The sequence below is a fragment of the Euphorbia lathyris genome, chromosome 9, assembly GCF_963576675.1.
Source record: "Euphorbia lathyris chromosome 9, ddEupLath1.1, whole genome shotgun sequence".
Classification (NCBI taxonomy): domain Eukaryota; kingdom Viridiplantae; phylum Streptophyta; class Magnoliopsida; order Malpighiales; family Euphorbiaceae; genus Euphorbia; species Euphorbia lathyris.
The window spans coordinates 21,949,689-22,021,777 of NC_088918.1; the positions used below are offsets into that span (position 1 = coordinate 21,949,689).

General features: G+C 35.9%; 2 protein-coding genes across 5 annotated transcripts; both read left to right on the top strand.

Moving 5' to 3' along the window:
- The first annotated feature begins 40,864 nt into the window (after positions 1 to 40,864).
- On the top strand, positions 40,865 to 46,192 carry LOC136205228 (sugar transporter ERD6-like 5). 4 transcript variants are annotated; one of them, XR_010675864.1, is made up of 19 exons: positions 40,865 to 41,357; positions 41,627 to 41,900; positions 42,144 to 42,206; positions 42,357 to 42,446; positions 42,527 to 42,586; positions 43,378 to 43,443; positions 43,531 to 43,596; positions 43,672 to 43,747; positions 43,839 to 43,903; positions 44,186 to 44,278; positions 44,394 to 44,474; positions 44,550 to 44,634; positions 44,735 to 44,778; positions 44,910 to 44,972; positions 45,066 to 45,114; positions 45,223 to 45,276; positions 45,357 to 45,416; positions 45,505 to 45,619; positions 45,889 to 46,026. XR_010675864.1 is itself a non-coding variant. In XM_065995733.1 (19 exons), exons 2-19 carry the CDS (start codon positions 41,754 to 41,756, stop codon positions 46,011 to 46,013), a joined length of 1,413 nt encoding a protein of 470 aa, XP_065851805.1. In that variant the 5' UTR covers positions 40,865 to 41,357; positions 41,627 to 41,753; the 3' UTR covers positions 46,014 to 46,192. The 4 variants fall into 4 exon arrangements, 2 of the variants coding, with proteins under 2 accessions (XP_065851805.1, XP_065851806.1); XR_010675865.1 differs by having other exon boundaries at positions 45,223 to 45,258; XM_065995733.1 differs by having other exon boundaries at positions 45,055 to 45,114; positions 45,889 to 46,192.
- Positions 46,193 to 49,473: 3,281 nt separating this feature from the next.
- Positions 49,474 to 54,287, top strand: LOC136205229 (sugar transporter ERD6-like 7). Its single transcript, XM_065995735.1, has 18 exons — positions 49,474 to 49,852; positions 51,054 to 51,116; positions 51,211 to 51,300; positions 51,386 to 51,445; positions 51,528 to 51,593; positions 51,897 to 51,962; positions 52,088 to 52,163; positions 52,249 to 52,313; positions 52,393 to 52,485; positions 52,600 to 52,680; positions 52,757 to 52,841; positions 52,920 to 52,963; positions 53,046 to 53,108; positions 53,190 to 53,249; positions 53,351 to 53,404; positions 53,550 to 53,609; positions 53,692 to 53,806; positions 54,018 to 54,287. Exons 1-18 carry the CDS (start codon positions 49,700 to 49,702, stop codon positions 54,134 to 54,136), a joined length of 1,413 nt encoding a protein of 470 aa, XP_065851807.1. The 5' UTR covers positions 49,474 to 49,699; the 3' UTR covers positions 54,137 to 54,287.
- Positions 54,288 to 72,089: the final 17,802 nt, after the last annotated feature.

The following is a 72,089-nucleotide window of genomic DNA, read 5'->3' on the forward strand; positions in this document are numbered from 1 at the left end:
TCAGCCTAGGAAAGCTAACCCCAACTCTGTCCTCTAAAAGGAGAGAAGAACCATAGTCTTCTCTTCTAATCCAACATTTACAATCCTTTTTTTCTTTAATAACCCCTCCCCCCATCGGGTTCAAATAACAATATGGCAGTAACCATATCCTTCTCTTCCAAACCAGCAACATCTACAATAACTCCCTCCCCCCAATCGGGTTCAAATAACAGCAAAGATCTATTCACATAATACACAAGATTGTGCATCATGTGAAACTCACCTCTAACACTAGCAAGATCAAGTACAACATGGGAAGATGTCGGGGAATTCATACAAGAAATGTACATGTAGAAAATTTAACGCTCCCCTCAAACTCCAAACACCTTCTACCTCTTCGTTGATTTCATGATCTTGTGATTAAGGTAACAAACATGTGGAATCACATTCCAAATCGACCTCTAGAGCATTATTTTCTCCTTTCTTCTCATTTTCTCTTCGAATCAGTATTTGAATGCTTCTATTTGGCTTGTACCGGAAAAATCTAGGCCTTGGAGCAAGGTAGTTCGTTACTGTATCATAACGCTTCGATGTGGGGTTAAGATTTTGAGTTTTTAACAGATCATCAGTAGATTCATTCCTTTCTCTGAATATTTTCTTTTTAGAAGGATTAAACTTCAAAGTATCAGAAATTGTTGGTAATATAAAATTCTTTGATGTCGCAGTTTTGAATGGTTTATCATTTTCTTGGTAATATATGGCTTATTGTATAGCGTCTGAATTCTAGGTTTTTGACCATTGGAGAAGTGTCAGTCTGTAATATATAGTTTTGAGAGCGTACTTGGCTTGAGGTCCGTTTGCCTAATTAAAGGAACTTTTTTTTGTTTAAGAAGAAATAACCTATCTTTTTTTTCTGAAAAAGAATTAACTTATCTTTTTATATCAATTCTCTTGTAACTAATTATTTCCATAAGATCACAAGAAAAATACTTAAATATGCAAAAAATTCAAATTATTTCTTTTTCACATTTTTAAGGAATAAACTAGATTAAATGATGAACATGATAGATATGATATTCTTGAAAATTACAGACTCTAGAATACTTAGAACAAAAATGAATCAAACAGATTAGCATTGGAATGAGCACTTCTAACTAAAATATAAGTTGCTTTTTTCGCTAATCTAAGACAAAAAAGACACGACTAAATCTGATATATTACAGATTAAGTTCTTGCAATCTTGAATGAGAACCCAAATTCATGGAGATCAGGTTTTGAGATTTTATAACCGTTGGTGACAATCTTATAATCAGTTTGAAAAATTACATCCTCCATGCTCAATTCTATGGTGTTGAATGGAAATTGAATTTTTTTTTATAGTTTGATTGATTTCTAAGAAAAATAATAATTAGACATATGCTTTGTAAAGTTAGTAAAAAAATAATTTAACTAATATTATTTGTCATATCATCAAATTAACAACATGGCCCATTATCATTGTTTTGTCTCACCAAAATCAACAAATCTAACATGTTACGTCAATAAAATCAATTGTATTTGATTATTTTTTCCCATATTAATTTAGTATCATTATTTTATACATTGCCCGCAATACTCTAACATACAAGATTTCTAGTCTTTGAATTGAAAATAAGAAATTAAAAAATTTATTTAAAATTACGAGTTTAATTATTCTGACAATCTCATCCAAATGAATTATTTGATAAAGAAGATTATCACATGCTTGCCATTTACAATGAGTGACAGAGCTAGACTAGTTTTTATGGGATTAAAATAGAACTTTTACAAAACTCAAAATTTTTAAATTTTATATAGAACAAATTGAAAATTATTGCTGAAAGATGTTATAAATTTGGGTTAATACACATATTTGCCCTCGTGTTTTCTCGGAAAAACACATATGCCCCTGTATCAAATAAACCCACTAAAATATCCTTGTACTTGTCACAACCCTACAGATATACCCCCACACTAACGGAATGCTGATTTGGCGCAAACGCCGTTCCACGTGTAACGCCACGTCATGCCACGTCCCTTTTTAAAAAAAAATAATTAAAAATATATCTACATGGCAACCTAAAAAATATAAGAGAAGTCCTTGCACCTTCTTCTCAGAACAATCGGGATTGGGGGTTCTTTTCTTGCTATCGGGAACAAATCGTGGAAGTTCAGTAGGTTGGTTGAAATAGAAAGGGTTAGGGCATAATTTCTTACTCGCGGTCTTTATACCTGAAGATGACGAGTGAAAGTTCGGTCGGTTTGTTCAAATCGCTGCACCATAGAGGGAAGCAAAATACGTATGATGGTCCCCCAAGATTCTGCTACTGTGAATTGAAGGCACCTAGATGGACGAGTTGGAGCAAAGAGAACCCAGGAAGGAGATTTTATGCTTGCCCAAAATTGAAGGTATGTTTGTAAAAGTTATCAATTTAGGGATAACAGAAACAGATTATTAGGGTTTTGTGAAATATATGATTGGTTGAGTATATTTTGAGATTATAGATTGAAATTGTGGGATTTTTGTTTGAAATTGAAATTGAAATTGAAATTGAAATTGTGGGATTGTTAGTTGAAACTGAAATTCTAGGGTTCTTGGTTGAAAATGTGGGATTACTGGAATCAATTGAAATATAAATTGTGGGATTATTTTTTGAAATTGAAATTGTGGGATTATTTTTTGAAATTGAAATTGTGGGGTTATTGTTGAAATTGTGGGGTTATTGTTGAAATTGTGGGATTATTTGGTTGAAACTGTTAAAAATGTGGATCAAGTTCTATGTTGTGTTGCTTGAGATGCTTTAGATGCTTGAAATTGTGGGATTATTGTATTCTTGAGATGCTTAGTTATTGTTGATTGGTTCAAACTCACTCAACTATAATAATGGGGTTAACTGTACAGGACAAAGGGTGTGGTTTTTTTGAATGGCACGACGAGAAGTTGCCGTTTAGAGCAAAAGTCGTGATTGATGAGCTCCGTGAACAAATCAAGCACCTGAAGGATGAAAACCACATGCTCAGGACAGATGGAGAATACTCATCCAAAGACGATTCATTATACTGGCAGAATCTTATCCAAACTCAACTGGATCGGAATCATGAATTGGCTACGGGGTTAAAGGGTGCGAACAGAAGGAAGAACATGCTAATTATATTGGTGATCATCACTTGGCATTTGCTCGTGTACATGTTATTCAAATGAAGTCAGTAGGAGTAAGACTTAGATTATTTCGTATGAGATTGTAGTTTCGTGGAAGCTTGGTTACGTATTTTGGTATTTTGTAATCCCATGGGGTTAGTATGTGAATTTAAATTAGGACTAAGTTATTTTGTATGAGATTGTAGTTTCATAGAAGCTTGGATACGTATATTGGCATTTTGTAATCCCTCGTACTTATGTAATGAACTAGTGTCCTTGAGACATATAATTTACAAAATTTGATATATGAGTAAATATTGATTTCAACCAAATTTCTTATAGTTTGCACGATTGGGACTTAATAGATATATTTTGTACGATTGTTATGTTATGGAAGAAATGGGATTAAATGAGATTTTATGGAGGTAAAGGAGGGAATTTAGACCTCAATTTCATGGAGGTTCTATATCAATTTCAGTAGAAGTATCAGGTTTGTGCTTTGCTATGCTTGTTGTTGCCAAAAAATAGATAAATGTTACTCAGTAAATAGCTTCAAAATCTTGACCAAAATCCGAAAGTTGAACATAAAATTTCATTAAAATAGTACTTAATATAGGTCACATTTTCGTTTGACCAAATATTCACAAAGTAGCCAAAAAAGTCACATTTTCGTGTGACCAAATATTCACAAAGTAGCAAAATAGAGTCACATTGTGATTTCGCGTGACCAAATATTCACAAAGTAGCAAAAAAAGTCACATTTTCGTGTGACCAAATATTCACAAAGTAGCCAAAAAAGCTATTGCTTCCCATACAACTTTACTTCTTCTTCTGTTGCTTCCCGATCCTCTTTTCCCTTTCCGCCTGTAACGCGTTTCCTGTAATTGCTTTTTTGCCCTTCCACTTAAGTCCTTGGCCTTTAAACGGCAGATCTGTTGGCGTGATATCCTCTCCCCTAAATGGTATCCTTCTCGAACCAGTACACTCTCTCGCCACACAGCGCCTAGACTGTCTTAGTTCGTGTTCTGAGGGTATTGGAAATATCACCTCAGGATCAGCCTCATCCAATATATTTTCTAGGCCAACTTCAGGTGTACCAATTTCTTCCGCCCCTGTTGCACCGTCTTCTGGATCAGAGGCATTCATGTATGCCTGCAAACACAAAGCATAATGTAATTGGAGCCTAAGATTACAACTAAAAAAGCTACAACATAATGTAATTGGAGCCTAAGATTAAATATAGTATACAGGCATGTTTTAGAGATATTAGACGTATGAAGGAGCAAAAAATAGAAACAGTATGTAAGACAACATAATAAATCAAATCACATGAGAATAAAGCTACGGATGAGAATAAATCAAATCACATTAAATAAAGCTACGGATGTTGTTGAAATGATTCATAGTAAATCAAATCACTACAGAATTAGGAACCAACAATAAGAAATCAAATCAGAAGAGTCAAGTGCAAATCAACCTATAGATCCAGGTTCATTTAATAAACAAGTGCAAATAAGAAGAGTCAACGAAATCAATAAAAATAAAGCATTGTCTGATTGTCATATGTGCTCAAATAGCAGAAATGGTCGGAAATCCATTACAAAGATAATTTTATGGAAAAATCCATATTCATCGTAGTTCTGCTACAGAACAAGACTGATTCCAGAATAACTCCTTTACTGACAACATAATACAGTAGCATGCAAGAACAATGAGAGATAAGGGTTATAGCCCCGGACGAACAGTTCTGAAATTCCACTTATTCCCGTAGTAAAGAAACATATGTAACAATCAAGATGGTAGAAAACATGCCACAATAATCAATATGTATTAATCTTCATCATGGTGAATATATGAAGCATACACAATTCGTCCTATGAGCACAAAAAGGTTTAAGACCAAATATAATTCAATAGATTTCATTTACCTTTCCTTTCCAAGTATTATGCCCTTGTCGTATGGCATCGTAGAAGCGGTGTCTAAGGTCTTCGTACTGTTGATCCGCATTCAACACACTTGAGTGTCTTGTTGCACCGGATAGGTTTGCTGTGTCAGTTGCCCAACTGATATATACCCAAAAATTACGCAAATGACACATACCCAGAAATTCGATTAATTCTGTAAACCCTAACCCATACACATACCCAGAAATTACGCAGCTGACAAAAGAAGTTGAAGGCTTACCTGTATGCGAAATTTCAATCGCGATTCTTCATCTCCCCCAGTATCGAGTGTGCGCTCTCCTCCTACGATCTCCACCTGCAATCTCCACTCGTCCGAGAGTAAGTGATAATAGGGTTTACCCCTTCGATTTTCGAAAATACAGAGCAAATAAAGGTCGAAACGTAATTCGTGGGAGAAGGGGAATATCGCACTTCGTTGGAGAGAACGAAGAAGACGAAAGGTTCGGTCTGGGTTCGAAGTATGTTATTTCACTGTCAATTCTCTTTTATATTTTTGACTTGCCACGTAGGATTCATTTTTATGTGTTGGCAGTTGACGTGGCATGACGTGGCGTTCCACGTGGAACGGCGTTTGCGCCAAATCAGCATTCCGTTAGTGTGGGGTATATCTGTAGGGTTGTAACAAGTACAAGGATATTTTAGTGGGTTTATTTGATACAGGGGTATATGTGTTTTTCCGAGAAAACACGAGGGCAAATATGTGTATTAACCCTATAAATTTTATAAAATGAAATATTGTGCTTTAAAAATAGATTTTTTTCCCATAAGATGATTTGTGTATATATTATGAGCCCATGATATGATCTCGTCACAGATATTTTCTGATGGTTATTCTAAAATAAAAATTGACTTGACTTATATAGTTAAAGTGTTAATATATTGGTCATTGCCTTTGCTGTCAAAGGCAACATTATGCTACCGAATGCAACACCAAGGAACATGTTGCCATATTTTACAGCAAGTGCAACATTATCTCACAAAATAATAAAAGGCAACATTGTTTCATAAAAAAAAACAACACTTTTGATATTAATAGTATGTTGCATTAGTTAAGTTATGACAACATTTTGTAGTTTAATGCAACACTTGTATACAAACAAATCCAACACTCTTCTAAAATAAATGCAACACTCTCTAAGTATAAGCAACACAATATTTTTATACCAAAGCAACGATTGTTTGCAAAAGGCAACATTTTATAACCTATAGTAATGATTTTCATTTGACAAATGCAATGTCATTTTAAGAAAAGGCAACCTTTTTTTTATTTACAGCAACGCTTATATGCTAACTAAAGCAACGAAACTTTCAATTAAAACAACACTTTTCTATTAACAAATGCAACTTTTTGTAATGTAAAAGCAATATTGTTTGATTTCAAAAGCAAATATGTACAACAACACTTAATAATCGAAAAGAAAACTTTTTAAATAAATTGCAACATAACATCTGTTTACATTAAAACGACCTAATATTAGAATTCAACAAAAGTACCTAATATCTAAGCATCACAAGCATAAACAAACAATTCTTCATTCATCAATATGAATTTGTAGGAAGAGAGTCGATGGTGTCGGGAGTAGGAACAACCCCATCCAAATTTATATTGAGTGTTGGGTTCATTTGTTACAACCTTTGTAAAATAGTTCCAAGATGAGCTTGCTTGTTTTTTTTCATTTCTTCTCTAACTTCATTTCTCATTTCCTCTCGGACTTCCGCTTTTATTTGTTCGATTTCCTCACTTGAAATGTTTTTCTTACTTGTAGCAACAAAAAATTCACCAATTTGTTTATTTTTCTTGATGTGGTCCCTCCTATCAACAAGCCATGAAGGACCATGAGATGGTACTTCTTCAAGTATTTTCTCAATTATCTCAATGTTTTCCCCTTCATATGACAATTTTTCTTCAATCTTTGCCTATATACCCAAATACTAAAAATTATTGAATGAAAATAAAAAACAATGCTCAAAGAAATCAGCAAATCACAAAAACATACACATACCCAAATGCCATATGCCTAATCACCAATAATTGTATATAGCAAATAGAAAAATCACTAAAAAATGTATACAGCAAATCATAAAAACATACAAGTGCCCAAATGTCTAATTAAGCAAATCACAAAAACATACAAGTGCCTAAATGCCTAATTCAACAAATCACAAAAACATACAAGTGCCCAAATGCTTAATTCAGCAAATCACAAAAACATACATGTGCCCAACACCTACAACATAAATGTACATATCTTGAAAAGTATGCAATGCATCACATTTAACAACACAAAAACATACATGTGCCAAGAACATATTTTCACCGATAGATAATTGACAACATAGACTTACAAGTTTGTCATAGGTTGCACTATCTTCATCTTTGTATTTATGACCTTCTTTTCTTTTTCGAGTTGCTAAAAAAAGATCTGCCAGTGATGGTTCCACTTGATCGGGTTTCTCAATTTGCTTACATAAATAATAGATGAAATTAAATGTCAATATTCATTGAAAACTAATGATTTCAATTGTAAATACTATAGTTTAAAACTTATTTTGCACATACCAATTTATTGCGGATTCATGCAAATCCAATTGGACCACAAGTATGTTGATCCTTCATTAGTTTTCGATGGGTTGAATTGAGTGCTGCCAATTTTTGAAAAATTGGAAAACAAAACATGAATAACAATATCAAAGTGAGCTTTGAGTTAATTAAACTTTCACATTGACTTTCACATCATTCCAAAATTTGAGGAGCGTCTCAAATTCTTTGTCCAATAAAAATTTTGGTCGGTTTGCCCTTCTATCATTATCATTATCATAAGCTATGAACATGCTATGAATTAATGCTTCATTTATGAACTCATAAAATTCAGAAAGCTGACCATAATATAATAATTATATCTATAGTTTGCTGAGACTATAACTATTTTTCAAAAGGCAGAATAGGAGCATCTAGACACATATAAATATTTATACACAAACTAATTTAACAACGTTCAATTACTATGAATAAGGGGCAAAACTAAAACAACCATTCCAAACAGAAGGCATCCTAGAAAATAAATCCAGATATTTATTGAACATGCACGTAATAAAATAGAAACTACCAGAGAAGTGCATAAAGTACCAGCAATGAAGGCATTGAATTTGTAAAAAATAATGATGGATCAACACTCTGAATATCTCTTGGACGAAAGCCTAGCAACATTATATAAAAAATAAATAAAAAAATCTGCTAACTCGTTGAAATTCAAAACATCAACAAATAACAGAAGCATGTGGTAACACAAATATAATAAACTTAAGACACAAGCATATTAATACTACAAGGTGGATAGATAATCTGTAGTTCTCTTAAAATGGTTTACCCACCACTTGGTTGCAATAATTGGCGTCGATTTACCCAATAAGCATATCAATTCTATTTTGCAAAATTAGAACCTATTTTCATATCTACCATTTGTTGAGATTATAATTATGAATAGAAAACATAAAACTCAGAATATACAAGAAAGCAATTTCAATTTTATTTTGCAGAAATAGAAAACTCAAGCTAGAATATACGGGAAAGCACAAACCTCAGTCGTGAAGTAAGAACAACAGACAAACCCTAAATTTGAGTTTGATTTCATCTATTCCTACCATCAGTTACGCAATAATAAGAGAAATCAGCAATGGGAAGATAAATTTTGAATCGAAAAAGGGAGGGCAAAACATTGGAGGCAGATATTGCTGTGAGAGGAAAGGATGAGAGAGAAAGGTGAGGAAAATGTTTGACTTAGGGATTTCACGATAAGGGAAGTAGGAAGGCTGACCTGGTAAATTTTGTTTTTATTAGACTTAGTGAGTTTTTACTTTTTGTTTCCTTAGGATTTTAGAGGGAAAATAATTGGAGGGAAAAAATTGGAGGGAATGAATTAATTTACTATTCATGATTTTCTTTTATTATTTTTTTGGATGGAAATTTTAGAGCGAAAAAATTGATAAAATTTTAGAAAATTAATCGGTTTGATATTTTGAAGTCAAATATATTAGTGTGAAATTTTAGAGCAAAACAATTTGATAAATATTAATAGCATTTTTTTTTGTTAATAATTGTTTATTACTAACAACTATATATATTTCAATATATTTAATCTCTAATATATGGTTTTTTTTAAGAAATTTTATTTTTTTATGTTTAATTACTTTACAATAATTAATTGGGGGGATTTTTTAGAGTCTAAGAAGGTTTTCCATTGACTCTTAAAGTTTTAGGTTCAAATTTATACCACAGAAGTGTAGAATAATGGGAAGATGAGTTAGAAAAATTGAAAGGTACATAGGAAAACAAAATTAAAAAAATATTAAGAATTAAACGATGGATTGCCCGATGTTGAAAAGGAAATATTTCTGGATATTGCATGTTTCTTTAAATCGAGATTCAGAGACGAAGTTGAAAGCTTATTAGATGTTCCAGGTTCAAAAATAGGAATAAGCTGTCTTAATGAAAAGGGTCTTATTTTTGTATCTTTTGTAAATTGTTTAAATATGCATGACTTGATTCAACAAATGGGCAAAGACATTATTTGTGAGGAAAAGGTGCTAGCGAAGCGTAGTAGGCTGTGGAATCCTGAAGAAATATATCATCTATTGACTAGAAAAATTATAAGAATCAAACACTTTAACTGTTTTTTTTTCCTTTCTTATATTTTAAGCTTGATGATAAATATTGGTTTAGAAAGAGACAAACTTCAACCACATAGACATATTTAGTATTGTTGTTGTTTTTAGGGTACTGAAGCTAATAAAGGGATATCACTAGATATGTCCAAAATAAAAAGGGTGAACCTAAGTCCTAAAGCATTTCAGAGAATCTCTAATCTCAGATATCTGAACTGGAGTTCTACACTTCAAGCCATAACACCCACGTAAATGTCCCTCAAGCCCTCAATTATCTCCTTGAACAGCTAAGGTATCTTTGTTGGGATCAATACACTTCGAAATCTTTGCCATTCAGTTTTTGCCCGGAGAAAATCGTAAAATTACGCATGAGTTACAGTCATCTCAAAGAACTTTGCAATGGAGTTTAGGTAAACTTTAGAATGTAAGTTTAGGTTTTTTATACTTTAAAGTGTACAAACTACTAATCAGTCTTCTCTTTCCTTGTGCAGAATCTCACAAATCTGAAATTGATTGATCTTCATTATAGTGAGAGGTTAATCAAAATTCCAGACTTGTCTAGAGCATCAAATTTTGAGACATTAGATTTTTTTGGGTGTACAAGTGTTCTTGATGTTCCCTCTTGCCTTAAATATTTGAGCAATCTTACTAAATTGAGTCTTGGTGGATGTTTTTGCTTTTTACCAAGCTCCTTTAATGGTCTGTTAAGTCTTAATATTCTTTCATTGTGTAAATGCTCAAGGCTAAAGAGTCTTCCAAACGATTTTTGCAGTCTAAAAAGTCTTTCAGGGTTATATGTTGAATATTGTGAAAATCTACGACTGCCACAAAACATAGGGAATGCTGAATCTTTGAAGAGCCTTATTGCACACATAAATGGCATAGAAGAATTGCCATCCTCGGTCAATAATCTTAGGGAATTGGAAGTTTTAGATATTTCCAAGAGTAAATGTTTGATATTTCCTCCCTTCAGAGGAGATTTCCCCACATTGTTAGAATTTCCCTTGGCTCTTTGCTTTATACCATCTTTGAAGTTTTTATTTTTAGGAGGCAATAATTTTGAGAGCATACCTGAGTGCATCAAACAATTTAGGATGCTGAATCAACTAGACTTACATGGCTGAAAGAAGCTAAAACATTTACATGCAAGCATCAAACAACTTTCAATGCTGACATACCTTGATTTACATGAATGTACCTCTCTGGAGCAGAATGAATTAAACAAAATGATGGACCATCTGTTCTGGGAGAAATTTGAGGTATGCTTCTATTCACGATTGACACGAAAATATTGTTTACTTGGAAAATATTGTCTTTCTACATGTATTTGTTGTTTGAAGAAGCAGTAGTAACACATTTTGAAAATATTTTATAATTGTTTCATAATATTCAACACTTTTAAGGATCAGAACATGAGAGAGCATATTGAAAATGAAATTGGATCATCTTTCCTTAGAAGTGAACTACCGCAGAAAATGATGTATCAAAATGAGTGTGAAACTTCTTTGACTTTCTCCTTCAAACTACAAAAGGAGATGTAGTATCTTCAGTGGTATTGTTGTACTGTTTTGGATTCACAAGCTTATGCATTATGTAGCAATGGAGTCTTTTGTTTATGGATATAGCGTTACTCTACAACAAAGATGATGGGGAAGATGATGAGTGATATCAATGAAAGATTGTGGTTTCTTAGAATTTGAAAACTATGTATTGGACATATATTATGATACTTTTATTTTGTAAGAGGTTGTGTATGTATGATTTGGATCATCGTTTAAAAGTATATTTATTATATTTCAGATTACACTTTCCGAAATTAGTCAAAATTTGCATTTTATTATAGGTTTAAATTATTTAAAAGAACTGCAACAAAAAAGAGTAAATTACACCAATGGTACCTGAACTTTACATAATTTATACTTTGGTACCTAGATTACATTTTGTCCCAAAAATATATCTGAAGTAATGATGACTGGACAATTTAGTATATTTTACCGGTTAATGACCGATCAACACGAGTTTCATGAGTTAATTACATCAATGGTTCCTGAACTTTATCATAATTCACACTTCAGTACCTGAATTTTATTTTATTCTAAAAACATAACACAAGTAAAGGTGATTGAAAAATTTAGTTCATTTGATTGGTTAGTGACCGGGTAATGTAAACTAAACATTGAGACTCACCATACACTTAATTAACACACACACACACACACACACACACACACACACACATATATATATATATATAAATAACAGTATTGTAATTTTATGTTAATTAAGTTTATGATGTGTCTCAATTTTTAATTTAAAATGGTCAAATTCGCGTTGATCGATTACTGATCGGTCAAATGTACTAAAATATTGAGTCATCTTTATTTGAGGTGTATTTTTTGACACAATGAAATCTAGGTACCAAAGTGTGAATTAGGGTAAAGTTCAGGTACCATCAGTGTAATTTACTCATCAAAGTCGCATTTACCGACCGTTGACCGGTAAAATATACTAAATTGTCCAGTCATCGTTACTCCAGGTATATTTTTGAGACAAAATATAATCTAGGTACCAAAGTATGAATTAGGATAAAATTCAGGTACCATTGGTGTAATTTACTCCAACAAAAAAAAGATACAGATTGCAACTATTGCAAATTCAATTATAAATGTTGCAAAATGCTACCAAATATGTTGCAGATTCAGTTAAAATTGTTGCAAATTTCAACCAATTATGTTGCAAATTCAAAACAATTATTGCAAAAAGTAATGTAAATGTTGCATTAGAAGCAACATTCGTGTTGCAGAAACTATTAAAATTGTTGCTGAAATTAAATTAATTAGTTGCATTTGATTTAATGCAACTATAATAACATGTTGCATTATTTTATAAATTTGTTGATTCTTTCAAAAATTTGTTACAACTAATTAAAAATTATCCAACAATTGTTAATTGTTGCTATTCTTTACAAAATGTTTCCGTAGCAAATAATGTTATAGGAGTTTCCACAACAATTGGATTTTTGTTGCTTTAGCCTTATCTTTGGCCTACTGCAACTCTAAAAGGGTCTAAGCCAATAATTTCACTTGGTTGCAGTAGAAGTCTTATGGTGTAGTGAAATTTGGTGAAATTTTTGAAAATTATTAGTGTCGATTTTAAAGCCAAATTAATTTGAGGGAAAATTTTAAAGCAAAAATGACATAGAATAATGAATAAAATTATTAAGTAAATATAATGTATTATTAATTAATATATTTTTATCTACAAATTAGCCATACTTATTTATTTATTATTGTTATTATTATTGCAACATTTAAATATTTCTTTTACATTGTTAAATGTTGCTTTATCTAACTATGAAGTTAAATCATGCAACATTATTTATAAATAGTGTGTGAATGTTACACTAGCTCAAATAAAACAACTAAAATAAATAAAAAAAACAACACATTTTATAGAAGTGTTATCTTAGACATATATGAATAGTAGCAATTTAATAAATTTAAGAAACGCAACATTTTAAGGCAACACATTTTGAAAAAGAGTTGCACTTAGCAATTTATGATTTAGTGTGGTAACCAGAAATATTGTTTTTCATCAGAATTACTTTCCTTTTAAGGATTCTTTGGGAAAGCAAAATTCACCCATCAATGAGACAACACCTCATCCCTTATCTATATTTGTAACGTCCACAAATAAGTCTAAAAGATTTAAGTGCCTTCATACATCATTAATAATAAAAAAATTTCATTAATAATTCTCTATTCAATTTTTTTTTTCTATTAAACCATTAAAGAAACATGAATTAAATTGGAATTTTATGCATACATTGCACTTGAAATTATTGTATCTATAATTATAACCTTCCAAGTAGGGTCGCATTTTTAATTGGAGGTTGAAAACAAAAGTATAACAAAGTCAAGTTTATTGGAAAAGATGAAGAAAAATGAGTGCTGCATTTAATGACTAGTTGACTAATAAAGAAAAATATTTATATTAAAATATTAACAAATTAATTCTATATATTCGGTGAAGCAACTAGGGATAGGGTCATACTAAAGAAAATAAAACGAGAAAAAGTTATATGTTCCAAGTGATTCTATAAGTTGCAAGAAAAAGCCTACTATTTCATTGAAGATTTTGAAGACATGGTATCAATCATTCTGCATCATAAAATGTATATTATATATTTTCTTTTGTTTTATTTATCTTAACATAGAAGCTATATTATTTCATTTTTAAATTCTATCCTATAAATAAATTTTTAAATTTTTTTTTATAAAAGAAAAGATGCTCACCAATATTTCAATTTTATTTATTTTGTAAACACATATAAAGATATGAGTGGTAGAAAAATTACCAATGTTTTCGTCTAGCTAAAATGATTTATTAATATTTTTTTTCCTTTTAACTATTTAAAGTTTGAAAGAAAATAGATATATATTATATTATAGTCAACTAAACCATATTTTACAATTTTACTTGTTCTTATGAATGTTTATAAAATAATAATTTTTTTTCTAAGATTCCATCTTATTTGATTTACAGGAACAATAAATAAATAAAAGTATATAAAATATATATGATAATTACATAATTAGGAGTAAAGAGTTCGCTTAATAATTTATATTAGTACACCATATATTTACATATATGATACATATACACATAATGATAATAAGTTCTATTAAATGAAATTAATTATGTTTAGGCGGTACTGAAAATATAGACGAGTAGCAGTTAAGACCTAGCGTTTCATTGGAGTTGCTGTAATTACCAAGTAAGTGATAAATGACATATATTTGTTTGATTGTTGTCATGCTTACTGTAATATATGATTGTTTGGTTCAAATTGATTATAAACTAGATAATTATAAAATATGACTAATTGATTAGATTTAATTGTAAATATGTACATGTAAATTGATGATGATATGAGTTGTGGTGAGTTGTAGTTCATGAGAAAGGTTGGTATGTACATGTGTTGAAGGAATAAAAAATGGTGAATAAAAAAGTCTGCTTTAGGCGGGTTACACTCAGTGGTTATTCAATGTGATTGATCTGACATGTGTGAAGGATTGTGATTTATGAGATGTGATATTTAATTTAGCACTTGGCGCGGGAGCGGTGCTGGAATACATGGTGTAGTAGCGGTATCATATTTTGATCATTATTGTGATAAAGTGATGTGTTGGAGATTGTTGATAACCATTGAGTATATCTCTCTCAGCAGGTAGGACCCAATTAATAAAATAAATAAATAAATACATATATAGTTAGGATTATTTTTAATATGATTTTGCAAGTTATTGTGTTGCTGAATGTGTTTGTTTATTTATCTATATGCATATGCTCTATATTTAATTGCTATATGTAAATCCTTTTCTGTGGAAAATATATGACAATTATCACTTATTGAGTAGGTAACTCACCCATTGCCACAATTTTTCAGGAGATAAAGTTTAGTGGTTCAGTATTCTTCCTCCCTAGCGTTTCAGTTACCCCATTGTCTGTATTAGGTGGGCCAGCATGTTGCAACTTGTTTTAGGTTAAATCATGTATTAGGATTAAAATAAATGTCTATCTAGTTTAAGTAAAATTTTAAATTGAAATTTTATCTTGTATCAGAACCTCAGAATTTATATTTCAAGTTCTGAACCTTGTTCTTTGATAAGTGAGCAACCATTACGTGATTTTATGATTAAAATATATTGATAAAAAATGGGTGTTACAATATTTCACAGAATTCCATTTTTCTTTATTCTATTCCAAATAATATTGATACTAATCATAAACCGGTTGTCGATAACATTACTACCTCTCCTTAGTTAAATAACTCAATTTCAACTTCACTTGGATCTTCTTTTGAAAATTCAGACATTGAACCAAATTCAGACATTGAACTAACTGTCGTTTTCATAGTTCCACGTAATCTTTCAGCTACTAGAACTAGTAAACAAGTTAGAAAACATTCCTGGATCTTAGACGTTGTCTATGCTGTTCAACTTGTTTCTCATACACGTCTTGGTATTTATCATTTGCCTCTGTTTGTGGATTTGAATAAAGCATTTTTAGCTAATGTGGTAAAGGAACAAATAATTTACCAATAGGAAGTTCAGGATGGGTTAAGAACTTGATGCTTTGGAACGGAATCACACTTGTGAATTGACAAGCTTACCTTAGGGAAAGAAGGCGGTAGAATATAGATGCGTATTTCAAATTAAATACAAGGATGATAAGACTGTAGATCATTTCAAAGAAAGATTGGTAGAAAAAGGCTACAACCAAGTTTTTGGTGATGATTACACTGATTTTTACTCTCCTTTTGCACAGGTATTTACAGTTAGAACATTTTTAACAACAGTTGCTGCATTCAATTGGCATGTGCATCAAATTGTTAGAAACAAAGCATGGGTTTATAGATGAAGATGTTTACATGAAATCACCTGAATGGTTTGACAAGGCAGAGAAACAACAGGTTCGCAAGTCAGTAAGGCCCTTATATGGCTTTAAACAAACTTACAGACAATAAAACAAAGAAATTTAGTAAGGTCCTTATATGGCTTTAAACAAGCTGACAGATAATAAAACAAAGAAATGTTTGCCAAATTTTTTTTTTTTTGGGTTTCAAAGATCCTATCATGATCATTTCTTATATATCAAAATAGAATCTAATATATTCACAGTTTTGGTATTATATGCGGGTGATTTGTTAATCTCTGGGAGTTCTGAATCCTCTATTGCAGCATTAAAGGCTTATCTCCATGATCAGTTCACTATCATGTATCTTGGTCATGTGAACTATTTCCTTAGGATTGAGGTTGTAAGATCAAATGAAGGGATGATCATCTCTCAATCAAAATATAATGTTGATCTTATTACTCGTGCTCATCTAATTCATGTAGTTATTGCATATTCCACATTACCATCAGGTTTCAAGCATTCTGATGTCACATCTTCGATTCTTAACCTTGATGTTTTTTGAAGACTTGTAGGCAAACTCCTTTATCTTGGGTTTATTAGGTTTGATATTTGGTTTGCTACCCAACAGTTAAGCCAACATATGTCAATTACTTAACAAAATCACTTAAATGCTCCTTTACATTTACTTCGATATTGGAAAGGCACAATGCAACATGGTTTTTTTATACCCCAACAAACATAGTTATATGTTACTGCAACTATGATACAAACTAAGAAGTTTGCAAGGTTTTTCGCAAATATATAATAAGATATTGTGTATTCATAAGTAAGTCAATGGCTCATGGAATATTAAGAAGCAGGCTACACTGACTCGCTCCTCAGCCGAGCCAGAATATCGCAGCTTAACTACATCTTCTTGTGAGATTTAAATGGATCTCCTTTTTGCTTCGAGATTTATAGATTCCTTGTTCTCTAACCATTCATTTACTATGATGATACTTCAGCTATAGCTATATTAATCAATCCTATTGATCATGAGCGTACCAAACATTTTGATATCGATATACATTTTGTTCGTGATTATATTGAACAAGGTTTTCTCACCACATCTCATATTTCTTCTTCATCTCAACTAGCAGACTTGTTTACAAAAGTATGTCATGTTCTATTTTAGGAGAAATTATATCCTACTATCATAGTTCCAACTAGGCAATCTAGTTGGAACTTGTAACTAATAAAAATAAGCCCAGTGTATAGGGTGGCCAAGCGAAGGCCGGTTTGAACTGGAAAAAATCCGATCGATCAAACCAAATTGGAACGGTTCAATTTTTTCCGATTTAAATTTATATCTAAATTATGGGGTTATTATTTCTTGATCGCATAAGATAAAAATCTAGTGCTAATATAGGAGAGAACGGATTTCGTTTCCACGTAGATATTTATTTTATAGTGTAATTTTAAGTCTTATTAATGGAATACGAGTGATATTACATTATTCATTATTCATTATCAATGGAATACTTTCTCTTTTAATAGTAATTATCAGAGTCATGTGGACCAGTCAACTAGTGTTGTGATTAGAAAAATCACATGTGCAGCTCTTGTAACTGTTATTTACCTTTCCGTTAAATGACGGTCACGTGGTCATATGCTCACATTTAGAAAGCACAATCTAGACCTCTTATAAATACAAGGTACATTAAAATATATTCATTCATTCATATTGCTCACTTAAGTTTGCATACTAGTCAATATGCATTATCTCACTAATTTAGGTATCGAAACATGCTCGTTAGTCAATATGTATTGTCTCACTAATTTAGGTATCGAAACGGGCTCGTCGGTTCTCAGCCGCTCTTTGATTACTTTTTTGTCTTATCTCTCGGGGACCCTAAGAATCTATTAAATTCGGTTTAAATTCATAATCCCACCAGCGGTGAGTGTGGATCTGAAAAGATTTACATCATGACTCAACTAAACAACTTCATGATCCCACCAGTCTCGGTAGTATTCAATTGAACCATGAATGACTAAATAAATTTATTTCAAAAGTTAAATAATTTATGAACTATTTTACCAAAACAGATTAAAAAATGTTATTGAAATATTGAGTTATTTTGAAATTGATTGTTTTCTAAATGGATTTATTACTTATATAATATTAATATAGACTATATTAGTTAATATTGCATCTGCAGAAATGAGTTTTTCAAAATTAAAGTCATATTTACGATCAATTATGTCATAAGAAAGATTAAAGGAATTAGTTATGTTTTCTTTTGTATGAGAACGGAATTAGTTTATTATATGTTAAACATGATTTAGTTAAAGATATTGATTAGTGATTTTACTTTATAAAATGCAAAAAGAACTATTTTTACTTTATTTTTATAATTAAATTTCAAAATATATTTTTCCGTTATTAGCTAGATACTTTACTTTAGTTTTATATAGGGCATTCAAAATCTCAAGAGTAGCCCTGCTCGAATTAATCAAGATCAAAATGACCGATTAAAATTAGCCTATTTTTTATAGTTATTTTTATTTAAAATGACTTTTCATTTCTAAAACTCAAAAAATTTCTAAGTCTTTTTTTTAAAAGAAAATTTTCTAAGTTAAAAAATATTAAAAATTAAATTAAAGCAATTAAAATTTAATTTATAATTAAAAAAATGAACAGGGCAAAATTCTCTAATAAAATCATAAAACTTGTTAGAACTTCTTTTAATTTTTAATTTCCAATCATAGAAAATAAAATCATATTCTATTTCATGCATGAGTTCTAATTTGAACCGTTAATTTGATGGTCTAATTAAAATTATATATTTTTCACGAATCAATAATAGTGTAAATTTGGATTATCATATTATATTAACTTAAATATTTTATATTAGCTATATAATTTATTCAATATATTATATATTCTATAAATACAATAAAAACATATCATATCATCAAATAATTCATATCATTATTGTGATATCATTATTTATATATGGCAAAATAAATCAACCACATCATTAGTACTATATCACCATGTAACATCATTAAATTCAAATAAATACATATTAAATTCAATCAGTATTTTATTAAATATTTTACATCTAGAAGATAATCAAATTAACAAGTAACTAACCGAATTTTCCTCAATTATCTTAAATATATTGAAAATATCTTTTACTAAAATAAAGAAGAATAATGAAATTGAGTACCATTGATTACAGAGATCAACTACAACTTTACATTTTATACTAAACTATAAAATAACTGCTAAATAACTATAGTTATAAAATGAACTATACTTGAGTTAAGCTATACTGACTAACTCACACTTGACTAATAACAGAATAAGAATAATTAACTTATAACGGAATGCAATTGATACTTTTACATCCGCCCTCAAGTTGGTAATGGTAGATCAACAATACCAAACTTGGAAATGAAAGTATCTAAAATAGGAGAAATTATATCCTGCTATCATAGTTCCAACTAGGCAATCTAGTTGGAACTTGTAACTAATAAAAATAAGCCCAGTGTACTAATTAATACACATAAGCAAGAGTTCATATCTGATTAAAACTCTAAAATCATTGCTGCCATTTATTCCTAAAACCTCAAACCTAAAACTAATGGTATCGCCAATTTTCAACTGCCAAACCCATGCCCTCCGCTGCCACCATCAGTTTTCTTTCTTTAATTCTTATGCTACCTAATTCTAGATAACATCATCCTAGAGATTAATTTTACCTAGCTTGATTGGATGAAGGGTATGGAAGGGTTAATAAAGGAATGGTAGAGAAGGGTAGGGAAAGGTAAGGAAAGGGAAGGAGGGTAATTTTTAACCCTTCCAAACCCACCAAATTGGAGGGTTGAAAATTGGATGAAATTTCTTAAAAAAAACCCTTTGAAACCCCCTCCATACCCTTACCCTTCTAATTTTTTTTGTGATCCAAACATGGGTTTATAGAAACCCTTACTAACCCTTCCCCCTCCAAGCAAGGGTTTCTATCAACCCTTAGGGCTTGATTGGATGAAGGGTAGGGAAGGGTAAATAAAGGAAGGGTAAGGAATGGTAGGGAAAGATAAGGAAGGGGAAGGAAGGGTAATTTCTAACCCTTCCAAACCCACCAAATTGGGGGGTTGAAAATTGGAGTGAAAAAACCCTTCAAAACCCCTCCAAACTCTTACCTTTCTAATTTTTTTTTGGTGTTCCAAACATGGATTTGTAGAAACCCTTACTAACCCTCCCCCCTCCCAAACAAGGGTTTCTATCAACCTGTCACGTCCGTGTCTAAATTTCTAAAATTTATATTTTGATATTAGTATATATGATAATTATTGGGTGTGTGAGGTTAATTTGGTGCAATAGAAAAAGTTTGGAGTTACTTCGATGGTTTTATGTGTGTATTAAAAGTTTAGGGTAATTTTTAAAAGATTATATAAAGATGGAGGACCAAACGAGATTTTTACCGAATTTGGATATATATATCCAAAGCCTTCCAGGATATTCGAGGCGTTATCTTCTTCTCTTTTCTTTTTCTATTTCCTTTTAAATTCATCAGTTTTCTCTGAACCGTTTCTCCACCGTTTCTTTGATTTACGGAGATTCGACCGTCCGAATCATTCGAAATTTAAAACATAGCATCCTTATGTATAGATCTAAGTCCTAATCAAAGAGTTTTTGAGTTTCAGCAGTGTTTGGAGGGAAATGTCTTAGACAGAATTTAGAGGCGAATCGATCGGGTGTATTTTGTTCAATTAGTGACTAAGGTAAGTAACTATCAACTATATTTTGAGTTTTATGTATATAGATATATATATATATATATATATATATATATATATATATATATATATATATAATCATAGAATTTTCAGACAGTGATATTTTAAGGTTATGCAGGAATTTTATAAAATTGAGGTTTTTCACGATTTTGCTTTTTATTGTGAAATTATGGTTCAAATGAAGCTATTGATTATGCTTCTATGTGAATTTCAGATTTTACTTGATTTAAGGCTTAATTTGGTTGATTTACATATATACATCTATGTTTTTGGTTTCAATATATATCTATATTGAACAAAATGAATTTGATGATTTCTTACGAATTGTTTTTGGATTGAGAAATCTGTTGCGGTTATTATTGTTATTATTTTGGATTGAAGTCCAAATATGATTTTTATGATACAAAAGGGCTAATTGAAGCCAAATGATTTATGGTTATGAAATAGTTTGGAATTTGATTGTGAAAGGAAATTTGAGCACGATATGATTTTATGATTTTATATCCATTGAGAGTTATCCGGATCGGTGGTTTTATATTTGAAGACCATGTTCAGTGAGGGACATGGCCTGTGTACACAGTCTGAAGACCTATTGGGTATGGCAAAGAAGTGTTGGGTAAGACCATATGGGATAGGCAATGTTAAGAGACGTCTCGACTATATATGTGGTTATGGATTGATACTTAAGGGAGAAACTCGAGGATGGATACAATGTTTTAAGTTCATTTGGATTATGTTTTCGGTTATGATTGATTTTGATATAAAGTTTTACGTTTGATTAAATACGAGTTGGTTTGATAAAACACTTATTTAATTACAATATTTTATAAGGTTTTGAACTCAAGAATGGATACAAGATTATATATTTTTATGGTTTTGGTTTACTACTTTGACTATATTATGAACTTACGTTTTGAGTATATTTTATAAGGTTTTGATGAAAGCACTTTATAAACGTATATATGTAGCTATGTTAAGTAAAGTTAGTTTTTATGGCTGACAGTTTCTTACTGAGATTTTTGTCTCATGTTTTTAAATGTTTTAATGTTTTTAAGTGAGAAAGTACAGGATACAGAGAAGGTATGATTAGAACTTTGGTAGTTCTATTGTAATATAATGGCGTTGGATAATTTGGAGACTCTTAAGTATTGATTATGATCTTTCTATTTCACGCCCGATGCCGATTGAGGTCGTCTAGGGTCGGGTGTGACAGTTTGGTATCAGAGCCCTAGGTTATCTTCCTCGGACATAGTAGTTAAATTCTTCGGACCTAAGATTGATAGTAAGTGAGGAATATGGATATTTGGTGATAGCTAAGAAATAATCGATAGTAATTGAGGACTATGGATATTTAGTGCAAGCTAAGAAATAATTTGAAATTTTTCGAGGATTGAGTAACTAGCTAATGAGGGGTAGACATGAGATTTGATGGTTAGTAAAATATTGAGTGTATAAAATTAGTAAATTATTTGATATTTGGCGACATGGGTTACATATATGATCTTAAGTATGACTTGGAATTGATATTTGAGAGTTTAATAGTTAGCTTACAACCATATATACATGAGATATGAGTAAATTAGAACTTTGAGCTAGAGATAATAGAGAATTGTCTATATAGGTGCGGCGGGAGAATCAGATTCGTATATGAATCTTATGATGCATTTTACGACCAGATAGAGGCCGAATCTGTCATGGAGTCCTAAATGAAAGTTCTTTATTATTATCTTACGTTTCCAAGGGTTTTTGAATCGCCTTAATCGGACTCCGTATGAAAAAGTTATGCTGAAAACGGCATATGTTGGTCATTTTAGTGTTAAACCAGAATTTGGTTTTTGCTTTGATTTTTCTCTTTATTTGAGAGACAGTGCTACTGGTTTACATGATAAGTTGGTCTTCTTAGAACTATAGGAGATTGAGGAAATGATAAAGTGATAAATGGAAGATAATAGATCTGAGATTGAGAAAGATAATATATGGAGGTTTCATTTAATGGGTTCATATTGGTGAACTTCATTGGGTTGAGGTTTAGAATTATTGAGAGTTATATAAATGATGTTGTAGACACCGAGTCGGAGGACCTGTGACGAAAACCTGAAAACAAGACGGTTGAAGCGATTGATTCCGAAAGTTTCAAAAATAATAAAATAAATAAGTTACATTCGGTCGCTGTTGTCGATCAGATAGCTCGCGAATGCTTAACGGCACGGTGCGAGTGCTCAGCGGCGGTCGGCGCGCGTTCGACGACAGTCGGACGCCCGCTCGACGACGCAAAGCGCGCACTCGACGTTTGTCGGACGCACGCATCCAACCATGAATGGTACGCGCTCGGTGTCCGAGCAAGACACGAGCTTGGCGGCACGGGACGCGCGCTCGACGGCCACGAGGCGTGTGCGCCCGGCAGCGCGGAACACGCATTCGGCGGTCACGACGCGTGAACGCCCGACGACGCGGAGCGCGAGCTCGACGGCCGCGGGGCGTGCACGCCCGACGACGTGAGACGTGCCCCGGCGGCCGTTGAGCGAGTGCCCGACCGCGTCGGGCGGAAGCCCAACGGTAGGCGGGCGGGAGCGCCCAACCGCGTCGGGCGGACGCCCAACGGCAGTTGGGCGCGCGCGCCCAACCGTGCGTTGGGCGCTCACCAACGCTGTTGGGCGACCGCCCAACAACTGTTGGGCGATCGCCCAACAATCGTTGGGCGGCCGCCCAACAAGCCTTGGGCGGCCGCCCAACGGCTTTGGGCGACGCCCGATTCTACTCGAGCGTCGCCTATTGTTCCGGGACCCGTTTCCCTATAAATAGGGGCACGGATCCTAATGCAAAGAGGGGGGAATTTTGGGAGCTTTCTCACTCTAAACATTTTTAGAGAGAGAAAGTCAATTTTTTGGAGAAAATATTTTTTTTCCCAAAAAAAATCCTAATTTTCGAAAGTTAAATTTTTACTAAAAAAAACACAAAAAACCGGAAAATCACGACTCGTGGAATCAATCGGCTTCGACTGTCAGATACCGAATTTAAGGTATTATCCGAGGACTAGACTCTTTTATTTTATTTAATTTATTCTTTTCCTTTATTTATTTTTATGTTATATTTTTTTTTATTAAGTTATTCTTTTATTTTATCACGTTTTATTTAATTTGGCATATTTATTTAATTTTCGTCTCGTGTTGAATAAAATTCGGTTTTGCTTTAAAATAAAAACCTCGTTTTGATATCCCAATACGAACCGTGATCCGATAAAAAGGTAGTTCGGGTGTTAAAAACGTTGTAATTATAAGTTTTAATTTAAAAATTTCCGAATCATGTTTTAAAATAAAAACGTCGTTTTAGGAACTTCCGTTATTGACTATGATCTATTTTTGGTAGTTCGGAAATCCGAAACGATTGAATTAGACTTAATTTAAAGCTTTTGGATAAATCTGGAAACAGTTGGAGTAGTTCTGTAATTTTCCGTTTCTGTCACTAATTGCTGTTTACCGACGGATTTTCCGTCGGTAAATCTGCCAGAATGTAAAAAATGCTGTTTTAGTCCCTCTTTCTCAACTTTTAAGTTTTTGATCCTTGGTATACATATATATAGTTATGTAATATATATTTTTAAGCTATTTTTAAATACTTTGTACATATATTTACTTAATGTCTTCATATGTCTTTTCTTTCATCAATTTGGTTTTATAAACTATATTTTATATATTTTCTATTTAATTCATTTAAACCATATTGGGTATTATTTTAGAAGATTATTCATTTGGACATTTTGGGTAATTAATTAGAAGGTGTTTTGAGGATGATTAGGAGTCATTTTGATATTAATGTATACTTGGGAGGGTTATTTCTTATACACTTATTATGATAGTTATTTTAGGGGGTATAATGTTTATTTTCAATTAATTTAACTTAATAAAATATATGTGTATATATAGATTTTTCTCCTCATTTCATTTAAGCTAAATATTAATTTCTTATTTATAACTTATTTTTTTTTTGGCTTTTGATTAGAATGGCAAGTTATTATATTAAATACTTTCATCACTATTTTCATTCATCAAGGTTCATTATTTTCTCTATATTGTTTTAATTACTTATTTTGTCACATATGTATATGTATATATATATCTTTCTCCTTTTCTCCTCAAAATTCTTATATGTATATATATATTATTTGGGGAAAAATGTTTTGATTGATTGAGTTTGAGATTCAATTTATTATTTATTGTAATTATGACAAGTGGAGAGTCCATTAAATAAAAGGGGAAAATAAATCACAAAAAGAGAGTTTTTCAACTTAATCATTTAAACTAATGAATTTTTAGAGGTTCCTAATGTAAATAAATAGTGTTTTTTTGACATTTCTAATTGTTTCTTAAAACACCACGTTTTAAAACCTTAGTCCGTTCCAACGATGGATTAAGCGAACCTTGTAATTAAAATCGTTTTTATTATAAATAATAGAGTTTTGAATCGTTTTCTTAAATGATTTGTACAAAATAAATTGACTTGTATGCTTAACCACGTTTTCTTATTAAAGGTTTTTACCTTAACGTTTTCAAACACTTGAGTCGTTCCAACGGCGATTCAGGCAGACTTCATCAAACGGGGTTTTGAAACGTACCTAAATCGTTCCAACGGCGATTAAGGTACGAACCATGTAAATAAACTCGTTTTGGGGAAATGAGTTAGTATAGAATCAACACGCAACACGACATGTAAATCCCGTGGTAAATAAACCACTTCTTTCTTCCTCCCCTCTCTTTGTATGTATATCAAATTGATGTAAATGGGTGATTCTTTACTAAAGTGGCTTTTCAATAATATATGCTCAAAACGGTTTCCAAAAAGAGAAAGAAAAGGTTTCAAATGAATTTTAAACTTAAAGAAGTATACGATTAGTCCGTTATCGCCTAACATGCTGAGTAGGAGGCCGGTGGTTCATAACCGGGCGATGTCGGGGTGCCTAGTAGCCTTTCTCCGGAAAGGAGCTAGCCTTCTCGGCTCGTACTTAAGTTTCCCGAACCCACACCGGTCTCCCGCAAGGGATCGGTGTTCATTTTCCCATTCGTGGGTGGCGACTCTTCCATATCTCCGAGCTCCGGTCCTGCCGAGCAGCTTGATTCCACGATTGGTTGCTTTCGGCGCCAATCACCACTTACGTCGCCATGAGGTGTCCACCCCCCGGTCCGCCCGGAAGATTAGGCCGCGACACCTCGTCTAACAAGTGGCGACTCTGTTGGGGAAGCGAGAAATTTGATTCCGGAAGGCGTGTATTAAGCCCTTAACGGGGACGGATCGTTTTACTTCTTTTCGTATGCATTCATGTGCATTATTGCAAACCCTTTGGGTAATTTCCGCGAAACCTCTAGCGAGAGTCCATTCGTCGCTCGAAAGAGGCTAGTGTAAGTTCCCCCTTACAGTAAGGCGCCAAAGGGTCCCCATCCATTCGTTAGGGGCGAATTTGTGCGGTCCTGTGAGGTCCCGCGGTCAGCCGTGTCAGCATATAGTAGCCTTAGAAGTTTCCATAGGATCACCCGTTACTATTTTTGATGTGATAAATGAATCAGTTCGTGTTTTCAAACCGTCATGATACGTGTCTAATCCTAAAGTATGTAAATAAAATGAGACGATGCGTTAATATATACTCATGAATCGACATACTAATTACCCTAAAACATCGAAACGATTTGAACTAAAGACGACTTAGTTATCTCGTATGAATGAACATATGCGACCCGCCTTGTCCCTTTCGGTGTCCCGACGAAGGCACGTGTTCAGGAAATGCGTTATGACATAAGCACGTATTAGTATGAATCGGTTTGGTGTTAAGGATAGTTACATTTCGATACAAAAGACTATATTAACAGTAGCCGTTATTCACATTCTTTAGATAAATTGGGATAAAACGAGATCACGACGAAACGAAAACGAAGAACATTTCTGTCTTGAACGACCCTGTCGTAACGTGAAAAGTTTCGCACAAGTAGCCCGTCCCTTCCGAATAAAAGACGAGCTTTTACGTTATGCCTCGTGTCGTTCTTAAGAGAAATGGATGTGTCCGCAAAGGTGACTAAGAAAATAAAAGAAAAGAAAAATGAACTAAACGACCAAAATCATTCCGAGTCTACGATATATGTCAATCTCAAGAGTAGTTAAAGAAAATAAACCAATGCCGTTGAATACGTGCCTCGAACGAGTGTATACCCCGTTTAAAATCACAAAGCCGAATTAAGCCAAACCATATAATTGCGCCATATGGACGAGACTTCGGGTTTTGACTAACGACTCGATCATTTCGACCGTTACCAAAACTGCAAGAAATATGGTCCGATGTACGTGTTTGCTTAATTCGTGCCTAAAGGAAAAAGAACGGTGATATCCTCACTTCGAATAAGCATGCGAGTCAACGAAACGTGGATTTTCTATAACCACACTAAGATGATATATCCCGTGAATTGGGAAGAACAACGAACTGTTGCTAGCCGAAAAGGTTACCGTGCGCTCAAAATAAGACTCGTCGTCTTTTCACGTAGCTAAAATGAGCAAACGGATCCTCGACGCTAAGAATAAACACGTTACGCGATGAGTCCGTTCCCTAAAATAAAATCCAAAAGTGATTCCATCACTAAATAAACACGTGGTTACGTCTCTCGATAGATCCAAAAGATCCCGTTGTAATCCAAAAATCGAGACACGAACCCGCGCGAACAAAAGGGAACGAGTCATTGACAATAACGAACGATTGGACTAGAAGAATAACTCGTACCACGTCTAAAAACTGAGATGCGCTCAAAGGGAGTCAAAACCCGAACTAATGCGTCTCGCGAAAGGACAAAAGATGAGTTATTCTGAAAGGACAATCCAACTTGGTCGATTTCTTAGTCACTGAACGCTGATGCGTCAAAAACGAACTGTATTGTCTGATGGGTGATTTACTTTTCCGCAATAATCGACGGCATCACGCGTCCCCTGGACCGCAATGTGAGCCAAAAACCAAAATCCTAGAAAAGAGACCTGGACCAACGAGTGTGTGGAGGAATAAGGGTGGAAGAGAGATGTTGTGATACGTGTAAATAGAACTAACGTTTGTTCTTCTTATCTTATGTATCCGTAAATAAATAAACGCACACACCACGAATCATGCATATAAAATCATGCATACATACTAATGGATACCGTTCGCGCAGACGTCATCATTAAGCGGTTGTGGGTTCACGAGAGTAATCGGCTTGTCAGACAGTTTGATCAGCTACGAGTAGACAGTTCCGAATCGGTAGTTGTGGCTTCTGAATCATCTTCGTCTGGGTATACTCAGTCCTCCGTCAGTATGTCTGCGACCGACGAGAAAGTGGCTGAATTGGAAAACTCTGTCAACAATATCAATGATCAGCTGGCCGCAATTTTGGCCCAGCTGGCTGAGCTAGCACTGAAGGACAACAAGAGTGGTAGTAAGCGTGCTGAGAATGAGGTGAACGATGGCCCTCGCTTTGGGAATGAGGAGGATTATCAGGATTATATCCGAAAACAGCTGGAAAAGGAGAAAGCTAAGGAAGAGGAGTGGAAGCAACACATCACACAGGAAGTGCAGGACTTGCGTGGAGGAAGTTCCGGAAGTCAGGACTTCTATAACTTGAAGAATTGTTTGTCGGCAACAACTTTGCCTTTGAAATTTCGGCTCCCTGACATGAAAAAGTTCGATGGAACGGGAGATCCCACCGCTCACATGAATCAGTATGTTGCTGTGATGAAGCACACGATCCTGACTGAGGATCAAGTCCTGGGGCTGTTTAACACTTACCTAGAGGGGGCTGCCCTCACATGGTTCCATGCATTGCCTATGGTGACGAAGAGGGATTGGAAGGAGTTAGCGAAGTCATTCATCGCTCAGTATAGCTTCAACACCATGCTGGAGGTCACTTTGAAGGAGTTAGAGAGCACTAAGCAACAGGCTGGGGAATCTTTTTCTGATTTTGTGAAAAGATGGAGGGCTAAGACCGCGGTTATGAAGTAGAAGCCGCTTGAGCAAGATCAGATTCGAATGGTGGTTGGCAACACACTGCCGTATATTAAGAATGAGTTGCGGTATATGCCGTTTACCGATTTCAATCAGATGTATAGTTGTGCTTTGACAGTTGAGGGGGATGGAGAGCCAAAGAAAGCCTATACCAAATGGACGAAGTCTGGATATAGTGCCGGAGGGCCAAGTGCGAGTACAGAGTCCGCTGCAGTGAAAGTGCTTGATCTTAATGCTATCGAAAAGAGGCAGTTCGCCAAATTTGATCAGACCTACGCAAAAGTTTTCGAACGATTGCAGAAAAAGGGGCTGCTGAAAGCTCTTACTCATTATAACAAGACACCGCCTCCTCCACAGATACAAGCTAGGGGATATTGCGAGTTCCACAGCAATTATGGGCATACAATTGAGAATTATGAGAGATTGAAACACGAAATCCAAGATTTAATCGAGGAGAAAAAGATAGTTGATCCTTCGTCAACGAACCCTTCCACTAGGCGTAATCCATTGCCTAATCATAGGGTAAGCATGATCGGAATGGGTCTGACAGAACGTGTAGTGATGGAATCCTTCGAGGAGAATGTAGAGGAGTTGTTGGACTCCGACGAAAAGAACAATGTGGGAAATGGTCTATATGTGTCCTTCCTTGGCGAGGAACAGGAGAATGAACTAATGGATGAAGGGTTGGACGGTGGAGCACCGTATGATGAAGATAGTGCCGAAGAGACCGGGAAGGGTCGTCTCGGACTATTATGCCAGAATTGGGTCTGTTTAGTGGTGGAGAAAACCCCGAGGTGCACTTGCGTGAATATATGCGCGATATGTTTGTCGAATCCTTCGGGGTGGATGAGATTGCTCAGTGGTTTCACCATTCGCTGACAGGCGAGCCTTTGGAATGGTTCCACTCATTACCCGACTCTTGCAAGCATGATTGGGATCAATTATCAGATTTATTCTTAGAAAAGTACCAAAGAGCCGAGGACAGGGCCGCAGAGCGCTTTGCAATGCAGATCGGACCCATCAAACGTCCGCTACCGAGGGTTAGTAAGTATAACGGCAATAAGGACCCTATGGAGCACCTTCACTTCTACTTGTCGGCTATGGCACCCTTGGGTTTTAAAGAGGAAGAGATCACTAGCTTGTTTTGCAACTCATTGATGGGTGAACCGTTAATGTGGTACATGTCGTTGCCGATGTATGTTAAGACCGATTGGGCGGCAATGACGAAGAGGTTTATCAAAGAGTATATGGTATGGATGTTGGCGGATCAAACCCCGGACTCCCCCTCTTATGAAACGCTCGAGGCAGTGTTGGCAATGCCTAGGTATGGTGGATACCAGGATCCTGTTGAGCATGCGAGGTTATTCCGCAACCATATGTACGACGCGCGGATTCCCGCAGTGTGAATTACATGAACATTTTCCGGAAACCTTAATGGGAGAAGCCTTGTTGTGGCATCAAGGCCTATCAGAGGAGGAAATGGGTCATTGGGTACCGCTCAGGAGTGCCTTTGTGGCAAGATATGAGATGTATGTTCCATGGACGGGATCCCTGGAGGATCTGGATAGGATCAGGCAGTTCCCTGAGGAACCATTTGTGGACTATGCTAGGAGGTGGAGGCACCGGTATGAGCAGTGTCACGAAACAATGAGCAATAAGGTGCAGCTTATGTGCATACAACGAGGTGCTATTCCGTTGGCCGCCAGAAGGATGAGCAGAGTGTCCCTCCGGGATTATGATGAGTTGATAGGTTGGGCCTTGTATGGATCGGTGGATCCCTTTTACTTGAATCCGAATGTTCCTCACGTCATGGATTTAATGGTTGTGGACATTTGGGAGAGTTCTTTGGACGAGGAAGATGCCAATCGGAGGGTTCCTATTAACATTTGGGACGAATCGGATGATGAGCCGGAAATTGCGGTAATGACGAGATCAGGCCGTGTGGCCGAGGGGAAGGCACCTATGATAGAAACTGAGATTGGAGAAGGGTCGGCTCCTAAGCCCGATGACCAAGTTCTGGAGCAGTTGAAGAAGACACAAGCTAAGTCTACAGTCTGGGAAGTTCTATGCCATTCTAAGTACCATCGTGAGAACTTGATGAAAGAATTGCAGAATCTGGTTATTTCCACCGATACTGAGCCGGCAAAGCTAGTAGGGGCAATTATGGCCCGAAAGAAGACTGAGATCACATTTACTGACGAGGATCTCCCAGAAGAGGGGAAGGCTCACAATAAGCCTTTGTATATCTGAGCGGAAATTAACGGAAAGAAGACTAGTTGCGTGATGGTCGATGATGGATCGACCATTAATGTTTGCCCATTGAAACTCTTGTCGAAGTTGGGAGTGGAGAGAGGAGATTTGACAGCTTCTGAAACTGTGATTAGAGCATATGACGATAGCCGTAGGCATATTGAAGGAGTCTTCAATGCCAAGTTGAAAGTGGGGCCGCATGAGGAAGAAACTGAGTTCACGGTGCTGGATATCCCGGTAACCTTTGCCGTACTGTTGGGATGCCCTTGGTTCCATAAGTTGGGAGGTGTGCCCTCCACGCTCCACCAAATGATTAAATTCCCCTTCGGGGAGGAGATAGTGACAATCAGAGCTGAGAAATTGAGCTCGGTGGCAGCATTGGGAATTGAGCCTCAACTTTTCTCCGGATTCCAAGTCTCCGGGATTTATGAGTCCAGCATGACCACCGATGTGGTGAAGATGATGAAGGGAGGTTTCATCCCAGGAATGGGTTTAGGAGCACACCATCAGGGGTTGCCAGAATTTCCGGATTTTAAGAGTCAGAAAACCCAGAGGGGTTTGGGATATGAGCAGGGAGGTCCGTCCAATGTGAGTGGTGAAGGAAAAGTGGGCCTAAGGAAGTACTTCGTGAACGAGGGGCATGGAAAGGCGTATTCAGGGACCCCCGAGGCATGGACTAGCACAGAAGGGAAGATTCTTCTGGGGTTCGAAATCTTTAATGATGTTACCGACTGGGGCAAAGGAAAGGCGAGCTGCTTTGTCGAGGAGATTATGATGCTGGATTTGAATGCCGAGGAGCAAGTCATCACCATTGAAGCAACTGCAGGAGCGGGAGATGAGCTTAGTACCTCCAAAATTCATGAGAAGTCCGAAGACCCTGATGATGAAAATTGTATTACTGCTTTGTTTCAATCAGATGATGTAATCACCCATACTATCAATGAAATGAATTCTGATTTTGCTTACTTGCTTGATGTTGATCATGATCATTCCATGCATTCTCATTCATATAACATGCCTACATTTGAAATCAATGCAATAGAAATGTCAACTTTCAATCTTGGTACGGATGAAAATCCTAAACTTATACAAATTGCTCAAGAATTAACTATTGAAGAGAGAAAAGAATTTGAGAGAATAATTAAAAAATACGAAATTGTATTCGCATGGACATACGAAGACATGCCTGGAATTGATCAATCTATCGTAACTCACTGCATTCCAACTTACCCCGAAGCAAAGCCCGTAAAGCAGAAGCTCCGACGTATGAGACTAGGATGGGCGGATAAGATCAGAGAGGAGGTGAAGAAGCAGTTAGAAGCAGGATTCATCGAAGTGATCGACTATCCCCCTTGGGTCGCAAATGTGGTGCCAATCGCAAAAAAGGACGGCAAAGTAAGGATGTGCGTTGATTACAGAGATCTTAACAAGGCATGCCCCAAGGATGAGTTCGCATTGCCTCATATTGACGTATTGATCGACAGTGCAGCGTCAAGCGTCTTACACACGAATGTGGATGGTTTCATGGGCTACATGCAAGTTCAGATGGCCGAAAAGCACAAAGCAAAAACCTCGTTCACAACCGAGTGGGGGACATACTGTTACAGAGTAATGCCGTTTGGTTTGAAAAATGTCGGGGCAACTTATCAGCGAATGGCCACAGCACTGTTCCATGATATGATACACAAGGAGGTAGAAGTCTACGTGGACGATATGATGGTCAAATCAGAGACAAGAGAAGGGCATTTTTCCGCGCTCGAGAAGTTTTTGGCCCGAATTGCAGAATTCAAGCTAAGGTTAAACCCGAAGAAGTGCTTTTTCGGCGTTTCGTCGGGGAAAATCTTAGGCTATGTAATCGGAAATAAGGGAATCGAGGTGGATCCTGATAAAGTGAAGGCTATACAGGAGATGCCGGCGCCGAGAAATGAGAAGGAAGTGAGAGGGTTTCTGGGGCAGGTTCAGTATATCAGTCGGTTCATAGCGAGACTCACCGCAATCTGCGAGCCAATCTTTAAGTTGCTAAGGAAAGACCAACCCGCTACTTGGAATGATAAGTGTCAGCAAGCTCTGGAGAGCGTCCGGAACTATTTGTCCAATCCGCCAGTGCTGAGACTGCCTAAACTGGGAAAGCCGCTTCTCCTCTATGTAGCAATTGAGGAGCGATCTATTGGGGCAATGTTGGCTCAAGAGGGAGACACCGGTGTGGAGCACGCGGTGTATTATTTGAGTAAGAAATTCCTAAAGTACGAGCTCAAGTACAACATGATCAAAAAGACATGTGTGGCAGTAGTATGGTTGACAAAGAAACTGCGACACTATTTCCAATCGTATAAAGTGATCATTATTTCTCGGATGGACCCCGTGAAGTATCTATACCGAACCCCATCCTTAACGGGGAAGTTAGCCAGATGGTTGTTGCTTTTGTCCGAGTTTGACATTGAATATGTGACGAAGAAGGTTATCAAAGGGAGGGCCGTGGCAGAATTTCTGGCCAACCAACCCCTGAATGCAGAGGAAGAAGAGATAAGCTATGATTTCCCCGATGAGCACTTGAACACAATAGAAGTTATACCGTGGAAAATGTTCTTTGATGGAGCAGTTAATTCGAATGGAGCCGGAGTTGGAGTACTACTTATCTCACCAGAGGGAGAAAGGATCCCGATGGCCAAGAAGTTGTCGTTCCCTCTTACCAATAATATGGCCGAATATGAAGCGTGCATTTATGGTTTAGAGTCTTTAGCAGCAATGGGAGCATCATATGTCGAAATTTGGGGTGACTCAAAGTTGATCATCGAACAGGTACAAGGAAACTGGGAAGTAAGGGAAGAAAGGCTACGTCCATATCTAGATCAGCTAGAAGGGTTGGCACAAAGATTCAAGGAATGTCGTTTCTATCATATTCCTCGAGTACAGAACCAGGCAGCGGATGCTTTGGCCACTTTGGTGTCAGTTTGGGACAACCCCCGGAACCTTGCCTCGAAACCGTTGGTATTGAGGAGATCTCACAAACCATGCTACGAAGACGTAATGCTGTTAGAGGCAGATGAAAAACCGTGGTATTTCGACATCATGAACTTCATGAAGTGTGGAACATATCCGGCAGAATCAGAACCTAGGGATCAAGCTGTGATTAGAAGGTTAGCCCGGCAGTTCGTCATCCACAACGATTTGCTTTATAAAAGGCACACCGATGGGTTACAACTGAGGTGCTTGGATGCGGAAGAAGCCCGCGAAGCAATGGAATCAGTACACTCGGGAATTTGCGGGGCCCATATGGGAGGAGCAGTGTTAGCCAAGAAAATCATCAGACAAGGCTTCTATTGGCTCACCATGGAAAGAGATTGTAGTGAGTATGCGAAGAAATGCCACGATTGTCAAATCCACGGCGATTGTAGTCATCTTCCAGCCATGGAATTACATGTGTTAGCACCTATTTGGCCATTCACGGCTTGGGGCATTGACATCATTGGTGAGGTAAGGCCTAATGCTTCGAACGGGCACAAGTTTATTGCAGTCGCCATCGATTATTTCACCAAGTGGGTAGAGGCAGAGTTGTTTAGCAAATTGGGATCCAAGCAGATGAGAAAGTTCATTGAGAAACACTTGGTCACCAGGTTCGGAGTGCCTCATCACATGATCACGGATAATGGGGTCCAGTTTCAGGGGGAAGTAAGAAGTCTCTTCCGAGAATATGGCATTGAACATCACAGATCTTCTCCGTACCGTCCATAAGCTAATGGGGCAGTAGAAGCAGCTAATAAGAATCTTAAGAGGATTCTCGTAAAAACGGTGGAATCACATCGGAATTGGCATGAGCAGCTCCCACTCGCATTATGGGCTTATCGCACGACAATTAGAACCCCAACTGGGGCAACGCCATTCTCTTTGGTGTATGGAACAGAAGCAGTCTTGCCGATTGAGATCGAAAAGCGATCATTGAGAATCGCAGTGGAGGCAGAAATTCCCGAGGCGGAATGGGTGAAGAGGCGATGTGAGCAGTTGGCTCTAGTTGACGAAAAAAGGATGGAAGCGCTTTACCATGTACAGTTATACCAGAGAAGAATGGCTCGGGCTTTCAATAAAAAAGTCAAGACCAGCCCTATCAAAGAAGGAGATTTAGTGCTGAAATAGATCCGTGTGACGCACACCAACCCAAGGGGGAAGTTTAGGCCTAACTGGGAAGGGCCATTCATCGTGAAGAAGATACTAAGCAAAGGAGCGGTGAAGTTAACTACAATGGACGGCATGGAATTCTCCGAACCTACCAACCTGGATAGGCTTAAGAAATACTTTTCGTAAAAAAAAAAAGAAAAAGAAAGAAAAATTCCCGATAGGTTGAAAACCCGCAAAGGGCGACCTATGCAACAATGAGGGAAATCCCAATGGGTGAAAACCCGAAAGGGCACTCATTTAAAAATTCCGGGATAGTAAAAGGAGAGGAGAAAAATCACCGGGATCCGAAAACCGAAAGGCGGGTCCTGGTAACAATAGTTATGACTTGAGCAATTACAAAAACAATGTATAAGAGACTAAGTATTTCTGTTGTTTGTAAATAAATAAAGGCATGAATATATTTGACGAGAATGATTGGAATCATCATAATCTATTGAATGCATGGTAATATGAATCACGAGTTATACATTTTCTATCCTACTTTTCACAAAAAGCCTACCTACTATCCACCCCACTCCCTATACATCAGCTATACAGCGGGGAAACTCCAATAAAAGCTACAAAGCAATAATGAAAACTACAAAGCAATACATAACGGGCCTAATACAGAGGGAAATCCCAATAGTCCTCAAAATCTCTCAAGTGGGATGCCCGCTCCGCAGATAGTGCCTCCTCGGCAGCTCGCGCTCGCTCATCAGCAACTCGTGCTCTCTCATCGGCGACCCGTGCTCTCTCCTTGGCAGCGAGGCATCCGATCGACTCATCGCGCGCCCTCTCCTCAACAGCAAGGCGACCCTCAGTCTCCCATCGCATCATCCCTGACCAGTGGTCATTTCTCTCCTGATACACCTGACCGACCCGGGCGTCGGCCTCCCGCACCAACTCGCTATGCCTCCGCTCGTGGGCATGCAGATCGCTCTAAAGCAAAAGAAAGGAAAAACAGATAAAAATAAGAAGCAGCGTAGGCACGAACATAAATCATACATACATGCATACATTCCACTACACTAAAGTAAAATAATGATACATACCAGGTGATCGGTGCAGCGCAAGCTGAGGCGATCTCGGAGATAACCAGACAGCCCCACGTAATCCGTGCAGGTCTCCCTCGTAGTCAGAGAAGCATCTGAGGGATCAAAGGGGACCCTCGAGGTGAAGATAGGAGGAGCTGTCTCAAATCCCGCATAAGCTGCCCCGGACTCGTCATAATAAATCGTGGCAAAATCTCGCCCGTAGTCTGGTAGGGGCACACCTAGGGATGAGCTCTCTGGTCGGGCAGCGCTGGAGGACTCGCCGACATAGTAAGGCTGCTCGCACACGGGTGTCTGAGCTCGGGTGCCGTCAAAGAAATCAGATAAATGGGCACTCCTCCAGGATCCCTCCTGCAAAAAAAAACACACAATAAATACCGCTAACCATCTCATGAATAAAGGGTAAAAAAGCGGAACCACTCACCGGGACCTCCTCCTGACCAAAGACTGCCGCAACAGCCTCCCTCGAAAATACATCTGCCACCGGATCCACCTCCATTGCTGCCGCCGGGGCATCCCTCGCGCTCAGCAGAGTAGACAAGTAAAGCTCACGGCCCCCGGCGTGAACCCACACCGCTCTACCAACGAACCGACGAGACCAGTCCCGACGAACGATCGATAGGGGCATGGTCCGCACCGTAAACATAGAGACGGGGATCTCACCCGGTGTCCAATGTGCGTCACTAACTCCGGTGATGCCTCGGTCCCCCAAATACCACGCCCGCACGCAGGGGCCGGTGAGCACACACTGCTGCTCCTGGATCATAGATACATACGTATAATCGGGACCGAAGTCGAGGTCGTCCCATCTGAACTTAATCTAAAAAATGCACAAAGAGAAAGTCAGAAAAACTCAAACAAAAATCTAGCACGACTAGGCAAAATCTACCTGTCTGAGGGTCAATGAGTCTATCCAATCTAGAAGTCGCGGCACCATCCGTGTCCTCTCGGCACCCAAGTCGAAATCTCTCCACCGGGTCATGAGAGGCGGCCTCGGTACTCTCGGTCGAGGTCGAGACCGGCTGGGAAGGATGTGCCTCTCATACGCCCACACCTGCGGTAAAAACAAGGACTAGGAGGGTGAAAGACGCAAAGAAGATAAGACGGGCAAGTCAAAAAGGCGTCGCGTACCAGCAAAGCGAAGGTGTAACCACCGAAATCCTTGCGCTTCCGGCAAGTCAGATCCAAAAACTTGTAGAGAAAGGCTAAGCCTGCCCCCGCCCAATCATAGGAAGCCGCCGCATCCAGATCGCTGAGTGCCTGAATGAGACCCGCGTGTACCTTCCCGCCCTTCGTGCGGAAAATCGTCTCACTCAGAGTATATACCAAGAAACTACGAACCGCCAAGTCGGTATCGTCAGTCTCGCAAAAATCTCGCCGACTCAAAAGACTCGCCGTGGAAATAAACTTCGCCGGAGTAGATTTGGCGCATGGGCGAACTCCCGGTCCAATCAAAGCAGCGAGCCTAGCGAGGTCGACCCGCGGTCGCATCATGTCGAAATGAAGAGGAACGGGAGTGCTGCTCCCTCGCAATCCTATCAACAGTGAAAAATCTCTGGGCGAGATGGTCATCTCCCCGAAAGAAAGGTGGAAAATGTGGGTCGAGTCAACCCACCGCTCACATAAGGCGCGTAGGCCAAAACGGTCACATACCCCGTTGGTACGGGGCAACGCTGCAATGAAAGGCTCAAAGCCCAACTCGCGCACGCGGGCTCTCGCCGCGGCACCCAGCCTAGCATACCACGAGTGAATCTCGGCGGTGGTCCCAGAAATCTCAATAAACTAGAAAGAACAAGACAAGAAAATTTAAATACAGTTCCTAAAGCATGCAATTAATGAAGACACGTTAAGACTAGGCATTCTTTCATTATCTAACCTAGAGACATCCGGTCAGTTAGGACCAACTTTCTGTAAAAATCTCTCCTTTAGGGTCGTCCATGTAAGGTTTAGTCAATTCTTTAACCCACTCTCGTCTGCATAGACGAGGGGCATAGATTAGGTTTACACTCACATGCATTAGTTAAGTTTGCACTATTCACGTTTTTTTACTATTCACATGCATTAGTTAAGTTTTTACTATTCACGTTTTTTACTATTCACGTGCATTAGTTAAGTTTTTCACTATTCACGTTTTTACTATTCACGTTTTTACTTTTCACGCGCACTATTCACGTTTTACTATTCACGTGCATTAGTTAAGTTTTACTATCCACGCGCATGAGTTAAGTTTTCACTATTCACGTGCATTAGTTTAGTTTTTACTATTCACATACACTATTCACGTTTTTACTATTCACGTGCACTATTCACGTTTTTACTATCCACGTTGTTTTTACTGTTAGCATGCATAAATTCGTAGTGTCGTTATTCACATGCATATAGTGCGCATTCTCACACAGAAATAAACAAAGTGTTACTTGTAAGTGAAGAATTTCATGTTTTCTAGCTAAAGTCCTCTAAGGCAATCTAAAGGTTAGCATGCAAATCATGTTCGGATAGGAATGCTAAAGCCTAGAGTTTGAATCAAATAAAAAGTGAGAAATTACTTACCTCGTTGCAGCGTGTCCGGCTCAGATGCGTTGTAGGGTCGTGGAAGGGATCCACTCTATCTAGGTTTACGTAAACCTCGTCCATGCCTCTAGTGCCATCCCATTCATCTAAATCCATCTCGAGAATAATCCAAAATCAAAGTCTAGAGAGAGAAAGAAGAGAGAGAAGGTGTGGGGTTGAAATGAAACCCCACCACCTTATATAGTAAGAGGGAATGGCATTCCCGTAAATAGTGAAAAAGGTACGATTTGACATAAAGGTAAAAAGTAAATAATTAATTACTAGGCGCACAGACCTCCGATTCGCAGTCCGTTTCAGCCTGCATTTCTCCCAGACAGCAGCCAATATTGTCAAGATATGAACTCCAGACAACAGTCAATTTTTACAGAACAGTGACACCAGTCAAAATACAGACGACAGTCAACAGAAAAACAATCATTAGTCTATATCAGTCCAGACCAAAACACATTCCCATTAAACCTCCAGGACACTAGCTCTAGTGAGAAAATACAGACAACGATGTTTTAAAAGAATTCAGAATCGTTAGAAAGAACCTTTTTGCCCTTGAGCCACCTTACCTACGGTTCACGACCAAAGTAGCTTTTTAGCCATCTTACCTACGGTTCACGACCGAGGTAGCTTTTTAGCCATCTTACCTACGGTTCACGACCGAGGTAGCTTTTTAGCCATCTTACCTACGGTTCACGACCGAGGTAGCTTTTTAGCCATCTTACCTACGGTTCACGACCGAGGTAGCTTTTTAGCCATCTTACCTACGGTTCACGACCGAGGTAGCTTCTTAGCCATCTTACCTACGGTTCACGACCGAGGTAGCTTTTTAGCCATCTTACATGCGGTCCACGACCGAGGTTGCTTTTGAGCCATTCTTACCCATAACCAACGTACGCTAGATTCCGAGAAAAGAACATTCATCGACGGCCACTCCAAAGGTGACGATGGAAGGAATCAGAGAACGACACCGGAGCGCGCAGCGCGAAGGTCAGGTATGCTCCCTCCTACTCTTTACGTGTCTTTTACTTTTATATGTTTTACATTGCATGTGTCATGTTAGCAAAAAACGTTTTCAAAACACACACATCACTGTCAAAATAGAAAAGTAGGGGCAACTGTAGACACCGAGTCGGAGGACCTGTGACGAAAACCTGAAAACAAGACGGTTGAAGCGATTGATTCCGAAAGTTTCAAAAATAATAAAATAAATAAGTTACATTCGGTCGCTGTTGTCGATCGGATAGCTCGCGAATGCTTAACGGCACGGTGCGAGTGCTCAGCGGCGGCCGGCGCGCGTTCGACGACAGTCGGACGCCCGCTCGACGACGCAAAGCGCGCACTCGATGTTTGTCGGACGCACGCATCTAACCATGAATGGTACGCGCTCGGTGTCCGAGCAAGACACGAGCTTGGCGGCATGGGACGCGCGCTCGACGGCCACGAGGCGTGTGCGACCGGCAGCGCGGAACACGCGTTCGGCGGTCACGACGCGTGAACGCCCGACGACGCGGAGCGCGAGCTTGACGGCCGCGGAGCGTGCACGCCCGACGACGTGAGACGCGCCCCGGCGGCCGTTGAGCGAGTGCCCGACCGCGTCGGGCGGAAGCCCAACAGTAGGCGGGCGCGAGCGCCCAACCGCGTCGGGCGGACGCCCAACGGCAGTTGGGCGCGCGCGCCCAACCGCGCGTTGGGCGCTCGCCCAACGCTGTTGGGCGATCGCCCAACAATCGTTGGGCGGTAGCCCAACGTAGTGTTGGGCGGCCGCCCAACGGCTTTGGGCGACGCCCGATTCTACTCGGGCGTCGCCCATTGTTCCGGAACACGTTTCCCTATATATACAACCCTTACTAACACTTTTGTGAACCCCTCCAAAGCCCCCATCCAATGAAGCGCTTACTAAAATCATTGACGAAGTAACAATAAAGAAAACGACGGTGGTCTGAAGTCGCCGGACCTGTACCGGAAAAGGTCTATTTTCACAGAGGAAGCCATCATAGCTCCACCATCACTGGCTTTACTTGAAGAAAAACAGTGAAAGTAAAACCATTGATGAAGTTACAGTAAAGAAAATGATGGTGGTCTGAAGTCAGTCGGACCTATACCGGAAAAGGTCTATTTTCACTGAGGAAGCTGTCGTAGCTCCACCATCACTGGCTTTACTTGAAGAAAAACACTGAAAGTAGTCTGAAACACCCATTTTCCCAAAACAACCCCAAATCCCCATTTCTCAAGATCCGAGATGCCAAAGATCAGATTTTTACACTGTTTTGTATAGATAAAATTATGTAAAATGTTCTTCGATATACAGCACTGCCAATCCTTACCCAACAACGACTACTGCTACTGTGATGGAGATAAGCGACGATGAGGTAACGAGGGTGGAAGAAACGCAAACGAAAGACACATATAAAATTATTATAATTTTAGGTTTTTTAATTTATAATTTTTAATCGGATATGAACTCTTGCTTATGTGTATTAATTGGTACACTGGGCTTATTTTTATTAGTTACAAGTTACAACTAGATTGCCTAGTTGGAACTATGATAGTAGGATATAATTTCTCAATACTTTTAGGCTTCAATCATTATTCAATCAAAGCTTGATCGCTTTGCTTCTCTGCATGATGATGATGATAGGCACAGTAAGCATGGAGGAAGAAAGCCAATTTCACTCAGAACTTTCACTATTCAACTGCTTAGAACTCAACACTATCCACTCAATTCCAGTCCAATTACACAGCAAAGGAAGGCCAATTAAACTAGCATGGAAGAAGGAGGAGTTATAGCCAGATCATTAATTTCAAGTCATGAACTCGTCGATGAAACAACCACCGGTTCTTCATCTCTCACATTTAGGCTTATCTTCAGCTCTTTAATCATTGTTTTGGGTTCTTACATTGCTGGAGTTGCTGTAAGTGTAATTTCTTTCAATTTGGTTCAATCATCATATATTATGAGCAATGGGGCTAATTAAAATGAAATTCAATATCTAAAACTCACATTGGATTTTAGAATTGAAGTTTGTTCAAGTGCTCGGATTTCAGAAAAAATCCGAGGGAGGATGAATGCACGATTTTTCGTTAAATTCCTCAATTTGGATAACCTAATCTTACATTGGCCTTTTGCTTAAACTGGTGAAATTTTGTGACTGTAGATGGGATTCTCATCACCTGTTGAATCTCAAATTTTGGATGATTTGGGCCTTTCTTTGGCAGAAGTAAGTATCTACGCTACATTATTGATTCTTGAAAAGCATATCCTAAATGATTAAGTGTGATAAGTGTTTCAAACCTCTCTCAACAACTTTTGCTTCCTTTAATTTTGATTACAGAAATTACACTGCAGTTTTTAATTTTCTTATTTGCAGTATTCCCTCTTTGGTTCAGCATTAACAATTGGGCAATTGATAGGTGCAGCATTATGTGGGAAGATAGCTGATGTTATTGGTCGTCGAGGAGTAAGTAGCCCAAGTCCTTTTCTATACCCTTCAATTAATGATCTCAACTACATTTTGATCTTTGTATCATCTAAAAACAGGCAATTTGGTTTTCAAGTTCATTCTGCACTCTGGGGTGGGTGGCAATAGGACTATCTAAGGTAACCTTATTGCGTAGCTTCTTTGATTCATTTATTGGCTATTGTTTAATGACAAACAAGAACGTGTACTCCCTTCAAGGCTACGGTCAGCTGTAATTTCACATTTCATATGAGGAAGTTTTGGTTTTGTACTTATTAATACCATAACAAAATAGCATGAAAGCTTTTGTTCCTTGAAAATCCCGAATTCAACCAAGTCTGACAATTCTCGTTTCGGTAGAAGGTATTCTAGGCCCCTGAAATTCACTAGTGATGTTTAAATTTACCCCATAATTAATTTTATGAGTAAATTAGTCCACTATTTTCGATGCCAATTCAGTCTAATTTGTAGCAAATTAGAGAGAATATTGTGAACCAGGACTGTATTTATAACAAAATTCTAAAGAAAACATCTCAAACAGTTCATAGTACTAAATTTTGAACCTGATTAGTTATCGAGTTCAAAATGTGGCTGAACTGCCATAATTTGAAAGTTATGGCTAATTTGACGATGAAGTTAAATTTTAGATAAATTGAACTTTCCTGACAAGTTCAGATAGCAAACTGACCAATAATCGGTCTCATTTATTAGATTCTAATTTTTTACGTGATGTTGTCGTGTGACCAAGAGGTCACGGGTTCGAGTCTTAGGAGCGGCTTCTTGCCAAATAAATTGGCCTGGGAAGGCTTGCCCCAGTCCAACCTTGTGGTGGGACCCTTCCCCGGACCCTCGCTCAACGGGGATGCGCAGTGCACCGGGCCGCCCTTTTATGTGTTTTGCTTTTTCTAAGCGTAATGTAAATCTTTTGCAGTCTGCTTGGTCACTTGACCTCGGAAGATTTTTAATGGGAATAGCTGTTGGAGTTATTCACTATGTGGTTAGTATGTTGAACTTTTTTAGGTTCGATGATCATGCTTACTCTATTACTAGATACAGATGGATACTTTTAATTTGCATTCTGTAGGTATCTGTTTATGTCGCAGAAATTGCACCTAAGAATCTCAGAGGAGCACTTGTCTCAGTCAACTCGGTAAATTTAACAATATGAAGGTATATGAAGTTTGGTGTTATTTTATTTTTACCTTAATAATTTTTCATTTTGTAGCTTATGATAGCTGTTGGCATGTCAATTACATATATCATCGGTTCCCTCTGTCATTGGCGCACATTGGCTCTAATTTGTAATGTTATTTGCTTCTTTTCTCTTGAAATTTCAAATCTTTGTACGAAATAAATCTAATAATAAAAGTCTTTTAATTATTTCATTCCCAGCTCTTATTCCATGTCTAATTCAATTCATTGGGGCATTCTTCATTCCAGAGTCTCCTAGATGGCTGGTAAGTCCAAAGAAAACTATCTTGTTATTGTTCAAAAATCAGTCTATTCTGAACAAATTAATATAATAGTCATTGGAACACACACGCAGGCGCGCGCACACACACACATATATATATATAAAAGCATGTATCTATAGCATGTACGATTTGAATAAATGTGAACTAGTTATATATGATTTCTCTGCGGATGCTAATCTTTTCTGTGGTTGTTGATCTAATTCTGGATTTTGTAGTTTCTTTAAATTTTCATCAATTTTCATTGATGACCACAGTTTTCTGCAGGCAAAAGTTGGTAGAGAGAAAGAGTTGGAAGTTGCTCTCAAGCAACTTAGGGGAAAGAATGCAGATGTTTCTGATGAAAGAGCTGAAATCATTGTAATATTTCTGGCTCAACACTTGTGCACAAGGAAAACCTCATTCGAATACCAGAATTAAACATAAAATTTGTATTCTTATTGCTTATGATTTATGTTTTCGATAAATTTAACAGGATTTCACAAGAAACTGTGATAGGGTAGCAGAAGGTGGAATTAAAGTGTTGTTTCAGAGAAAATATGCCTTTTCAATTATTGTGAGCATCGTACGATAGTCCTTGCTTGTTTGCTTCTTTGTGCAATACTTGTTGAGTAACTTGATCTTGGGTTAGGTTGGGGTTGGATTGATGGTGCCGTTACATCTTGGTGGATTTGTTGGATATGCATATTATTTGAGCTTGATTTTGGAGTCAGCTGGTAATAAAAGAGATGAAAAGGATGCTTAATATGATGATTTAACTTGCATCATCAACGTAAGTATCTAAATATATAAGCTTCATGTTCTGGTGTCTTGCAGGTATGTCCAGTGAGGTTGGCTCAGTAGCTACAAGTATTGCCCAGGTACGCTGGTTTTCTTCCGCCCTGCTTCACCACTCTGCACTCTCTTTATATTTTCTTCTCTTTCTCGAATGTGCTTCAACGCTGTATTGCATTAATTTGACTCTCATTCTTAGCTGTTACTTCTGCTACAGATACTGATGGGCATTTGTGGTCTGGTCTTGGTTGATAAATGTGGAAGACGACCGCTTCTATTGGTTAGCATTAATATTGAAACCTCTTTTTTTCTGAATTTTTGTAATCAGGAGGTAAGCCCTATAAATACTTATATGTTTCCAGGTTTCTTGTAGCATGCTGTGTTCGGGTTCACTTCTTACAGGCTTGTCGTTCCTGCTAAAGGTTATTCTGAAGATCTAGAAAATACATTGCCTTCTTCTCATTTGGCCTTTCATGGCTCCTGACATTGTACATATAAATTTGAACGGCTTAAATGGTATCGGAATGCAGGGATATCATCTGGGGAAGGAAATCACTCCTGTTTTGGTACTCATAGGAATACTGGTTTGACTACAATACTCATTTCATAGAACTTAGAAGTTACAAACTTGTTTGATGTGTTAATATTAAATTCTGCAATTTAGGTAGTCTTTTCATCTTTAGCATTAGGAATGGGAGGAATACCGTGGATGATAATGGCAGAGGTATTGCAGTGTAGCTTGGCATCTCAAATGCATAACTCGATTATAAGCAACTGGTTTGCCCAACTTAAATGCTGTCTTTCTTTGTCAGATTTTTCCTGTAAACATAAAGGGTTCAGCTGGAAGCTTAGTGAGCATGATGAGTTCGATTGAATCAATCATAGTTGCATACACCTTCAACTTTTTGTTCGAGTGGAACTCGGCAGGTAAAGTGCTTACTAGCCAACTATGCGTGGGAGGCCAGTCCTACCTCAGTTTTGAGAGCGGACTGTCACTCCCAAATGCTTGTGACTGAACATCAAAATCTGGTCACAAACGAATATCTAGGAACCCAGTACTTTAGAGACCGAATGCATTCGGTGTCTAAGTATCAAAATCCGGTGTCTAAGTCTGACTTAGAGGCCGGAAATTCGGTCTATAAGTCTGTTTTTTTTTTCTTGTAGTAAGAAATAACACTTGTTTACATTAAGTGCAGGGGTATTCTTCATATACGCAACCGTTGCTGCTTTCGGGTTAATATTCATCTCAAAGTTGGTGCCAGAAACCAAGGGGCGAACACTAGAAGAGATTCAAGCATCATTGATTGACCAAAAATGGTAGAAAGGGATAAACATGTGAGATGAACTTTTGATTTTCGCATCTTATGATGTTTCCACAAGCGGGCACAAGGAAATAAGCATTGTAATGAATTTCAAAGAGTGATCTTTCAAGACTTGAAGTTCACTGAAATGTACTTAATATTTTCATTCTTTATGCTTGTGCATTGCCTTCTTGTTTTCTATTTAATTTTCAATCATTCTTCATATAATATATAATCTGATACTCTCTTCTATAGCATTAGTTGATTACCTTTATGAGGAGAGTGGCCAGATGTAACAATCTGGCCAATACCATGTAGATTTTGTCCGTTTTGGTCTGAGTCTCATTTCTTGGACCACCTTGCTTTAAAACGTATTGAAATTTTTCTAAAATAGGCTGACCAAGAATCAATAATGATGTAAATCTCATCAATTCAAATTTTGTGGATTTATGTAGCAATAACGATGCCAAACATTCCAAATTCATGTTTACCTCATCAATCACGCATGCCAAGTTTATATATAATAGGCACAGTTTGAAAACACTACACACAACCAAAAGATACCCAAATGGGATGTGAAAGCCTGTCCATGGAATCGAAAGATCCCCAAATTGCCTACCTATATATGTGTCGAAGACCTGAACAAGAATAGTCTTAGTATGATTAACTTGTACTCGAAGGAAAATTATGTCATGTGTAAGGTTTTTTCGACAATCTTGGTGGAGTGGTCCAAAAACGGTACATAGGATTGAAACTCGAATCCGTAGACTCTTTCGACCTCCATAAGGATATGTTTGTCTCCGAATTTGTAGGAGTCATTGAACCTAGAATCTGAATGATGTTCAACAACGCCGAACAGAACCTCTGGTAGACTACTTGGCCCAGTTACACCACATGTCCTCTCCGGTTAAGTCTATGAACTTGGAAGTATCCATCAATGCCATGGTCAAAGGAGCGAACGGCGAATCTCCATGACATAAGTTCTACATCGATCCCTCTTGATCATTTGAAGAGCTAATGGATGGTAACCGCTTGTGCTATTGGTGTCGATAATAAAGTAGAGAGATAGAGAACTTAGAGAAACAGATTAGTGTTTATGGTTTATATTTTGAACTTTGAATTCCTAATATTTAGACTAGCCAAAATCCAAAAGCATTCATTAAGTGTTTTTATTTTTACGAGTCTTATGAGTTGTGTCTTGTTAGAGAGCTAAAGTTGATAAATATTTACTATTTTGTTTTTGTCTATAGTTATTAATTATTTTATTTTAAATTAAAAAATAATAAAATATATATAAAATTAAAAGATAATCGAGCATGTTCGTAAACTTTTAAGTCGAGTTTAAGGAAGTTCAGGCTTAATGTCTCGAGCCGAGCCACTCGATGGTTCGAATAGTCTCTATTTGGCCTTATTAACGCTCCAATCTCCGCTTATTGATATCGTAAGGAATTTTTTTAAAGGGGATATGATAAAAATTTAATCCAATAATTATCGGAGAAGAGTGAATTTAACCACTATAGATAGTAAAATTTGAAATCTCATTAGTCAAAGATTAAAATAAGATTTTTCCCTTACAAAATGAAGCTTAGGATACGTAATATTGGAAGTACAGGGGGTATAGATGTATATTAATTGAGTGCACGTTTTGCAATTAGCAAATCATCACAAAATCATCGAAAGACTGAGAATTGACCTCATCAATCATAAATAACAAGGAATATAGTAAATAAATTTACGTATGATAAGTAATAAATCAAAACCTATTTCAAATGAGAAAGATGACTTAAATTTAAAATGTAAAATTAAAAGGGAAGAAGAAAAAAAAACGGGTTTAGCCGTTTTCTATATGTATATCTATATAATGATTGATAAGGGCGGAACCAAGGACAGGAAGGGTTGGTCGTTTTCTATGTGTATATCTATATAATGATTGATAAAACCTCATAGTAGGGTAGCCTCCAACTGCTCCGCTCCAATAAAATCTTGGATTGCCATAGCTAAGAGTCCCTCTCCAACTATGGCGATCAAGAAAGAAGATGGGGGCAAATCCCAATCTTCTTTCGGTTTATCTTTTAAGTGGGTTATGCACAAAATGATATTGTTTTGGGCGTGGTCCACGTAAAAAAAATTAAGGAAGGACAATTAATTATGTCCTTCCTTAATTTGTAAACATAACTGTCAGAAAAGAGGAGAAAAGAAGCGACATCGTCGGTCCAAAATCATTTTGAGGTTTTATTTAGGGTTTTTATTCATTTAAGGATTTTGAGTTATTTAAGGTTTTTATTTGATTGCATTGATATTAATGTGATATTTAGAGGTTTTAATTGAATTAATGATTATTTTAAAAAATAGTAATTGAATTAATGATATTTTAGGGTTTGATTTAGGGGTTTAAATTGAGTTGATGATATTTTAGGGTTTGATTTAGGGATTTAAATTTTAGGGTTTGATTGAATTGAAGGGTTTAAATTGAATTGAGGATATTTTAGGGTTTGATTTAGGGATTTAAATTAGAATTTGATTAGCGGTTTTGATTTCAAGGGTTTAAATTTTTTTATTTAATTCAGTGTTTTGATTGAATTGATAATTTTAAACTATAAATTAATTGAATTGATATTTACTAAATGTCATAAAATTAAGAACCTTATTAATTAAACTGAACCAAAAGAAAAAAAGGCTATAGAATGATAGATTTTTATGAACAATGTATTTGTTTTCCGTGTAAAAAAACAAAAACATCATTAAATCCTTGATTTTTTATTTGGTCTCATTAAGTTTTTGATGATAAAAAAAAAAAAAAGTAATTTTGAACATAAAATTTAGTTAACAGACGGTTACTTATTGCAGCTACATTCGAAATTTGTATTTTTTTATTGTTTGAAAACAGTTTTGCATGTGTAATACTGCTTGGATTGAGGTTAGTGGAGTTAAAGGGAGATTATTTGTGTAACCTTGCTTGGGAAGGAGTTTAAATGGAGGTTATTTTTCTAACCTTGCTTAACCTTGCTTGAGAAGGAGTTTAAGTTTAAATGAGGGTTAAATGGAGGTTCAAAAACCTCCAATTTCAGTTCCACCAAATTGGTGGGATCCGGAGGTTCTCTAATCTCCCCTCCCTTCCCTTCCCCTCCCTTTAATTAACCTCCCCTCCCTTCCCTTCCCTTCCCCTCCCTTTAATGAACCTTACGAAACTTTCATCCAAGCAGACCCTAAGAAAACTGTCAAAAATATTTTTTTAATAATTTTAAATACAGATAAAGTTAATAACATATTTTTTTAACAGAATTAGATGTTCACACCTTACTAATTTGATCATCAATGACTTAGTAAGATAAAAAAAATAAATGATAATGTATCTGAATAAAAGATTAAAAATTTAATGAACCAAAAAAATGAAAGATGATGTTTTTTTTTTTCTATTATTTACCTGCAAATTGCACCAAAAGAGGCCGAAATATACAGACCAAAAAGACATGTGACAATTTGGAGAAAACGGTACCAGACAGTCCACAACAAACAATCTATGATTAAAATTAAATTAAACTAAATCAATGAACTAAACAAACATTTCAAAATCATGAATTGAAGTCTTTGAACTTCTGCTGTAACTGACTGAAACTACCTTTTATATTTACTAAAAAATATCCGAAACGAGAAACTAGAAGTCTGTTTTCCATCTTTGGTCTGGGTCGTAGAATCAAGGGCAAAAATGGAAGAAGATGAGCTGTTACCAAAGTCCACAATTGCTGTTGAAGTAGTAGTTAATCCCATCAATGGATCTTCTGCTTCGGCTTCGGCAACTCCAATTGTTATTTTCAGCACCATTATTGCAATATGTGGCTCCTTGGGTTCTGGCTGCGCTGTAAGTATTTTATGTCTCCCATTTTAAAGAACTCTGCTAAATAGTAAATACTGCTTTGGATTCATTCAATTATAAGCTAATCTATTAATATTAGGAGAACACCGAGTGTACTATATCCGTCAAATCAAAAGAAAATATAGGTTTTGTTCAGTAAATATATTTTTTTTTTGTGGGGGAGATTCAAAAGAGATGGTTGGGTTGGTTTTAATGTTCAATTCCTTTTTTATTGATATTTTTATTTCTAATTACTAGCTTTTAATCTCAAATAAAATATAGCCATCAAATATAATTGTCCTTGTTTATTATTGGTATATTACCCATTTAGTTCTCTAAACTAAGGTTTCAAAGTCAATTAGGATTTTAAACTATCTAAATCATCAATTATGTCCTTGAATTAATAAAAAATCATCAATTGAGTCACAATTCTAAACAAGAGGTCTCATCGAAAATCATTCGGTCCAATAGTTTCAGACCCCTTCTCCAAACTCATTTTGAACCAACACAGAAATTATTACAGTCTACATCAAACAGTCACAATTTCTTATTTTAGGATATGATGCGGACTCAATTGATGATTTTTGCTTAGTTCAATGACTTGACTGGTGATTTTGATAGTTTAGAACCTTAATTGACTTTGAACCTTTAGTTTGAAGATCCAAATGGTATAATGCTTTTATTATTTTTCAAAAACCTAGTCAAATCAACTAATAATAGCTAATGTAATTAGAAAAATATACCAATTAATGAACATGATTGGTGTTACTAAAGAAAAAAAGGAAACAAATACTCCAAAAGGTGAATAAGTAAATATCAAATAAGTTTTTTTTTTTTTTTTCTTGATGATAAATATCAAATAAGTTGAGAGGGTAAAATTACTTATATAAATTTAGAGGGTCAATGGCTCAATTTAACTAAGTTCAACGGTCTACTAAACACCATCAAAGTTTAGGTTTCTTGGAATTTAGTATCAGCAAACGGATAATTCTTCACTGAATCCGTGCAGATTGTGAATAAAATGAAATTACTGACGGAATTTGTATGTCTAAACGTTAATTTCCCTCGGAAAATTTTCCTTCATAAAATTTCTCACCGGAGTCGGATGTACAGAGAACATGATCCAATTCCCTCCGCGGGTGACTTAGCATTTGATCATGATGAGATTAATTAAGCTTTCCCGAATTGATGATTGTTTTTGTTGAAGTCAGGATATTCATCACCAGCTGAGACTGGAATCAGAGAGGACCTCGACATGTCTGTAGCAGCAGTAAGAGTTTACTTCCCTTCTTACCCTAAAATTAAACCCTAAATTAAGCCAAAGATCTCTTTTGTTTGATGAGCAATACATTTTGCAATGGCAGTACTCAGTTTTTGGCTCTCTGGTTACAGTCGGAGGAGTGATTGGTTCTTTATTAAGTGGAAAAATGGCTGATTTCATCGGAAGAAGATTTGTATGTTTCTCTCTAATTACCCTTTTAACTTAATTATATCTTGTTCAGCAAAATCAAATTCTCAATTTTACATTTCGATGAACAGACAATGTGGGTTGCTGAATTTTTCTTCATCCTGGGATGGCTTTTTATCATTTTCGCACAGGTTTTTCTCCTTCTCTTTCATTCTAATTTTGAAATTGAGCTTCTGATTTCAATGGAATTGATCTTTCTATGAACATTTGCAGGGCTCTTTGTTGCTTGATCTTGGCAGAATTTCAATGGGGATTGGAGTAGGGATTATTGCTTATGTGGTAATAATATTTTCTATTTATTCAATGTCCAAATTCAGAGGCGTATCTAGCACAGGGCTCGGGGGCTCCGGCCACCGGCTCCACCTTGAGTAGTATTGCTTGGTTACTTAATACCCTCTGAATTTAGTTTATGTTGACGTTTTTGTAGTGTAATCTCAATATATATTATAAATCTAAGTCGGACACTGCGCCCAAGGCTAAACTTAGCCCCCTATATATCAATTCCTGGCTCCACCACTGTCCAAATTCATATTTTTTAGTTTTATTTTGCATAAACACGATTTGTCTTCGACAAATGAGCAGGTACCGGTATACATTGCAGAAATCACGCCTAAGAACATTCGTGGAGCTTGTACTAGTGCTAACCAGGTAAAAAATTGAATTATAATCACACTTGTAATAAAACATAAATCATATACTAACACGTGTCACTTTTCGGACTAAAATCTTACAAACTTATTCTTCTTTTTTCTGCAACTTTGTCAAGTCTACAGTTCATGATATGTTGCGGCCTTTCGCTAGCATTTTTCGTTGGAACTGTTGTTTCGTGGCGCGTTTTGGCTACAATATGTATGACTTGTCACACTCACACTCTCTTTTTGAAGCCAGTTTTTGTTAGGAAAGTATTGATTTTGTTTTCCGGTTGGATGACAAGGTGTTGTTCCCTGTGTATTGCATGCTTTCGGTGTCTTTTTCATCCCGGAGTCTCCTAGATGGTTGGTAAGGCTTCAAAGATTGAATCTATAGTGTAGAAAAAGGTTGCAACTTCTTTGTTAAGCACGGTTACTACTCGTTACAGGCGAAAATTGGTCGAGAAAAAGAGGTGGAAGCAACTCTGCAGCTCCTCAGAGGAAATGATGTCGATATTTCGCAAGAAGCAGCTGACATTAAGGTAAAAAATTGGCGTAAGATGATGATTTTTCTGTCTTTAATCTCGATGAACGATAGTTACAATACGTGCGTTAGTACAAGATCGGTAAATGTGATTGTTTTCGGTTGTTTTCAGGAGTATACTGATACATTTCAAGGTTATTCGCGGACAGGATATTCAGACTTGTTTCAAAGGAGATATACTCGTGCTCTTATCGTGAGTCTACAATGAAATTCTCGAGTTTGGCTTCTGTTTTCTATGTGATTAATCTGATAGAGTTTTGTTTGTTCAGATCGGTTTTGGCGTAATGATATTTCAACAATTCGGGGGGACTAACGGAATTGCATTTTATGCCAGATCAATTTTTGAAGAAGCTGGTACTAAATTATGATAGGTTCAAGTTATGAATACAAGTTGTTACAAAAAAATGTGGCCTGATGTTTTGCTGCTAACAGATTTTTCGAGTAATGTCGGAACAGTATCAATGGCTATCATTCAGGTAGGTTGCATTACAATTACTCAAGGCAGCAGGATTCTGCTTTCGAATTTCCGATTAGATGATTCTCGATTTCCTTTTGCAGCTTCCGGCTGTTGCTGCTTCTGTACTCTTAACCGATAAAGCTGGAAGACGACCCCTTCTCATGGTTAGAATTCTGGAGAATTTGCTTTAGATTTTATGATAAACCGTAAGTACTTAGTTCGTCCCTTTTCTAAACAAATTGCAGATTTCTGCCTGCGGAATGTGTTTAAGTTGCTTCATTGTAGGACTATCATTCTGCTTGCAGGTTCGTAAGCAAACTAAATTAGAAAAGTCGCGAAGAATTTTTCGATTTTCGATACCATGGAGATAACTGTTTAGCTGAAAATTTTGTGCTGGTTTGAGCAGGATTTCCACAAGGCAAAGGATGTCACTCCAATTCTAGTGTACATAGGCATTATGGTAAGAAAATGTAATTTCTGATACCGATAACACGATTTATAGAGAAAATCCGTTAGATACAATTATCATTTTTGTATCATTTATAGATCACATAACACGATTATGACACTGACAACTTGATACTGATAAAACTTGTTTTTAACAGGGATTTAGTGCAGCCTATCCATTTGGGATGGCAGGAATACCATGGCTTTTAATATCTGAGGTATAACTAGAACTAGCTCTGTAATGCCTAAAAATTGCTTCATTTATAGTGTAAATTAATGACAGAAGAACCATTTTTTCAGATATTTCCTATAAACATAAAGGGTGCAGCTGGAAGTCTTGCAACTGCAACGAACTGGACGACATCGTGGATCGTTTCGTACTCGTTCAACTTTATGATGGAATGGAGCTCTGCAGGTACTTAAACTCCTCCTGCAACTTAGTGTCCATTTCGTTCTCCTTTTCGTAGCTACTTTTTGTTTTTCCACTTCGAACAATAGAATACAAGTTTTGGATTAGGATTGAGAACTAATCTATCTGCTGCCAACAACAACAAACAGTAAACAACAACATTTAAATCAAACAAGCCCGTAACTGTTTGATTCTCATAATTTGCTGTATTTTTTAGGAACATTTTTTATATTCTCTGGCATTTGCGCGATGGCCGTAGTGTTTGTTGCCAAGGTTGTGCCTGAAACAAAGGGGAGAATGCTGGAAGAATTACAAGCATCACTTACTAGTTACTAAGTTGCAGGAATAAGAGAAAATTCCCCAATTTGAATTTAATAAACCTTGTGAGTTCAATTGTATTTCCAATATGTATTTTTTCAGAAAAGTTTGATTGCAATAGAAAAATTCCTATTCTTTTTCAGATTTTTCATCTTTGGATCCCAGCTTAACCAGGAAGCATTAAACTTTTAGTTCAATTATATCAGGTTTCTGTATGAAAAATGCATAAGAATTTATTTGTACTTAAATTTTCTATTTGAGATGATTAGTGGAAACGTCCATGATATAGTACAGGGTAAATTACATACGTGGTGTACAAATTTTCTTTTGGTGACTTCCTACTAAAGTGTACAGCCGATACTTGTGATCGGTCAACGTGAAATCAATGCTCTACATCAGCGATTTGATCTTCCAGAAAAAAAGTTGACCGGTCAATGAGCAATGTCAGCAATTTTTGCATTTTAGGGAGGTCAAATTGCAGACGTGGCGCATTTACTGATGTTGTACACCACATGTGTAATTTACTCTTTTGAAATTTGCACACCTTCTGTTGACGAAAACAAACTCATCTTACATTAATGATCATTGAAATTGCATTATGTGGTAAACGTTTTGTACATAGGTTAAATCCTCCGATAATCATACTAAAATACCTTACCCCATAGTAAAAATATGCAATTCATAATTTCTCAGAAATGTTCAATGATTGATAACAATATATATATATATATATATATATATATATATATATATATATATATATATATATATATATATATATATATATATATATATATGAAAAGCAAAACAAATTTAGTTCCATGATTTATTCAAATAAAAATGAAATAGAAAAAAAAAACTCTATGGTATTTTACATTTTGATACATACACTTCATTTCTTATACGCAAAACAAATTTAGTTCCATGATTTATTCAAATAAAAATGAAATAGAAAAAAAAAACTCTATGGTATTTTACATTTTGATACATACACTTCATTTCTTGTACTTAAAAATACCTGAGTTTAGTGATGACTTAACACTAAAGTACATATGATTTGTTACAATAGGTTAATCATTGTCAAATCTATAAGAGCACCTACCGTGGATGAGTTACATTTTTTGTATAACTTCATTAAAAACCCACTTTTTTCAAAAAAATCTAATACACTTAACTACCTCTCCATTACATCCATTTGTATCACTTTGTTACGTAGACCTTACTTGTCATAAAACTCTTACACACTTCAAATAAATTATTATTTCTATCCACCAAACAATTAATCTAATTATTTCATCATTCAATTTAAATAATTCAATTAATCTATAAATTAGGTAAAAAAAATAAATATCAATTATATCTATAATTATTTTCCACCAAAATAGTTAATTAAAAATATAATTAATTGCAAAAATAACATATATCGGGATGGTAGAAGTTGTGAGGGTTTGGCATAAAATGACTGTAATTATGAGAAAATACGAATTGTGGAGAACCCATCATGGGAGATATTTGAATATTCGACGTATTTCGGTTTGGCATTTGGAAAGGATTATGGTGTTGCGAATCGGAAAACAGATCTTTAAATATACAAAATGTAGTATTTAGGTGTTTTTGTATGTACAAATGAGTTGGGTATTCATAAAAAAACATTGAAAATATAGCTGTTATACAAAAGTTACTGTTTTATATATAAATATATTTATTTGATTTGATTAAAAAAAAAATAGATTTATTTAATTTGATTCAAAAAAATATATTTATTTTTTTTCCGAATTTTATTGAGGTTGAAACGGATATATATTATTGAGTATAGAAATTGATAAAAAAAAAAAAAAAAAAAAACAAATCAGTTTGCATATAAATATAGGATAACTTAAAAATTATGTTTTAGATACAAGGGAAATGCATGCAAAGTTCACTTTTTTCATTTAAAAAAAAATAAAAAATCAATCAGTCAAACACTGCGCTGAGACGTGCCTCAAGCGCGCGTGTATCACACGCGCCAGCTGAGGCATGATCTCAGGCGCAAGTGTGCCTCACCCACTCATTCTCACTTCACTCTATCTTTTCTACACAATTAAATCACTTTTGTGATACAATATTTCTCTCTCCTCACTTGATTCTCTCTTTCACAATGAAAGATATTCACTTTTGGGAAGTGATTCAACCCATCATGGTTAGTCTAACTAGTTATGTTATGTTGTTTATCTTAGCCCTAATTTAATTTGGAGTGTATGAAAACAACATCTTGTTGCACGTTCATCAACAAAAGTTGAATAAAGATTTTTGGTTATGGTTACCTCAGAAGTTTTGTTCTTCCAAAAGTTATTTCGTGTCTCCTACTATTTGGTGTGACATCCGTAAGAGTGAACAAAACCGAACCAAAAACCCAAAGACCGAAAAAATCGAATCAAATTGGACTGAATTATATTTTGATTTGGTTTGATCTTTATTTTTAAGCTATTTTGGTTTTTTTTTCGGTTCGATTTGGTCCAGTCCAAAACCGAACAAAACCAAACCGAAATACAATACGTACTACTTTTAGTTTTAAGGTTTTAAATTAATTAACTAATTATATATAGAAAAGAAAAAACAATTACAGTAAAACCTCTATAAATTAATAAATGTTGGGACCATGAAATTTTATTAATTTATAGAGATATTAATTTATCGAGTATTAAATTATTGAATTGGCCCAAATCGGGACCAGAAGAAATTATTATTTTAAAGAAATTAATTTATTGAGTATTAATTTATTAAGGTTTTACTGTAAATATGTTTTTTTTTCTCTCAACTAATTACATATAAAAAAAACTAATTTTATGATTATTGTCTTTATATAATTGTTTAGTTAGTCAGGGTACAAGTAGTTGTAGGTCTCTAGTGGTTTGTTTGGTCCAAACATGAACCAAATCGGACCGGACCGAAATAATTCAGTTCGATCCAGACCACACCGAATTATAATTTGATTTGGTTTTTGTCCTAAAAAATAGAAAGAATTTGGTTCGGTTTAATTCAGTTTGGTTTGGTTTTTGGACCGAACCAGACTCGAATATGATTCGATCACTTTTTAGAATATTCTTGAATCGAGTGTACATTTTGATCTTGCTTTTCGGGATATAAAAATTGTCTTCAATTTTAAAGTGAGCATTTTCGGGTGTCTTTGACGTTGACGAGCGGACCTTCGAATCTGTCAAAATTATTGGAAAATAGACATGTAGTCAAACCTTCATAAATTAATACACTCTTTAAAATAATAATTTCTTCTGGTCACGATTTGGGCCAGATCACTAATTTTATACTCGATAAATTAACCTCTATAAATAAATAAAATTTTATCGTCCCAACATTATTAATTTATAGAGGTTTTACTGTAATTAAAAAGATGATTATAATAATACTGTAACACTTATTTATTAACAAAATTTCATTTTTATCCGTTCATTTGTCGTTAATTTATCAACTTTTCAATTTTTGAATCCATTTGTCATAATTTGTTATTTAGAAATCAACTATATTCTAAACGTTTAATTATAATATAAATCGTGATCAAAGTCAATATTAACTTTAACTTTAATATACAATGTTACATCATAATTCGCAATTCAGACTATAGGCATATCTAAATACTACCTCCGTCCCATAATATAAGTCGTTTTAGAGGTTTTCACACGTTTCATTTTAATTGTCTTTTAAGGTTTCTACACACATATTAAGAAACCTATTAATTAGCCTAAAAAGTAGTTAAACATTACCTTATTACCCTCTTGCAATTAATGCTTAAATGTCTCTACAAATTTCTCTCTCTTATTATATGAGGACAAAGTTGGAAAAAACACATTTAATGCACCTTGAAAAGTGTAAAACGTCAAATAATTTGAAACAAAAACTTTTCCCCAAAACGTCAATTATTATGAAACGGAGGGAGTAATATTGAGTCAAGTTAATAAATTTACATTGGTTAACTTAAAAAAAAAATTCTCTCTCATGTCATTATTGGGCAATAAATATTGGAATGTTCAAAAGCACATAAATCAATACAAAATATTTAATGTTTAGACCAAAAAACTACACTAAAAGTTCATGGAAAACCAAAACGACTTATATTTTGGAAAAAAAATCACTTTCTAAAACGACTTATATTATGGGACGGAAGGAGTATAGTTTATGACAAATAAGGGGGTGTTTGGTAGCTGCTTTTCGACCTCATGTTTGCCTTTTCACTTTGAAAATGAGAGTTTAAGGTGTTTGGTTAGACACCTCCTGTTTGCCTTTTGAAGTCGAAAAGTAGCTTTTTATAAAAGCAGGGACTCCCTGCTTTTTGGAACAACAGCATTTTCAAACAGCAAACAGCAAACCGTAACAGGAAACAGCAAACAGCAGATAAAACAAACGGACCCTAAATAAGCATTGAAATGTTAATTCCATTGATTGGCACCTGAACCTTAATTAATAAATTATAATTCAAATTCAAATAAATTCAATTTTATTCAAAATACAAGGAACACATCTCGAATAAAATCTATAATAGGTTAAAATTATACCTCAATTCTATTAAGTCGTATTTCGAATATAATTCGATATCTTTATCGATTTATACCGAAATATGACAAATTAGCCTTAATATCACAATTTTTCCCCAATAAATTATTTTCGAAATAATACCATATATCCTGGATAATTCATGAATTGCTCAAATTTTGAGAGTGAAATTTATTATAACTTAAAAATTGGTCCGGATAAAAATGGGTACATGTAGCGAACATATATATTTGACAGTTAGCAATATAATCTTAAACAAAATGCAAAATCAATATCAAAGTGCTTACTTTGGTATTGAAAAACCGGATTTACAATGATATATGTGGTACTTAGATTGTTAGGGGCGAGCATGGTCAAGCCTAATAAATTCCAAAGCTCGGGATTTTGTCCATACAAGTCCAACGGAGTCTGCTCGGGTCAGAAATAATTCAAATTCAATCCGGATCCACATCAAGCTCGGGTCAGAAATAATTCAAATTCAGTCCAAGTCCACATCAAAATCCGGGTCATAAATAATTCAATCCAGGTCCACGTCAAATTCGGGTCAGCATTCAGTCCAGCAGCGTGAGTCCACAAAAAAATCAGAATTACAGGGACCAAATGGCATTTTTGTCAAAAAAGCTCAATAATTTGACAGTGAACAGATGCAAGTGGGCATAGGCAAAGTTACACTTGGAAATAGGAAAAAATGATCAAACTCACAGCAAATTTTTTACCATAAATAGGAGAGGTTCATCACTTAAATAGGGAGAAAAAAAAAAAAAGCACAACACCTTAATAGGAGAAAAAGGGAGCTAGTTGTATGAAAGAAGGTCGTCTACAGAACATTTCAAGGAATCAAAAGGTTAACACCATTCTTAAAGTATCACTTATATATACACTCATCTATATTGTTTACTCTTCTTTTCTGTTATTTTTGTTTCTCATCACACTATAAGTATCAGCACATGAAAAGAAACCCAGCTTAACTCACAATCCAGAGCCTACAATGGCTTTGGTTGTGTTTACGAAACCCGTTTGAGAGTCTCAAAAGACCCTCCTCGCATAAAAAAAAAAAAAAAAAAAAAAAAAAAAAAACCAGAATTAGGCAAGTAAGGAAACATGGAGTATAACAGGGGTGGAAATCATAAAACTGAAACAACACAGCCAATCATCTCATAAATATCGCAATAATCATCCCAAACACAGCGAATATAGCCAAATACCTATCTCAAGCCAAACAAGCACAGCAAAACACCCCATAGTTATTTCAAACCAAGCAAACTCAGTGAAAATCCATCTCTATCCAAGCCAACGCAACTAGTATCTCAAATCAGGGGCAAAAGAATAGAAATCGCAATAAACTAGAATAGAAGCCGAGATCGGAGAGAGAGAGAGCAAACCTTAGAAACTACCTTTGCATGTGAGTTATAGGACCATCGGACCTCCCCTCAGGAACTCGGAGTTCCCCATCGGAGGTGTGAAACCGCGCATATCCCGGACCTTGTCCGATATGATCCGAAAAGCTCGTAATTAGGCGAAAACCATGAGAGATAGTTAGAAGAACTCAAGAGAGAGTGAACCAGAGTGAAATTGGAGAGAGAGAAGGCGGGAATTCATGGAGCCAAAAGGGAGAGTGTTGAGCGCAAATGAGGGAATGAGGGAGAAGAAGGAGACTGCTTCAAGATAGGAGATTTAAGTCAGGATTAGGTGCAATAGGGTTTTGATATTAGGCTTAAATAGAATTTTGTTTTTTTTACTTTGGGCCTTCCACGATTTACTCAGTGTCTCTTGAGCCTGATATCAGTCCCTAATCTGATTTTCACTTATGTCCTCACCAAATTCTTATTAATTTAATTGAGTTCGTATATCAAATAATCTCCTCATAAATATTGTTGTAATTTCACTCTGTTAAAAAATTCTCGGACCCATGGTCGTCCCTCAAGTACTACAAATAGTCGATCCCAATCTTCGTCTGAACCACCCGTGAAATAATTAATCCGAAGTGCTTTTCTCGAATTCAACCGGGGTTCAAAATGAAAACAACATTAAGACAACTCGAGATGTTATCTCGAATCAATAAAAAATAAACAAAATTAATTCGGATCTATGTGAAAACACCATCCGAATTCGTAAACCAAATTAATTCGAAACGATGTGAAAACGTTATTCGAATCCATAACTAAATTAATTCGGATCGATGTGAAAATGTCATTCGAATTCGTAAACCAAATTAATTCGGATCGATGTGAAAACGTCGTTCGAATTCATAACCAAATTAATTCAAATCGATGTGAAAACGTCATTTGAATTTATAAATCAAATTAATTCAAATTGATGTGAAAACGTTATTTGAATTTATAAATTAAATTAATTCGAATTGATGTGAAAACATCATTCGAATTCATAAACCAAGTTAATTCTAAACCCAATACCTAAAATCCACGAGTGACTGGTTGATATCGACAATTCAAAGCAAAACAAATAGCAAACACATGATATCACAATAGTACCGATACGTCGGGCGGGGTAGGGTGAGATCGCATATCTTTCCTACACGTAACTGGAAAAACGAACCTTAAATCTCTCCAGAGACCATCCTTACCAAACCTAAACCACACAGAGTCAATCTAAATAGACAGAGCGACCAATCACGCCCGCACACGTATTTCCAAGTGATGATTGATAGCGACTCAAAACCTTAAAACACGAAAAGACAGATCGAACCGGCCACGCACTCCACCTGAAAAAAACCGGAAGCCAGGATGCGACGCTACATTATTTTCCTATAATCAAATTGTTGATATTCTTACTAAAGCGGTCTAAAGGCTTAATTGTAATTTTTGCAGTTGAAGTTAAAGTTTGCCCTTCCCCCACACTCAACTTAAACGGTAGCGAAAGAAATAATAATAATTACCTTTATAGCTAGCCAATGTGCATAAATATCAAATTTGATTCTAATGTTTTTAAAAAAAATACAAATTTAATTGGATTAACCTTTTGTTTGGGGCCATTTTTTTTTTTAAAATATTCTACTAGACCTGGTTGGGAAATATTTCCCTAGAAGGGGCTATTCCCAACCATGGTCAATAAATTAACTTTTTTTTGTACTATATTTAAATTTTTTTTATTTAATATTTTTTAAAAAACTTATATAATAAAAATTTTAAAATTTATTAGTATGTTATATTATAAAAATAAAAGTAAAATTATAATCGTAACGTTAGCGTTAAATTTGTATAATTTCATATGTTAGGACTAAATCTGTACTTTATTTGAAACGCGATTAAATATTTAGTGCATTACTAACATATGAAATTGTGCAAATTTAACCCTAACGTTTCAACAGAAGTACAGATTTAACACTAATGTATGAAATTATATAAATTTAACTTTAACGTTTAAGCGAAGTACTAATTTAGTCCTAACATATGAAATTGTGAAAATTTAACCGTAACGTTTTCAAGCAAAATCAATTTTAACCAATCACTACCGAAAATTTGAAAAGACATGTTTGACTGTTATTTAGCTACGTCAGACTTTCTAAACCAGTTTGTCGATAAATTGAAATAGTTCCATACATGTTTTTTAACTATATTAATAACACAGTCAAATATTTTAGACAGTTTAAAAAAATTAAACCTGCTACATATAAATGAATCACATTTTTTGTTTGAAAGTATCTCTGTTATTAATGCACTAAATATTTGTTTTAGTAATGTACTAAATATTTAACTTTAATGTTTAAGCGAAGTGCAGATTTAGCCGTAACGTTTCAATCGAAGTGCAGAGTTAGCCTTAACGTATAAAATTGTGCAAATTTAACAGTAATGTTTCCATGTAAGATCAACTTTAACCATACACTACCGAAAATTTAAAAAGACGTGTTTGGCTGTTATTTAGCCATATCAGACCTTCTAAACCAGGTTGTCGATAAATTAAAGCAGTTTCATACTTTTTTTGTTATTATATTGACACGTTAGTGTTAAATTTGCACAATTTCATACGTTTGGACTAAATCTGTACTTCTTCGATAATATACGATTAAAATTAATCTTGTTTAGAAATTATACCAATTAAATCAACATTAATCTAATTTATATATAATTTTATTTTATAAAATAATCAATTAAATTTTATTTTATAAATTTTATTTTGAATTTTTATTAAATAAAAAAAGTTTATATGTATTTGTGTGGCCACTGCCCACTAATAGGGATTCCTGTTAAATGCTCGTTACCGCGCGGAAGGCGGCATAATGAGTAAGTAATTTTTTTTAAAAAAAATTGTCACAATTACGGCGTACTTTTTGTCCTAACGGTACAATTCTAATCATGGTAAAAACAACACCCCCTTGTGAAGAATACTTTTTTAATTATAACTAATTATGAAATTATTTATGAGTTTTGCTCCAAACATAGGTTTTATCCGATTTAATTCTAATATATCAAATTGTATCAATTTAATTCTAACGTTTTCAAACAAAATTAATTTTATTTATATATGTTAGCGATATTTTGCGAATATATTAATTTCAACATTGTCACGTGTGGTTAGGGTGCGGGCGTGCCAGAGAAGATTACTTCTCAATTGAGATGGTTAAGTTTATGGAATTTGCGCGCCAAAACTTGAAATCTAATCGAAGCGATTGGCGAGGGACGCAAGGATTGAAAAAGTCCCTCTTGGGTCTCTCGCGCCATTATAGAAACTTTGCGAGATAAATTATTCTTTAAAGCTAAGCGTATAAATTGAAGACGAGAAAATAAAAGAAATTAAAGTGCGAAATTGACACGAGATTTGGTGGAAAATCGGTATTTTATTGATGTGAATATGTGTTTGAATACATATGTTCGAAACAAGCATTAAAAATGGAATGAATTACAATTGAAAAATCTCTATATTAAACATATAGGTAATCAATTGAATTGGAAGGACAAATCAAATACAAGGAATTGAAGTGCAATTAAATTAAATTGGAATTCAACAACAAACTCGGAGCCACAATAGCTATCTCGGATTGATGTTGAATTTTGGTGTTGGTGCGAGGTCCTCGGAGAGCTGCAGCCGGTCGGGCCCGTACGGTATATGATCTTGGCAATGGCAAAACGTTGGTAGGCAAATGGGGCAGATTTAAACTTTAACTTCGGGAGGCTCGTTTGGATGCTTATGAACACGGAATTGGACGATTAAATAGGCTAAATTCAACTTCAGGAAGTGAGGAACAAACTTCTATAAGGGATCAAGGGCCAAAACGGACTTTTAATAGATGAAATTAGGGGTTGAAAATAACTGGACGAATCTGGAAAATTCTGTAAACAGAATGTCTAAAAGAATTTGGGCTGGAAAGATCGGCTTGTAACTAGAGTTTCTGGGCACGGAATTGGGCAAATAAATACACTAGATCGAACTTCAGGACGTTAGGAACAACTTTGTCGAAGGGATTGAAAGCAAAAAATGACTTTAAACAGACGGAATTGGCTTCGAAAGTAGTTGGATGAATCTGGAAAATTGATTTGAAAACAGAATTATAGCTAGGAATTGAGCAAATTGAAGGCTTGGAATGCTAAATTGAATTGGAAAGGACTTGGAAAGAGGCTATTGAAACTTGAATTAAATCTGAAGAAGAGCTAAAAAAGGAATCGAAGCTAAGAAAAACGAAGAACGAAAGGAAGAACTTTGAAGAACTTGAAGAACTAAGAACTAAGGGACTTAAGAACTAAGAACTTAAAACGAAGAACTAGAGAGCATTGGAATGGCCCTTAGGAAGAGGTTTTGTTGTGTTGGATTGAGTGTGATTTTTTATGAAGGGGAGGGGGTCTATTTATAGTATTTTGGAGTGACATTTTGGTAATTATTGAGTGGTATTTTGGTAATTATTTATCAACTAACCCTTATTTTTCTCTCTAACCTTGCCCACTACCTTGCCACATCATCAACTTCCTCAACTTCCTCCAACTACCACTAACCACCAATGGCACATCATCCCACTACCTTAACTTCCACAAACTGTTGTTGACTCCTTCCAACTGCTGCCGGAAGAGACGATACGTCCCGCATATTCTTGGTTACGCCTCGCGTAATGTTGATTACGCCCTGCGTATTAGGGCTTTTAGAGCTTGCGCGTCCTGTCGATGACGTTTAAGCGCGGCGTATGGAAGGGTACGTCCCGTGTAATGGAAACGCACGCCCCGCGTAAACGTGCTCTTGATCCTAAAACGTCTTGTCGTTGCGTTGTACGCGCGGCGTACGGGAAGGCACGCCCCGCGTAAACGAGTCCCAGAAGCGGAACGCCTTCGGATGTGTGGAATACGTCCCGCGTATAAAAAGGCACACCCCGCGTGTTTGTGCTTCTGATCCTGGAGCGCTTTGTCAATGCGTTTTACGCATGCCGTAAAGGAAGGTACGCCCCGCGTGTTTGAGTCTCTGAAGTCTAACTTCTCCGGGTACCTGATCTACGCCCTGCGTATGAGAAGGAACGCCCCGCGTGTTTGAGCTCTTGAGCTTTCCTTCGGAAGTAGCTTCCTCCACGCCTCGCGGGCTGTCTAATATGCTTCGCGTGTTTGAGTTACGCCCCGCGTGGTGTCAGACGCCCTCATCGATTGGAGGTTAGTTTACATATGTATTTTTATTTTATTTTTACTTTACCATTATTTTTCTAGAAAAATGGAAACTATACCCTAAAATCAAACATAAGCTTTCTATATACATGAAAATAAAATTTATTTATTTTGGGCCAACAATTGCCCCCCTCTTTTGTGTATAAATTGACTAGGATTGAAAATTTGTACACAAAAGAATGTATTTAGGATTTTTTCTTTCTTTCTTTTTTTTTTATTTTTTTATTTTGTATTTTTATTGATTTTGTAACTATTTTTCAGTATTGCAAATAATAATAAAGCATGAAAATTACAACTTAAAAATAAATAATAACTTTAAAGATAGAAATGTAAATAAGTGACAAAAACAAATATGTACGGGATGAAATAAAATTAACCGATCTCTTTGATGTCGTTGGGATGCTTGAAATTGAGGATTGGACCTCCAGAAAATCGGCTCGGGGGCTGTTGCGTCGTCCGGGTAATGCTGGGCGAATTTGAAGTGGTTTGGAGAGTTCAGGGACTTGAACAAAAATTTACCACCAAGTCAACAACAAAACAGGACTAAATTGATGCTTTTGTGGGGCTTTCGGACTCAATTCCGGGAGCTGTAGAGGTTGGATTATAGCGAAACGAAAGCTAGTATTTAAAGTTAGTGTGCGAAGGAAGGGTTTAGAACTGGAATTTCAGAAAAATATCGAGTAAACGAGTCGGAATAAACTATTGAAAATTGGGCGACAGAATAATTGTTTGATGGTTGAAAAAACCCATAGATAGAGATATCATCAGAAGATTGATGGCTGCATCAGAATAAAAAATATACCAGTTGCCACCACCAGCACTAGGTATCTCTTAGCAGACTGCGGGAAAAAGAGGAAAAAAAGAGGGATACAAACTAAATCAATTTAAACCAAAAACATTGAGTGTTGGAACAACTTTAACAAGAAAGATAGATAAGGAGGAGCCTTAAATAACAACTCAACGTGTTCTACTTAATTTAGGGGTACTGCATCTTAAAACGAGATTTTATACACTTGAACATGTAATGTTGGTACCACAAAGCTACTTTTCGTAACTCACCCTCAGTTGCAGCATCCACGTGCTTATTTAGGTGAACTCTTTCGCACATATTTCTTTCATTATTAGCTTCCTGCTCTTGGCTATCTAGATTCACCATTATAGGGTATTTTGGTTATAAAATGGAATCTGAACGACAGCCTCTTCCTTCTCCAGCTATAGTAGGAACAATAGCATCTTTAGCAGCATCAGACACAACGGCTGACCCTGTATTTTAAGAGTTAATACTTTAGTGAGGAATAACGGTGTTCACGGCTGGTGAAGAATATCATTTCCTCTCTTTGTTTGGTCTAAAAACAAACACTATTATTCATCACCGCAACCACTCTTGCTTAGCTACCATTTGCCTTTGCTTGCTTACTTCTAAAGCAAATCAGACTGAAGACAAGCAAAAAATGAGAGTAGAAGAATACCTATTAATTCCTCTGCATGCATTATAAAATCTGCAAAGTTGCTCTTTGTCCCCCTCATCCCCTCATCCTATGATGCAAATTTAATTAGTTGGTATATACTATTCAATTTGTTGGAACCATACCTACATAGTACATACCATATATCTAACTCTTCTCCATCTTTGTTTAAATTATCATTACTTCTAAGCCTCTCATCCATATTCCTAAAACCATCTTCGGATCATTATTATTTTTTCCCCAAAAATTATGGCCACAGAAGGAAACAACAATATTTTCTTGCTTGCAATTCTTCTTTTACCTCTTATATGTCTAATCCTTAAACACTATTTCAAGCCTTCAGTTCCACCACTTTCTCCAGGACCATTTTTAGGCAATATTCTTCAAGTAGGAAACAAGCCCCATTTATCCCTAACCCATTTTTCCAAAACATACTATCCACTTTTCTCCATATGGAACTCAACTTGTTGCATCGCTTCAAAATAATCGAGATAGTTAATGGATTTGAGCTAATTTAAGGGAAGAATATGAAAAAGAAAAAGAAAAATAGGATGAGGAAGAGTGAGGTGAGGATTGCATATATGATGAATTAAGTTAGAGATGGTGCCAGAGATGTTCTTGGCAGCATTGATTGAAATTGAGAAATAAAGAAATATTTTCTAAGTGGCAGTGAGTGAGAGTGAGTGAAGAAAGATCTTCTTTTTATATTCAATTATACATAATAATAAACTCTTACTTGGATTTTTATATTCAATTAGTGGAAAGCATCAGGTTTATAACTACATCAATGAGTACCACTGTCCCAATATTTTGAGAGATGAATCATATAAAAAATATTTATTAGTTGTTTAATATATATTGTGGAATGAAATATTAAGTATTTGATATATTTTCTTCAAAAAAAAAATTTTGTTTGATATATATTCATATAATATAAGGATAAAAGTGATAGAATTAGAAGTGGCAGATGATTTTTCATTCATTTCGGGTGTCTCTTTGATACGGTGATTGTGTTGTTCATTATATGAGTTTAATTTAGGAATAAGGTACCAAAATAAGTTTATGGTTTTGGGGGAAGTATCAATTTAGGCTCCACGTACAAAATAACACAAATATAGACTTAACGTTTAAAAAATGGTACCAATTTAGGCCTCAATAACGGAATGTATCAACATTTGCTCGTAATTAGAATTCCTCTAGCTCTTTTTTTATTCTATCACACTAATGTAGAATAATCTTTCATTTTTATGTTAGAATGAAATATTAGCTGCTACCATATAATGACACTAATAGAAAGGCAACAGTTCTTGCTTATCACATGTTGCTTTACTGCTTCCTATTGGAAGACATCAAGGCTATTTCCATTTACTTCCATCAACTTTGTTTCTTTGAATATTAATTTATGATTTTACTTGTATTATTGGATCAATGATGCAGTCATGGATGATCAAGATAAGATGTGGTTAGAACTACCCAAGTACAGTGATGAATATCTCAATAGGGTGAATGCTTTTATAGGAAATGCATTTGTCAAAATGGTATCTACGATCATCTCATTTGCAATGGTCATTCTCCAATGTTATCAGATTTTTTGAATTATTGCTGAATTTTTTGAATTATTGTTGAAATCATTATTTATTTATCTATTTATCTTTATGAATTGTACTCAGGTTTTTTAAATTTTTTTATGAACATCATTGTGCTTAGGTTATGTCATAAATATATAAACAGTGTACTAAATTGATAATGGTGATTTGTTACCTTAAGTTTGTCTAGTGAAAAGGCATGATCGAGAATCCTTATGTGGCTGAACCCATTCTTCTCCTTCCACAAAAATCAAACCTTTTTCACCCATTAGTTTCTTTGAAGATGGTTGAGTTCTTGGTCTTTTATAGAGTCCAAATTTATTTGATAATATTTGTTTTGCCATTTCTGGATTTATAATTATTATTCTCGGCTTTACCCCGTTTGTGATAATGAGGAAGAACTGTATGAATGATGTCATTAGAGTTTGTATCTCTAAGTCTCTTCTTTGTCTATATGTTAAGAATTCTCAATTGTTTTGGTGTTGGCCAACAAATTAGATGTTATTAAGAATAGTTAGTTGTGAAAGAAATAAAATCTGATCCGGTAAAGATTTATTTGTTGTAATGTTAGGAAAATATTTATGTTTAGTACATATGTTTTAGTTACTAATTATATTTAAGTAGTATTTGTATTTTAGTTTAACTTTGGCAATTACGTGCTGTCTTTACTCTATAGCAACTTGCGAAGCCAAACAAGGAAAAACCCACCAAAAGCTGAACTTTTTTGTTGCAACCCATAAACACAAAGAGGGCCATAAATACAAGACGCCAACTGACATCCTCAAATATAGAATGGTAAATATTTTATTTTAAATGAAAACTTTATTTTACAAATTTTTACTTGTCAAATTACGCAGCTAACTAATTTTTTATAGTCCACAATTGAAGACATTTGTTCGTCTGGAGCAAACAGTGAGAGTGTTGAGCAGCTTATTTGTGGTGATAAATCACACGGTTCCTCTTAGCTTATTGGTTGGCGTGCATTACCCAGGAAATTGAAGGAACAATCAACTGAAATGTTTCTAATGCCTATGGAGAGGAATTAACAAAGATAAAAAAAAAACAATTGCAATGAGAAATGGAGGAGAAAGTGATCTAAATTGAAAGAGCAATGGAGGAGAAAGTGATCCAAATTGAAGGAGCAATGGAGGAGAAAATGAAACAAGAAGTGGTTCAAAAAGTGAGAAAGAGCTTGACATTGATCATAAACAAATTGGTAGAAGTTAATCCAAATCTCAACATTGATATTGAGGATATATGATGGCATTTCGAATGAAAATGAGAAAGCTACTTTTTTTTTATTATGTGTTTTGGATCATTTGAGATTTTAAATTTATTGTTAACATATTGACTCGTTATGGGTTTGTAATTGCAATTAAGGATTTGTTATGCTATTATTTAAATTAAAAAATTATTTTAATTTTTTTTAGTATTGCACATGTTAAAGATTATGTTGCATATATTAAAGTTTACATTAAAAAAAACTGCTAAATTTTCAAAGAAAAAGTGTTATTATGAAAATAATATGAAAGATTTGAATAAAAAGTGTTAAATTAAAAAATGTTGCAAACTGTATATGAAAGAGTTGCTTAAAACAAAAAAATGTTAAATTAAAAAGTGTTGCAATTCTATATAAAAAAGGGTTGCATATAAAAAATAATGTTGCATAAAAATTTGTTGCAAGTAAGTTCAAAAGTGTTGCTTATTATTTTATTCGATAATAGTGTTACATGATCTATGGTTTAGGCAACACCCCCATTTCAGTTGCCATAGGGTAGTCAAGTGTTGCCTCAAATAAGATAAGCAACACTTGTATCAATGTTGCTAAAAATATGAAAACATGTTGCTAATGACATCTTTGGCAACAAGCGAAAAAGCAACACCTGTTTTTGGAAAAACATGTTGCCTAAACATCTTTAGCAACACAATAACGACTTTAGCCAACACTTGTTCGGTGTTGCAACAGACCATCTATGGTGTAGTGCCCGCAAACCATAATCATAGAAGTTTTCTTCATCGTGACTGAGTTGCGCATTACAATCATAGAAAACTTCTTCATGTGTTTCTGAAGCCACTTCTTCTTCGATATCACAACTTTTCATAAAATCTTCTGATTTTGAAGACTTCACAAAAATGAGAGATTCTTCTAGAATAAATTCTTGTTGAACCTCTTCCATTTGGATGCCCCGGGGGTTGGATACCTCATCCTCTTGACTAGATTCTGAATCATAGCTCCAAGAAACGTCTTCCTCATCTTCTTGAATTACTACAGGTGCTTCGTGGATGCCTCCCGAGTTAGAAGTGTTTGATGGGTCATCACCCTCTCGACTGAAATCCGAATTGAGATCGTGAGATATATCTTCATCCTCTTCCTGGGCTAGTATAATTGCCTTCTTGTTCATGTCAGGACTCCATAGAACTTCCATTGTCTTTGGGGTATTTGCATCTCTGGGCAACACTTCTAGAGTGGGTTCTTACTGAATCGCTTCCTCTTCGATGCCCCCCAAACCAAGATCACTAGACACAACATTGTCCTTTTCGTTGGATTCTGATTCATGGCTCCTAGAAACATATCCTTCTTCTTCTTGAATTGCTATAAGAGTTTCGTGGATGCCCCCCGAGTTCGGAGTATCTAATAGGTCATCATCGTCCTAGCTGAAACCTGAATTGAGGTAATGAGATACATCTTCATCCTCGTCTTGGGTTTTTACAACTTCCTTCTCGTTCATGTCGAGGCTCCATAAAAATCCCATTGACCTTTGGGGATTTGCATATATGGGCAGTACTTCTAGAGTGGGTTCTTGTTGAGTTGCTTCCTCTATGCTGCCCCCCGAATCAAGATCACTAGACGCTACATCATCCACTTCATTGGATTCTGAGTCATAGCTCCTAAGAACATCTCCTTCTTCTTCTTGAATTTCTATAGGAGTTTCGTGGATGCCCCCCGAATCAAGATCATTGAAAGCGGCGTCATCCTCTTGCATGGACCTAGAATCATAGTCATAGGGATCATCTCCATGCTCTTGACTTTCCATTATCGTTTCATCATTAGGCATCTTTGTTTTTGGAGGAGAGTGTGGGAGATGCTTCTAACTTCGTATTGTGATGAAATTCTTCCTTTTGGATTGCCCCCCAATAGCTTTCAATGCTGGCTGTTAAAGAAGCCACTATGTTAGCCGCTGTAATGTCCGCCTGTTTATCGAGTTGGTCTATTCTTTGTTGATATTCATCGTCCTTTGGTTGGTTCTCCTCTATAAGTAATGATTCGATTTCTCCATCATCCTCAACCACTTGAACTGCTTCCATCTCTGCCACACGACTAGAATCCTTGAAAGAATTTTGGTCGTAGCTCATATCGGAGCACTCAAACTTTTCATAGGTCTTATGCTCGACTGGTGCCATGATCGTACTTCTTTCGAAGCAAGATTGCCGACAAGGACGATGGAAATGGAGGTTTTCATCCCTATAATTGCAAATATAACTACCTCGGCAATGAGGATTACTCATTCGAAGGTGCTCCCATACCTCAATATAATCAGGACCATGTGGATTTTTATGGGATTCCTGGACTTGCTCCACGTAGCAACCATATTGATCATCATAGAATGACGCGGTTTGAACGTAAGCACAACACTTGCAACCAATATTATGTTCATCGCTATGAATAAACTGAACATAGCCATCATCGTAGCATCTAAAGACGGTGTACCAATGGACCCACAATCCGGTTGTACTTATTGTAAAATGTCGATCTCGATTGAAACCACCAAAATACACC

Bases quoted from the DNA above. Each gene is read 5' to 3' on its own strand.
- LOC136205228 (XM_065995733.1), top strand. From the start codon at position 41,754: ATGGAAGAAGGAGGAGTTATAGCCAGATCATTAATTTCAAGTCATGAA. The intron at 44,635-44,734 runs GTAATAAAAGAG...GGTGTCTTGCAG, and splicing joins CTTGATTTTGGAGTCAGCTG to GTATGTCCAGTGAGGTTGGC. The intron at 45,620-45,888 runs GTAAAGTGCTTA...CATTAAGTGCAG, and splicing joins GTTCGAGTGGAACTCGGCAG to GGGTATTCTTCATATACGCA.
- LOC136205229 (XM_065995735.1), top strand. From the start codon at position 49,700: ATGGAAGAAGATGAGCTGTTACCAAAGTCCACAATTGCTGTTGAAGTA. The intron at 52,842-52,919 runs GTACTAAATTAT...TGCTGCTAACAG, and splicing joins ATCAATTTTTGAAGAAGCTG to ATTTTTCGAGTAATGTCGGA. The intron at 52,964-53,045 runs GTAGGTTGCATT...TTCCTTTTGCAG, and splicing joins TATCAATGGCTATCATTCAG to CTTCCGGCTGTTGCTGCTTC.